Source organism: Papio anubis, chromosome 16 (genome assembly GCF_008728515.1).
Source record: "Papio anubis isolate 15944 chromosome 16, Panubis1.0, whole genome shotgun sequence".
Lineage (NCBI taxonomy): Eukaryota > Metazoa > Chordata > Mammalia > Primates > Cercopithecidae > Papio > Papio anubis.
In genome coordinates, this window is record NC_044991.1 from 16,105,367 (window position 1) to 16,177,455 (window position 72,089).

Genomic DNA, 72,089 nt, shown 5'->3' on the forward strand with positions numbered 1-72,089 from the left:
ATTTTATTTCCATAAGAGATCAATTGCATGGCTACTGCCCCTTTCTTTCATCTACCTTTACTTCTTTTTTTAAAATTTTATTTTTCTGTAAGTTATTGGGGTACAAGTGGTATTTGGTTACATGAGTAAGTTCTTTGGTGGTGATTTGTGAGATTTTGGTGCACCCATCACCTGAGGACTATACACTGCACCATATTTGTCGTCTTTTGTCCCTCGCCCCCTCTCACTCTTCCCCCCAAGTCCCCAAAGTCCATTGTATCATTCTTATGCCTTTGTGTCCTCATAGCTTAGCTCCCATATATCAATGAGAACAAACGATGTTTGGTTTTCCATTTCTACCAAATGCAATGAGAAGCATTATCCAGGTATGACCTAAACATTCCCGGCCTCTACCTGCAGGTGTTTTTTAAATGTAATTCTAATTTCTATTAAGGATATACATGAATATTATATGAAAAGCCAAATAGCTCTATAAGACTTATCATGAAAAACAGCAGTTCCTGCCGCTGTCCTTGCCCCTGCCCTGAACCTCATTCATTTCCTCCCCTAAGGGCATTTTCAACTCTTCTAGTTGTGTGTGTGTGTGTGTTTTTTTCAGCACTAACCTTTATATCTCAAACTATTATATCTCTTTTTCCAAGATGGTGAATTAGAGGCTTTTAGCATGCCTTAGCCACTTGGAAATTGCAAGATAGTGCATAAAGATAAACTCTATGAGCTTTAATTTAAGAAGAAACATGGGAAATCCACAATAATTGTGAAGGACACCTCAGATCCCAGGAAGGAGAATGCAAGCAAAAAGCCCCCATGCTGGCATCGGGCTGATACGGTGAGTGAAGCCCCAGTATGTGAAAGAGGCAGAGAGCCTCCCTCTATGACTCTTCTTTCCACTGGGGATCCAAGGCTGAGAGAGAGCCCTTTTTTGCTCCCCATCCCTGGAGCTAACTTGGGTAGAGGCTTGGAGATGCTGTGAAGGAAAGGAGAAAAAAATAATAACACATGGAAAAAATCCTACCAACACAAAAATAATTATAAAAATTAGAAGTCTTCAGATGAGAAGGAATCAGTGTAAGAATTCCAGCACCATGAAAAATCTGAATGTATTGACATCACCAAAGGATCACACTAGCTCTCCAGCAATGATCCCTAGCCAAAATGGAAATTCAGAAATAACAGATAAAGAATTTAAAACACGGATTACAAGGAAGCTCAATGAGATCCAAGACAAACTTAAAAACTTGCACAAATAAACTTTTAAAGCAATCCAGAAAATGAAGAAAGAGATAAACCTCTTAAAAAGAAATCAATCAGGCCAGGCATGGTGGCTCATGCCTGTAATCCCAGCACTTTGGGAGGCTGAGGCAAGCAGATCATAAGGTCAGGAGTTCAAGACCAGCCTGGCCAATGTGGTGAAACCCCATCTCTACTAAAAATATTAAAATTAGCCCAACATGATGGTGTGTGTGTGTAATTCCAGCTACTCGGGAGACTGAGGCAGGAGAATTACTTGAATCTGGGAGGTGGAGGTTGCAGTGAGCTGAGATCGCACCATTGCACTCCAGCCTGAGTGACAAGAGCAAGACTCTGTCTCAAAAAAAGAAAAGAAAAAAGAAATCAACCAAAGCTTCTGGAATTGAAAAACTTAAGAAATTTCAAAATTTGAAAGCTTTATCAATAGATTGGACCAAGCAGAAGGAGGAATTTCAGAGCTAGAAGACTGGTCTTTCAAACTAAACTAGTCAGTCTGGCTGGACACAGTGCTTCATGCCTGTAATCCCAGCACTTTGGGAGGCTGATGGGGGAAGATTACTTGAGCTCATAAGTTCGAGGCCAGCCTGGACAACATGGTGAAACCCTGTCTCTACAAAAAAAAAAATACAAAAAATAAATAATAGCCAGGAATGGTGGAGCGCACCTGTAGTCCCAGCTACTCAGGAGGCTGAGGTGGGAAGATGGCTTGAGCTTGGGAAATGGAGGTTGCAGTGAGCCAAGATTGTGCCACTGCACTCCAGTCTGGGTGATAGATCTTATCTCAATTTCAAAAAATCAAGAAATGTAGGATTATGTAAAGCAACCAAACCTATGAACTATTGGCATTCTTGAGAGAGAGAGAAAAAAGGAAAACAAGCTGAAAATCATATTTGAGGGAATAATTAAAAAGATGTCCCTAACTTTGCTAGAGACATAGACATCCAGATACAAGAAATCCAGAGAACACCTGTGAGATACTATACAAAATGATCATTATCAAGGAATACAGTCACCAGACTGTCCAAGGTCAACACTAAAGAAAAAGTCTTAAAGGCAGCTAGAGAAAAAGATCATGTATAAAGGAAATCCCATCAGGCTAACAGCAGATTTCTCAGCAGAAATTTTACAAATCTTACAAGCCAGGAGAGACTGGGGGCATATTTTCAGCATTATTAAAAAAAAGAAATTTCAATCAAAATTTTTATATCCTGCCAAACTAAGCTTCATGAGCAAAGGAGAAATCCAATCTTCTCCAGACAAGCAACCACTAAAGGAATTCATTACCACTAGACCAACCTTACAACAGATCCTTAATGGAGTTCTAGACATGGAAACGAACAACACCTGCTACCATGAAAACACACTTAACACATAGCCCGCAGACCCTGTAAAGCAGCCACACAATAGAAACTTCAACAAGCCAACAACTTCATGATAGGATCAAAACCTCACATATCAATATTAACCTTGAAGGTAAATGGCCTAAATACCCCACTTTAAAGGCAAAAAAATGGCAAGTTGGATTAAAAAACAAGACCCATCTGTTTGCTGTCTTCAAGAGAACCATCTCACATGAAATGGCACCCACAGCCTCAAAGTAAAAAGTTGGAGTAAGATCTGTCACTCAAATGGAACACAAAAAAAGAACAGGGATTGCTATTCTTATGTCAGATAAAACAAACTTTAAACCAACACAGTTAAAAAGGGGAAAAAAAAACCAGGTTACATAATGATAAAGGATTCAATTCAATAATAAGATTTAACTATCCTGAATATATATGTACCCAACATTGGAGCACTCAGATTCATAAAACAAGTACTTCTAGATTTACAAAAAGGCTTAAAGAGCTACACAAAAATAGTGGGGGACTTCAGCACCTCACTGACAGTGTTAGATCACTGAGGCAGAAAACTAACAGAAATTCTGGACTTAAATTTGATACCTGACCAGTTGGACCTAGCAGACATCTACAGAATACTCCACCAATCAACCACAGAATATATAAATTTCCATATGCTCAGCCATAAAGCATCTCAATACGTTTAAAAAAATAAAAATCATACCAACCATAGTCTTAGACCACAGAGGAATAAAAACAGATATCAATACCAAGAAGATCTCTCAAAATCACACAATTACATGAAAAGTAAACAACTTGCTCCTATGTGACTTCTGGGTAAACAATGACATTCAGGCAGAAATAGAAAACATATTTGAAATAAATGAAAGCAGATACATAACATACCAAAATCTCTGTGATGCACCAAAGGAAGTACTAAGAGGAAGGTTTATGGCACTAAATGCTGCCTCAGAAATTTAGAAGGATCTCAAATTAATGATCTAATATCACATCTAAAGAAATAAGAAATACAAAACTAAACTAACCCCAAAGCTAGCAGGAGAAAGAAAGAACTAAGAGCAGAACTAAATAAAACTGAGACGCAAAATTTTGTACAAAGAATCAATGAAAACAGAAGTTGGTGTTTTGAAATGATAAACAAGATCAATATTCCACTTTGTTAATATTCTAGATTAACAAAGAAAAAAAAAGAAGGTCTAGAGAAGCAAAACCAGAAATGACAAAAGTGACATTGCAACCTATCATGGAAATGCAAAAGATTATCAGGGACTATTATGAACACATCTGTGCACACAACCAGAAAATCTAGAGGAAAATGGATAAATTCCTGAAAACACAATGTCCCAAGATTGAATCAGGAAGAAACTGAAACCCTGAACAGGCCGATATAAAGTTCTGGAATTGAATCAGTAATAAAAAAAGCCCCAGACCATATGAATTCACAGCCAAGTCCTACAAGACATAGAAGAGCTAATACCAATCCTACTGAAACTATTCCAAAAAAACAAGGAGAAAGGATTCCTCTTTAATTTATTCTTTAAAGTCAGTATCACCCTGATACCATAACCTGGCAAAGACACAGTAAAAAAAGAAAACTATAGACCAATATCCCTGATGAATATAGACATAAACATATTCTTGACATTAGACCAACTGCTTAGGTTTCCACTGTTTCGCAAAATTCTCTCTTTTCCCCTTTCTTTCTTTGCCTTTCAACTTCTCCCTCCAGAAACAACCCTGGACCTTCAAATTCTTCTCCTTGGGCTACTTAGAAGAGAGTAGATTTCCCTGCCTCAAGGTATTGAGAGACAAAGGGCCTTAGAAGACAGTGATTAAACTAGAAAGCAAAAAAGAAGAAAAAGCCACCCTATTCCACTGATATCAATATTAAAGACTGCATTATCTTTTGAGACACACCTCCTTTTCCTCTTTGCACCTGCAGCAGCTTGTTCAGGGTTTTACTATTATTATTATTATTATTATTATACTTTAAGTTCTAGGGTATGTGAATTACTGGGTAATATTATACTTTAAGTTCTAGGGTATGTGAATTACTATGCCCAAAGGATTATAAATCATGCTGCTATAAAGACCTGCACACGTATGTTTATTGCAGCACTATTCACAATAGCAAAGGTTGTTCAGGTTTCTATTCAGCGCCCCCACTGCTATGCAATGAGTTGCTTCTGTAGTACTCGCCACCTCCAGTTGATGACTGACATCTCTCTTTGTGGACTCTAGCCAAACATCCATTCTCCAGGCCATGCTCAAACCAGAGCAGGGGTGCCAGGCTTGAATGCTGTGCCCATTTAAGCTAATTAGGGTAGGTGTAAGACCCGAAGTCTTTGAAAAGGACCATGCCATATTACGTGATCACAGCATCACCCGAGTCCCCTCCCTACCACAAGCTCTCACTGATCTTCTCTGTGCTTCCACTGACCCTGATGCTGTGGATGATGACTTCTGATGAAAAGTTGCTGCTTCCCTGTGGACTAATCCAGTGTGTTTTCCCTTTTTTTTTTTTTTTTTTTTTTGAGATGGAGTCTCATTCTGTCACCAGGCTGGAGTGCAGTGGCACGATCGCGGCTCACTGCAACCTCCGCCTCCTGGGCTCAAGCAATTCTCCTGCCTCAGTCTCCCAAGTAGCTGGGACTACAGGCGCCCGCCACCACGTCCAGCTAATTTTTGTCTTTTTAGTACAGATGGGGTTTTACCATGTTGGCCAGGATGGTCTTGATTTCCTGACCTCGGGTGATCCACCTGCCTTGGCCTCCCAAAGTGCTGTGATTTCAAGTGTGAGCCCCACACCCGACCCCCTCTTGGTGTTTTTAAACCACCCCCTCCATAGTGAAGGTAAAAGGTATACGGCACACTTGAACCACTAGATACTGCACAATTTATTTGCATTATCATTATTATAGTGCAATAATAACACTATAGTCATGGTTCATTCATTTCTAAGAATTTCCAGCATTTCTTTCTTCCTTCTAACCCTTACCCCTCACTTAGGAGAATTTTGTCTTTTTTCAATCAATTTCAGTTGATCTTTCTACTAGGATAACTTTTTTTCCTTTTGTCACTCAACTTTTTCTCCTTTCCCCACCCTTAGGAGAGTTCTATGTTTGCCTCAGAGGCACCCTAACATGTTGTGTGCAGAATCGAGAATCTGAGTAATGAAAAAGTGAGGACTGGAGGGCGGGGGAAAGGACGGGCCAGCTGTGGATTCAGCTCCCAGACCCTTATTTGTTGTGAGCAAATGGATGGGGCAAGAAGAAAGCTCTGCAGAGGTGAAGCAGACTACACAATAAAGAGCTTGGTGGAGAGCCGGGCACGGTGGTCACACCTGTAATTCCAGCACTTTGGGAGGCCCCAGTGGGTGGATCACTTGAGATCAGGAGTTCGAGATCAGCCTGGCCAACATGGTGAAACCCCATCTCTACTAAAAATACAAAAATTAGCCAGGCATGGTGGCACATGCCTGTAATCCCAGCTACTCAGGAGGCTGAGGCAAAAGAATCACTTGATCCCAGGAGGCGGAGGTTGCAGTGAGCCAAGATCGTGCCACCGAACTCCAGCCTGGGTGACAGAGGCAGACTCTGTTTCCCCCAACACCCCCTACCCCACCACCACCAAAAAAAAGAGCTTGCTGGAGGAAGGAAAACTGCAAAAATATGACAGCTGATGCGAGAGTGAGAATGTGGAAGCTTAGGGGTAAGAGGCTCTACAGCTGTGCATCCAACACAGCAATCACTAGATATATCCAACTATAAGATTGAAACCTAAATTAGGTAAAATTAAATAAGATGAAAACTTCGTATCCCCAGTTATACGAACCAATTTCTAGTGCTCAGCAGTCCCATGTGGGCAGTAGCTACTATATGGGGCAATGCAGATATAAAACATTTCCATCATCACAGAAAGTCCTTTTGGATAGCATTGCTCTAGAGCTACTGCAGGGTGTGAAAAAAATTAGAGAAGAGAAGGAATTTTTAAGAAGTATTGCTTTGCATTATAAATCAGATTTTCTCTAGTCTTCTACGAGAGATGCAGACAAATATCAAACTATTTTTTTCAGTGATAAAGATAATTTGACAGTTGATCTCTATTTTTTTTTTTTTGCATGGAACCAGGTATAGAGTCAGTCTCCATGAGTACACCAGATCAGATCTTGTTACAAGCGATTGCAGATGGGACTGTCAATTGCGAGTTATCATTATGTAGGAGAAAGACTATTGAAGTTGGCTTCCAAAAATCTCGGTTCAAATCCCAGCTCCTTCACTTACCATGTAAAATCAAAGTATGCTGGCTGATAAGAATGACTCCCTTTCCCACTGGTTTTATCTTGTTTTACGGGAAGAGAAATGTCAGGCAGTGAACATTTACCGAGCTCCCACTAAAAGCAAAGTCGCCAATGACTCAGTTCTGACAGCAAATACAATGTGAACAAATGGCTCTTCCAGAGGAATTCAGATCCTAAAAAACAGAACAGGCCGGGCACGGTGGCTCACGCCTGTAATCCCAGCACTTTGGGAGGCCGAGGTGGGTGGATCATGAGGTCAGGAGATTGAGACCATCGGTGAAACCCCGTCTCTACTAAAAATACAAAAAATTAGCCGGGCGTGGCAGCAGGCGTCTGTAGTCCCAGCTACTGGGGAGGCTGAGGCAGGAGAATGGCATGAACCTGGGAGGCGGAGCTTGCAGTGAGCCAAGAACATGCCACTGCACTCCAGTCTGGGCGACAGAGTGAGACTCCGTCTCAAAAATAAATAAATAAATAAGTAAACAGAACAGACCAAAAAAAGAAACCACCTCAGGAAATCTCCCCATGGATGTACACACAGGAGCACATGACAATCTCGAAGAATTTGGAATGCTGGTGGGACTTGGCATGATTCATGTGGAGACAGATTAAGCGGGTCAGTCATTCTTTTGTCCTGGCCTGTCTTCTCAGGGCTATCTATCCTCCTCTTAATTAGTCTATTATGCTTGCAGGTGATTTTATCTATAACCATGAAGTCAAAACACTCACTGGCATTCAATCTCCCAGACTCTTCAGGCACTCATTGGCATAAGTGAGATGAATTCACTTTTGCAAAGAGGCCCATCACCAGAAAAGAGTTTGCACTTGCAGGCTCCTCAGGTAGGAAAAGGTGTTTAGACTGGCTTTATCAGATCAGAAATTTAGTTGGCCATCCTGCTATCCGTGTTTTGAAAATGTTATGGGTACATTGGAAAAATAAGGGTGGTTGTTTGACAGTTTCCCTTTGAGTTAGTTCTAGGATCCGGAAGCCTGATGAAAAAAAAATCTCAAATAAAACTATTGTTTAGAAAACCTTAGATCTTTCCCTTGCTTTGACTGTATCATTGAGCCATGTTTCAGTAAGGCAGTACAAAGATGGTGCATTACCATCCTGCATGTCTAACCACCTCCCCAGCCCAGGGCTTTGCCAATGCACTGAGGTGTGATTTTTTTTTCCCTCCAATTTTATGACTTAGGTAACTGCGAAAATGAAACTGCACTCATTGAAGAGATCCTGACTAGGCAGGCCCTAACAAAATATAACTTAAACATCTTTTACAGAGTCTTTGATAGCAAAACTTAATCATTCCTTTTCAAATACCCATTGAGTTTTTCCTTGCGAACAGAGCCCTTTATATGCTAAGGAAGGCAATGTGCTCAGTGAATAATTCATACTCCCAGCCTCCCATGCAGCCAGGATTGAGATATGACATAGTTCTCAAAAACAACAGCAATTTTGATATGCTATGTAGGATTTTCCAATTTGCATTATGCAAATACTTCTACCATGGTGGATTTCAAGGCACCAACGGTTTAACGACTGGCACATAAAATCCCTAAAAGTGTAACAATCAACTCTCTCAAGCTGGTACAAACCAGCCTTGGAAGACAATTGGTTCTAGCCAATGAGACAGTAGCTGAATTCTCCTGGAATTTCTAGGAATGTTCTGGCCTTTCTGGCAAAAAATAAAAAATAATTTTAAAAAAGATAAAAGCTCTAAGTACCCCAGTTCCTCTATCCTTTCTGTTTTGACCATGATGTGGTGTCTGAAATTTTAGCAGGAATCTTAAAATCATGAGACAACAAAGCAAAATGCTAATAGACAAAGTAGAAAGATGATGGAAATCGGAACACTTTTTGGCACCCAGGAACCAACACTCCAGCCATGGACTGCCCACCCACAGTCTTCTTGTTGTGAGACTGAAATCAGACCCTATACTTGTTAGTTACAGGTGGAAATACCTCATATGTGAAGGGAGGCTCTATACTGAGTCTAGGGAGAGAAGCAGAAAAAAAGATGGGGAGAGGAAGCTATGCATCATAGTAGAAGGCAGAAGACCAGGTTATAGAAACGATTGCAGCATCATTTTCCCTCCATACTATTTTCCCTTTTCGTTTGGAGGTTATTTACATTATTCCTTTTATGTAAGAATTATCCTTGACGTTTTAATATGCATGCTTAATAAGTCTAAAGTTAATCAAAATCTTTACTCTCCTCCTGAAAAGCGTTAGGTACCTTAGAACACCTTAATTCGTCTGATGACATCCTTCCCTGTTTGTATGCCTTTGTTATCACTTTAGTTCTATAATTTTTTTTTTTTTTTTGAGACGGGTTACTCTGCCAGGCAGACTGGAGCCCAGTGGCTCAATCTTGGGCTCACTGCAACCTCCACCTTCTGGCCTCAAGCCATCCTCATGCTTCAGCCTCCCAAGTAGCTGGGACTATAAGCATGTGCCACCACGCCCAGCTAATTTTTGCAGTTTTTGTAGAGACAGAGTTTTATCATGTTGCCCAGGCTGGTCTCAAACTTCTGAGCTCAAGCAATCTTCCTGCTTTGGCCTCCCAAAGGGCTGGGATTACAGGCATGAGCCACCGTGCACAGCCCTGTCTTGTTTTTTAACCCTTAAATTATCCTCTCCCCAGTCTCTCGATTAGGTCCTCTGATATCACTCCAATTAACATAAAATTAAATGCTTCTCTGTCCTCTATGCTTCTTCCCATTTCCTCTATGATTGGTGTTGATTTATCTCTGTGCTACATTCTATTTTATTTCCTCAGGTTTATCTTATGGTTTTTAAAGTCCCTGTCTTTTTCTAACTTTTTTAGCATATCGATGTATCTGCCTATTGAAGTTTTTTACTTTTAATGCAGTCAATGTGTCGCTTAATGATGGGGATTTATTCTGAGAAATGCATTGCTGGGCAATTTTGTTATTGTGCGATCATCGTGGAGTGTACTTACACACGTCTAGCTGGTAGGCTATGTGGTGTGGCCTGTTGTTCCTAAGCTACAAAACTGTATGACATGTGACTGTACTGAATACTCTAGGCAGTTGTAACACATGTATCTCAACATAGAAAAGGTACAATACAAATATGCTATAAACCTTTTTTTTTTTTTTTTTTGAGAGGAGTCTCGCTCTGTCACCCAGGCTGGAGTGCAGTGGCACGATCTCGGCTCACTGCCAGCTCTGCCTGCCAGGTTCACACCATTCTCCTGCCTCAGCCTCCCAAGTAGCTGGGACTACAGGCATCCACCACCACGCTTGGCTATTTTTTTTGTATTTTTAGTAGAGACGAGGTTTCACCGTGTTAGCCAGGATGGTCTTGATCTCCTGACCTCGTGATCCACCCTCCTTGGCCTCCCTAAGTGCTGGGATTACAGGCATGAGCCACTGTGCCTGACATAAACCATTTTTAAAATGGTACATTTATGTAGGTCACTTACCATGAATGGAGTTTGCAGGACTGGAAATTGCTCTGGGTGAGTCAGTGAGTGGTGAGCAGATATGAAGGTCTAGCACATTACTGTACAGTATTTTAGACTTTATAAACATTGTATATTTAGGCTACACTAAATTTATTTAAAACTGCTTTTATTCAGTAATAAATTAGTCCAGTGTGGTGGCTCACGCCTGTAGTCCCAGCACTTTGGGAGACTCAGACAGGCGGATCATGAGGTCAGGAGTTCCAGACCAGCCTGGCCAACACAATGAAATGCCGTATCTACTAAAAATACAAAAATTAGCAAGGCATGGTGGCAGGCACCTGCAGTCCCAGCTGCTCGGGAGGCTGATGCAGGAGAATTGCTTGAACCCAGGAAATGGAGGTTGCAGTGAGCCAAGATCACGCCATTGCACTCCAGCCTGGGTGACAGAGAGAGATTACATCTCAAAATAAATAAATAAATAATTATTATAATAAATTAACCTTCGTTTACTGGAACTCTTTACATACTTTCAAATTTTTTACTCTTTTGACTCTTATAACACAGCTAAAAACACATATTGTGCAGGTGTACAAAAATATTTTTTCTTTAAATCCTTATTTTATAAGCTTAATTTTTCCCCTATCTTTTTAACTTTCTAAACTTTTCTTGTTTAAGAGTAAAACACAAATACACACATTAGTGTAGGCCTCCACAGGGTCAGGCTCATCAATATCACTGTCTTCCACCTCTACAGCTTGTCCCACTGGAAGGTCTTCAGAGGCGGTAACACGCATGGAGCTGTCATCTCCCGTGATAACAGTGCCTTCTTCTGGAATACTCCTTGAAGGACCTACCTGAGGCTGTTTTACAGTTAACTCATTTATTTTGTAATTAGAATGAGTGCATTGTAAAATAGTGATAAAAATAGCAAATACATAAACCAGTAAGGTAGGTATTTGTTATCATCATCAAATATTATATGCTGTACATAATTTTATGTGCTATGCTCTTATACAACTGGCAGTGCTGTAGGCTTTTTTATGCCACATCACCACAAAAATGTGAATAAAGCATTGTGCTATGACATCACTAGACAATAGGAAGTTTTTAGTGCCATTAGAACGTGATGGGCCCACCGTTGTACATGCAGTCTGTCGTTAACTGAAATGTTGTTCTGTGGCACATGAGTGTACCACATTCTTTGGGTTTCTTCAAAACCTGGTTGGTTCTCTTGCAAATATACCTAGTCACTTCTGTTTATCTCTTGTTCCTCACTTAATACTTTCTATTCCTTCCTATTTCCTTAATCATGTTAACCTGATAATATTTTATAGGAAATTCAGAGTGTGGGATGGGAACAAAAGTCAGTCTTTCAGACTTAAAAAGCAGAGTGCCCCTTGCTGACATATTAGTCATGCTTAGAATCATGGAAGTAGTATAGGAGAATATATATATATATATATCAAATATATGAGATATATAATTGGGTTTATATATGCATATATATATTATATAAAATATAGGGTTTATATATGTAATATATATTATATATATTATTATATATTATATATTATATATATTATATATGTAATATATTAATATTAATATAAATATATATAATATATAATAATATATAATATATATTACATATAATTATATATAAATAATATATATTATATAAATAATATATAATATATATTACATATATAAACCCTATATTTTATATATATATCTCCATGCAGTGTGTCATCTTCTTACTGTATAGCTTACTATATAGCTAGTAATAAGACATACTACATGCAGTATTTCCAAATCCCTGCTTCTCCAGGGATGATAAGCCCTTCATTTTTCTGAATTTGATGGATTAAAAGGAATTGGCTCCTTTATCCCACAAGATCTCTGTGAGAAGAGTGATATGATATGTGATAATATACTCATTATGCAGGTGGCACCTAAGGGGCTCTGGGAGTTTAAGTAACTTACCCAGATCACAAGCTCTGAAAGTTGGGGTGGAAGTTCAGTGCAGAACTTCTGAGGCCAAATGCACTTTTTTTTTTTTTTAAACCACATCTCCTCATTTCCTCCTGAGATCTTGCTGTTCCTTCACCCATCTCTATTCCTGAGCAAGAATTCTAAGTGTATGATCAGTTGCCAGCTGCTGATTTATTTTGGAAGCAAGGATTGGCTGTAATTGGATGGTGCCTGCTGCACATTCTAGGAATGGCACAAATTAGAAAACTAAGATGGGTCAGGGGGACAAGATCTTGATGAAGAAGACACAAAGAAGGCTTCTCGTTTGGAAGAGAAAGTGCAAGTGTGTTTGGGTGGGCAGCCAGCTGGATTTAGTCTTGGGTTTGCTGTGGCGTTTGCTGAGTTGGGGAGAGAAGTTGGGGCACACAGCTCTGGGAAATGTGACAGAGGTGATTTCTCCAAGGCTCTCTGCCTCATCAGAGCCCAAGTGAAAGGCATTGAATCGGCCCCCGGAGGCCTTGTACTTGCTGTGGCTCTAGATGCTGCTGGTTGGAACCTGGTTTTGAGGCATCACCCTTGGATCTGAACAGATTCAATGTGGATTCTGAGGCTCATCTTCAGAGAGAAGGGATCATCAAGAATATAAACAGAACTGTCATTCTAGCAGCATAGAAACAGCATGGGGCATAAAGTGTAAGCCATTTGCGTTCTAGTTCTAACTCATTACCTTAATTTATTTTTCCAACAAATATTTACTCAGGGCTTACTCTGCATCAGAGACTGTGCTGGGTGTGAGGATACAGTGTTGGGCTGGACCAGACAAAGTCTTGTGCTCTCAAATAATGCCTTGAGCGCGTCCTGTAAAAATAGAAGTGATTACTCTGTGCCGGGAACCTGTGTCAGGTATTTTCCAGGTAATTAGACCTCACAACAATTCTACGAGGAAAGAAGATGTCACTTATGACAACTGAAATGTGGAAAGGCTGCACAGTTTGCCCCAGATCCAGTAATCAGTAAATATCAGAGCCAGGATTCAGACTTAAATCTGTTGACATCAAAGCCAGTATTCTTAACCATTCCCAGGGCCTCAGTTTTATTTCCATCTTTAAAACAGGAACAATTAATTAACTCAACCTTTTTAATAAGCTCATTGTTGGTATCAAATAAAAAGGTTTTCTTTGAGACATTTGAGACAGGTGTCACTTTGTTGCCCAGAGCTGGAGTGCAGTGGCATGATCATAGCTCACTGCAGCTTCGAACTCCTGGGCTCAAGAGATCCTTTTGTCTTAGCCTCCCAAGTAGCTGGTACTACAGGTTCACACTACCATGCCCAGTTAATTTTAAAAAAATTTAGAGATGGAATCTCACTATGTTGTCCAGGCTGGTCTTGAACTCCTGGTTACAAGGGATTCTCCCATCTTGGCCTCCCAAGGTGCTGGGATTACAGGTGCAAACCACTGTACCAGGCCAACAGTTTTTAATGTTTAACTACACAGGCAGTCCCCTAGAGTTGACATTTTTCCAGTCTCCCTTGAACATAAGTGTCACCACATAACTAGGTTCTGGTCAATAGCATGTAAGGAGAGGTGTTGTATGCAACTTCTGGTCATGCCCTTAAGGGAAAGAACATATATCCCCCCTCTTCTTTTACCCATTCCCTGCTGACTGGAACACAGATAAGTAACCTTGTGAGTAAGATAAGCAGCATCCAAGGTGAGCAACCCTTGGACCATGAGGCTGAGAACACCACCTGAGGGAGGATGAACCCACAGATAAAAAGAGCCTGAGTCTGTTTTACCTTGGAGAGTTATACTAACTTTGGAATTGCTACTGGCAGACTGTCATGGAGGGAAAAATCATCTGTTATTTTGTGTTTCTGGTATATACAACTGTACCTATATCCTTACCAAAATATCATCCACGTAAAATAGAAACATAGCAGAAAGGACTCGTGGTTAGGGATCAGGAAGCCTGGCTTTCTTCTCCTCTTTGTTACTAACCTACTTTGCGACCTTAGGCAAGTCACCCTTCTTCTCCAAACCACAGGTCTTTCTCTGTGAAGTGAAAGGAGTAGAATGAGAAGTAACTAAAGTCCTTTCCAGCTTAGATGATCTGTGAAACAAACAGTGCTATTTATAACAGATAGTTATTTATTCCAGCAGTCCCCAACCTTTTCGGCACCAGAGACAGTTTTCATGGAAGACAATTTTTCCGTGGACCAGGGGGGATGGGATGGGGATGGTTTGGGGATGATTCAAGTGCATTACATTTATTGCCCAGTTTATTTCTATTATTATTACATCGTAATATATAATAAAGTAATTATACAACTCACCATAATGTAAAATCAATGGGAGCCCTAAGCTTGTTTTCATGCAACTAGATGGTCCTGTCTGGGGGTGATGGGAGACAGTGACACCCAAAGTATGTTGCTTATGTTCATTCTCCTCCATAATCTCGTTTTGGATGCTGTCACTGCAGAAAACACTGCTTCACAAAGAGAGGATGTTGGAAATGGAAGCAGACTTTTTGGTGCTTTTGTGGCAATCTCAGGATATTCGCCTTGACTTCAATCTGGACTGTATGGAGATTCGAAGTTGTCTCAAACATACCTTTAAGGCTATCGTCATTTGCGATCTCAAGCAGTTGACCCTCTTCTAGCACAAACAACGTTGATTCACTTGGCTTATTCAAAAGTGGATTATACAACTCACCATAATGTAAAATCAGTGGGAGCCCTGAGTTTGTTTTCCTGCAAGATGGTCCCATCTGGGAGTGACAGGAGACAGTGATACCCAGAGTGTGTTGCCTATGTCCAGTCTGAGAAGAAAGAATCCTCCTGTCTGAGAAGGAAGGATCTCCTTCCTTCTCAGTTCGGGGTCTTTCGTGGTTGGGAAGGAATGCTAAAACTCTTTTGAAAACTGAGATAGGTGATCATGCACCAGCTGGGAGAAAGAAGGCTCTGGCTCAGTCTCTTTCAAAATCTCTGCTAATGTTTGAAACATGTCAGAAATCCCAGTGTTCACTCGTTGCCCCCATAATTTCAGTTTGGCTTCTAAGGCAGTCACTTTATCTGCCAACTTGAACACAGTTGTCGTTCTCCCCTGAAAGTGACAGTTTGAGTTTGCTGAGCAGGTTGAATATGTCACACAAGTAAGCAAGTTTTGCAACCCATTCTGTATCACTGAAATGTGCTGCCAATGATGACTGCTCTTCTAAAACAAATCTCTGGAGTGGCTGTGGTAACTCAAAAACTCTGGCCAGTGATCTACCTTTAAAAAACCATCTCACGTCTGGGCACGGTGGCTCATGCCTGTATTCCCAGCACTTTGGGAGGCTGAGGCAGGCAGATCACCTGAGGTTGGGAGTTTGAGACCAGCCTGACCAACATGGAGAAACTCCATTTCTAGCCAGGCATGGTGGTGCATGCCTGTAGTCCCAGCTACTCGGGAGGCTGAGGCAGAATTGCTTGAACCTGGGAGGCGGAGGTTGCAGTGACCTGAGATCACTTCATTGCACTCCAGCCTGGGCAACAAGAGCGAAACTCTGTCTCAAAAATAAAATAAAATAAAATAAAAATTTTTAAAAAAGGAAAGAAAAGAAAAGAAAACCATCTCATTTCTCTGTATAAGAGATGTGTGTGCTCTGTGTTCATCTCATCACAGAGCTACACAAACAGACATGAGTTAAGGGCACATATTTTAATGTGATTGATAATTTTAACCACATCCTCCAAAATGTTAAGTTCAGATGACATTTTTTCAGCTTGCTAGCATTTCTCTGCGGATGACACAGTGCATAGACTCACATTCAGAAGCGACCTCTTTGACCTGAGTAGTGAAACCAGAAAGGCGTCCAGTCATGGCATCCACTCTGTCCATGCATATACCGACACAAAATGGCCAATTCAGTTCTCCTGATATGTAATCATTCTAAGACTTGAATAGTTCTGCAGCTGTAGTGTTCACTACCAACAAAAGTACACATAACATATTCTCATGCACATCCTCCTGAAAAATATATTGCACAAAAACAAGCATTGTTGCCTTATTGTCAACATCGGTCGACTCATCAACCTGGATTGCATACCATGATGACTCATCAAACCTCTCTAACAATTGTGCCTCAATACCCTCTGTTATTTCACCACTTCTTCTAGTTATGGTGCTAGCTGAAAGAGGAATATGTGCCACCTCTTGAACTACAGCTTCTCCAAACAAATTCATGACAAATATCCCCAGCAGCAGGCAGGATCAAGTCTTCTCCAACAGTAAAGGGCTTCTTAGCTTTAGTAATGCAGGTAGCTACTAAGAATGATGCTGTCAGTGCAGACACATTTAATGAGTGGTGGCCTTCAATAATTGCTTCTGTTCTTTGTGTTCACGTGTTTTGCTTTTGGAAAAACTCCAAAGACTTGTCTTTTAATGCAGGGTGCTTGGTCTCCATGTGGTGAAGCAGTTTTGAAGGTTTCATGGCTCTGCTGGATAGTCGGTCACCACATATTATACAAAGCAGGCTTGAAGAATATGAACCCCCTGTTGCAATGATGCTGCAATTTAAGTAGGACTCTAAGCATTTTCTTTCAAATGCAGCCTTCTATTGTTGGCAGTCTTAGAGAGAGTCTTCTGCTGTTTCATCATTGGGTCTTTCCCCCTTTTCAAAGAAACTCTCCTGTGACATTTGCTTTTTACTCATTTTGGCTAGGGTTAGCTTGTGTGCTTACCAAAACTGACTGAGACAAGTGCACTGTGGGAAAGAGGTGCCGATGGAAGTGGTAAAATAATGGGCAGGCCATATGCAGACTAAAATAAGGGTCAGATTCTGACTTAAAGCCTGCCACCAGATGCAGCTGTACAATTGAAGCACATCAACTCACTTGCCACTTTAAAGCCTGCCACCAGATGCAGCTGTACAATTGAAGTACATCAACTCACTTGCCACTTTAAAGCCTGCCACCAGATGCAACTTGTCACTTGCCACTCACAGATAAGGTTTTAATATGAGTCTGTAAGCAATTGATTTATTATAGTCTCTGTGCAGTCAAGCCTCTCTGCTAATGTTAATCTGTATTTGCAGCTACTCCCCAGGGCTAGCAACACTACCTCAGCTCCTCCTCAGATCATCAGGCATTAGATTTTCATAAGGGGCTCACAACCTAGATCCCTTGCATGTGCAGTTCACAATAGGGTTCACACTCCTATGAGAATCTGATGCTGCCGCTGATCTGACAGGAGGCAGAGCTCAGGTGGAAATGCAAGCAGTGGGGAGTGGCTGTAAATACAGATGAAGCTTTGCTTCCTTGCCTATTGCTCACCTCCTGATGCGCAGCCTGGTTCCCTGGGGCTTGGGGACCCCTGACTTACTCCACATTTATAAAGTGTCCACTATTGCAGGCACTGGGCTATGCACTCAGCCATAAAGATGGACAAAAATGGGCTTGTTTTGGTCTATGAGAAGTTTATAATCTAAAGAAAAGAGTCATGCCAAAAAGTAGTTACCATCCTGTAAGATTTAAATTTGACAGGTGCATCTGAACATGGAGTCAAGGAGCCCCTCATCTGTCTGAGAAATCTTGGAGGAATACACAAGCATGGTGACAGGCAAACTAAAACTTGAAGAATGAGCAGAAAAATCAATCCTCTATATTGGGCAGGGGAAGCAGGTTAGAAAAAGGGCATAGCAGAAGGGAAGAAAAATAGAATAAAAGGCATGAAGGCATGAAATAACATGGTGGATCTGAGGAAGAGACAATTCAAGATGGCCATGGTACAGCCATGTTGGAGAGACCAGCAGAGTGTGAAGCTGCACAGATGAGCAGGGAACAGGCAGGGAAGAAATGTTCCTTGACTAGGGGCTGAAATCATGATCCTGGAGATTATGGGGAGCCACTGAGGGATTTTAATACAGAAGAGGCATGATCCTATTTGCACTAGGGAAAGGTGACTGTGGCCTAAATGTGGTGGAAGTAATTCATGGATATAAAAACAGAGCAGGGGTTCAAGTTGGAGACTATCCCAATAATTCGCGCAAGATACTTTGTGTCTGACCAGCTCTATGATGTGAAGACAAACTCAAAAATATTCAAGAAATATGTTTGACCATTTGACACATCTTTTTCAACTTAAGAAGCAAGGGTTAAGGAGAAGGCAATGTCTAATTTAGGTTTCTGGCCAGGGAGACTAGAGAGATGAAGTCATTAACTGAGAGAGAGAATATAGGAGGGTGAGCAGCCTCCTGAGTTTAGAAGAAAGAGGTGAGCCTGAGAATGAATATACTGAGGGGAAGTGTATATGGGATGATTGGTCTAATGAGAACAATCATAACCAACAGTTACCATGAACCCGGATGGTTCTAAGTAGTTTACATGTGTGGTGAGGCCTTTAATCCTCACGAAAATTCTACCTAAGTGTTATTATTTTCCTCATTGATAGAGAAAAAAACAGACACAGAGAGTTTCAATAACCACCTCAAAGTCACATCTTTAATAAGTGGAAAAGCTAAGACTTGAACTCTGGCAGATGGGCCCCCAAACAGTGCTAGTAACCAGTGGACCACACCAATGTGAGCTATATGGTAATGGTGTTCCAGAGGGGACCTGGGCTGGAAATTTCCAAGTGGGAATCTGGGCTGGGCATCGGCATCTTCATGGCATGATGAATTATTAGACTGAATGAGGTCATTCTGGGAAGCAAACTAGAAAAGGTCTGAGTATGTAACTGAAAAACATCAACATTTAAAAGTTGGGCCAACAGATTTCCAAAAGGATAACAAAAATGGAGTGATTAATGTGGGTGAGGCCACGTAGGTGAAGCAATTAATTACATACAATGTTACTGAATGCCTACTAAGTGACAGATCTGGGACTATAAGTTGTAGTCCCTGTCCTTGCAGGTGTTTGTGGGGAGAGAACAGACAGACAAATGCTCAGCTACCTGATACAATGTGAGCAATAAAGGAGCTGTTTACAGGATACCACAGAAGCTCAGAGGAGGGAGCCCCTAAGTTACTCTGGGAAGTTCAAAGAAGATTTCACAGATGTGGGAGCACTTGAGCAGATGTTTAAAAGAACAGGAGTTTACTTGATTGACAGAATGTGTTAATTTATTCTTGCATTGCTATAAGAAATATCTAAGACTGGGTGATTCACAAGAAAAGAGGTTAATTGGCTCACAGTTCTACAGGCTGTACGGAAGCATAAACCCAGCATCTGCTTCTGGGGAGGCCTCAGGAAGCTTCTAATCATGTCAGAGGGTGAAGAGGGAGCAGGCATTTCATAAGGTAGGAGCAGGAATAAGAAAGAATGCAAGGTTCTACGCAGTTTTAAACAGTCAGATCTCATGAGAAGTCACTACAGCAAGGACAGCAACAAGGGGATGGCACTAAACCATTCATGAAGAAAATCCACCCTCATGATCCAGTCACCTCTCACCAGGCCCCACCTTCAATACAGCATGAGATTTGGGTGGGGACACAGGTCCAAACTATATTACACGGAAATAAAGGACATTACAGTTAAAAGAGAAACATTGTGTTCAGTATCAATTAGGACTCATGCTTGTCAACAACTCACCCAAGAAACAACAGATTAATACGGTCAGAAGCAGGCAGGAATAGGCAATTTCATCTTGGTGTAGTGGCTCCACCATGCCATAGGATAGTAGACTCTTTCCATTATTTCTGTCTTCCATCCTTAGCATTTGCCCCCAATGTCACCTCGTGGTCCCAAGATAGCTGCTACACTTCCAGACTCCTATGTTTACATTAGAGGCCCAAATGATTAAAAAAAAAAAGGGGGGGGGGTCTATAAAGCTGAAGGGCGAGTTGAGTCTGTATCCTTTAATATTGTTTCTCAAACACTTCATGTCACCAACGCACAACCACATGGCTACAGTTGGCTGCAGAAAAATGTGGAAAGATGAGTATTTTTAGCTGGGCACATTGGTGTTCTTTTTTAGTGAGAAGAAAGGGAAAATGGGTGTTGGATAGGTGAACAGGCATCTACCATGCTGCTGTAGAAGAATTGTGTTTCTGGAAGACAGGAAAATCTGGCCCTAGTTGTAGCTATGACTTTAGCCCAGCCCTATAAAGGCTCTGTGTCTCGATTTTGTCTTACGTGAAAATAGACACGAACTTCACCCATGTCACGTAACTATCACTAATATCTTTGTAGAGGGCATATCACAAAATGCTTGGGATCAAAGTAAAGAGCTTTGCCTATATATGAAGAAGGATTGTAATTTTCTGTTAATAATTTCGAGAAGGAGACTCAGGAAATGGACCACCGCCTATTCAGAAAATGTTCTCTGAGGTACAAAAGAAGACACACACAATGTGTGTTTATCTCACAAGCAGACATTTTTAGCATATGCATCTAATGCCTTAGACTCTATTCCAATTATTGAGCAGATAGGTGTTTTTTTTTTTGTTTTTGTTTTTGTTTTTTTTTTAGCAGACCTAGATAAAAGTCTGTATTGTTGGAATGTATTGAAACCAGATTAAAGAATAATAATGCTATAAGCAAGAGGCTGTTATGCTGGGAGCCTGTCACTATGGGTGGCTAAGTAAGTGGTAATAGAAAGGACCAAGAGGAAGCTGATAATACCCATATCTGATGTGGAGGATGTAGTTCGTGAGGCTGCCTCCTCTAACAATCCTGTCTTCTTTCTTCATTTCCTGAACAATCCCGCCAGTGGCAGGGAAGGGAGCAACTGGCATTCTTGCTGCCTGCCTGCTGAGCATAGCCAAGATGATTAATTTTCATTTGCAGAAGGCTGAATTATCTCTGCCCCGCATGCTAGCACACATAGTCCAGTAATTTATTTTTTCTTCCAACTTTATTTTAACACAGGTCCAGATGGGACTCTGGGCTAGCCAGTCAGGATTGCTAAATGGCTATGTCTTTTGGGAATTTGTATGCTAGCTTGAAGATGATGTTCAACAAATATTTACTATTAACAGTAATAACAGCTAACAATTATTGAATACTTACTTTGTATTGGACTTCAATGTGCATGATTTTACCAGTGGTGAAGTTGAGTCATGGAGAGGTTGCATGTTTTTCCCAATGCTTCATAACACTGGAGTTGGGATTTAAAGGTACTTTCTCTCTGATTCTTGTACTCTTAACCACTGTGATATATGAGTGACCGGACTAAGCACCTACTATGTGGTATTTTTGACTATGAGAAGACAGACTTGTAAACAAGAATTACAGAGACTCACTGAGATTTGTGTGGGAAGGTGACACAGAGAGAGGAACGAGCAATTGTAGCAGGGAGGAAAGGAAAGATGATGAAGGTGATGCTGGTGCTGTGTATTACTGGACACCGAGTTAGGACTCCTAAATGTCATCCCTTCCCCATTTTGAGTGCCTGTGTCACATTGGGCAAGGTGCTCTGCCTCTCCAAGCCTCAGTTTCCCCATCTGTAAAATGGAAGACTTGCCTCAACCATCTAACTAAATGGTGGTGAGGCTTGGTACCTTTCTAAATGTCCCAGTTGGGTAAAGCTGGAAGAATTTACTGCTGTGAACTTTCTCTTATTCCACAGTGTAGTGGCTTGAAATAGTGAAAATGTACCTTCTACCTTATTAGCTTTCAAGTTGTCTCCTTGCAGCTTCCAAAAGGAGGAGATACAATGTGTGTGGAGATACAAGGTGTGTAATAAAGGAGCTGTTTACAGGGTATCATGGAAGCTCAAAAGGAGGAAGCCCCTGAATTACTCTGGGGAATTCAAAGAAGATTTTATTAGTGCATTTAATTCTGATGGTGAATCTACAACCAGCAGCCTTTTCCTGTTCCTCATATAGAAGCTTGGTGGTGCCACTGTCAGAACAGAAAACCTTATAACCATCCATGCACTGATGTGAGTGACCCAGGTTGACAGGCTGGGGTTAGAGGGCTGGACACTAGAGAGCCTGGCAACCTCCTAGGACTTTTAACTCAGCTTTGTTATTTTTTAAATCTTTATAGAAAACATGTATCAATGGGGACAAATGTGGGTATTGATTGATTCATTCAATCAGCAAAAATGTACTGAACTCCCGCTGCATCGCAAGAGCTGTTCTAGGTCCTGAGGATATAATGGTCAACAAAATTGGCAGAACATCTTGCATTCGCAAGGCTTATATTCCTGCAATAGAGGCAATTATGATAAACAAAACACCAAATAAGTGGGAATTTGAGAAAACTTTGGGTATCAAGCCTTCAAGGCTCCTGTTTCTCTCATAGCTCACATCATCTTCCACCAAATCTGAACTGATGATGCCTTGACAGTGTCAGGCTCTCACTTGCCACGGGTTCTTTGTACACGCGGTTCCCTCTTTCTACCCTCTCTGCATTGCCTCCTTACCTTAAAAATTCTTTCTCATCTCTAAAATCTAAGCTTAAATGCCACTTCAAGAAATAATTCCCTATACTCTTCCACATTCACTCTGCCTTTCTCCTGTTATGGCATATATCATGGTATACTGGGTCTGCTGGAACCACCTTAAGAACAAGTCCAAGTAATAGAGATATTAAGTGATAATACAAATGTTATAAACAATGGCTTCCAATTTATAGCCTAGATGAGACTGAAATTCTTTTGGAAATGTGTAAATTAATAAAAACAACTAAAGAGAAAATAGAAAACCTCAAAGGCCTATATCTATTAAGAATATTGAATAAATAATTTAAAACCTTCCCCCAGAGAAAACTCCAGGCCTACAGGGCTTCGATGGTAAATTCTAACACACACGTAGGGTATAAATAATAACACTGCTACATCATTTCTAAAGAACCCATCTAAACAGATAGCATCTCAAATCCTACCTCGCAAAAGAAAAAAAAATTGGATTATAGACCTAAATGTAAAAGCTGAAATTATAAAATTTCTTGGAAAAAAAGAAAACACAGTAGAAAAATATTCATGACCCTGATGCAGGCAAAGATTTCTTTGAAAGTGAATCAAAACTGCACTAGCCATAAAAGAAAAGTATTAAAAAATTAAAATTCTACTTTTAAAAAGGTACTGAATTTAAAAAGGGGAGTAACTATGTCAGATAATGGGTATGTTAATTTGCTTGACTACAGTAGCCTTGTCACTATCTCTATGTATGTTGAAACATCATGTTGTATACCTTAGATATATACAGCAAAAGATAAAAAGAAAATTAAAAATGCAAGCCACTTAAAGATTTAGTATGTATATATCAGACAGAAGACTTGTATCCAAATTATATGAATAATTTCTGTATCTCAATAAGAAGAAGAGACAAAAAGAAATTTAAGTGAGTAAAAGATTTGAACAGACACGTCCCCAAAGGAGATATATGAGTGACCAATAAGCACATCTAAAGGGAAATGCATATTAAAACCATAGTGAGGGCTGGGTGCAGTGGCTCACGCCTGTAATCCCAGCACTTTGGGAGGCCGAGACCAGTGCATCACGAGGTCAGGGGATTGAGACCATCCTGGCCAACACAGTGAAACCTCATCTCTACTGAAAATCCAAAAATTAGCTGGTCGTGGTGGCACGTGCCTGTAGTCCCAGCTACTCAGGAGGCTGAGGCAGGAGAATCACTTGAACAAAGGAAGTAGAGGTTGCAGTGAGCCTAGATCACGCCACTGCACTCCAACCTGGGCATATGAAGTTCTAGAAGACGTAAAACTTGCCTGTAGTGATAGGCCTCAGATCAGTGGGTATCTGGGCTGGGAAGCAAGGAGAGTTGATAGAGAAGGGGCAAGAGAGAACTTTCTGGGGTGACGGGAATATTCTATGCCCTCACTAGTTATATGGGTGGATACATATAACAAAATGCTTCATACTGTTCACTTAAAATGGATGCACTCATTTATTGTATCTAAATTCTACCTCAATAAATTTGATTTTTAAATGCTCTCTTCTACTGTATAACCAAGTATTCTTTCCAACATTCATGTGCAGGTGGGGATGGAGCTGAGCATAACTAATGCCTCCTAGGGTGTCCTCAACCTACAGAGATTCAGACCTTCCCTATGCTCCTACAGGTAACATCCTTCAGCTGGCTCATCCCTAGTGGCACCAAGGGGTCCCATATTAAATAAGCGAGCATCTAGAGCAAGTCCAGGTTGGCCCTTTCTGTTCTCGTCTGCCCCACAGGGAAGGGTACTGGCAGTGAATAAAATCCAGCCTGGGTGAGCTGTGTCTGAGGAGTGGAGAGGGTGCTGGCATGCATCACCTTCTGGTATGCAGAGGTGGAAGCTGCCTGAAGACTCTTGAAGGTAGGGCTGGGGCACAGATGCTGAAGACGCGTCATCCATTCAGGGAACTGTCATGAGTTTGGAAAACATGTCCTTCAATCCACCTGTGCAATCACATGCTAAGAAAGAATATGGTTTTGGGCTGGCTCCAGGTCAGGACAGCATGTTGAGTCCTTCTGTGGCCCTAGAATGTTAATTCTCCTTTTCTCTTGGTCCTCTTCTCAGGCTCAGGTGGGTCTTATTTTAGGACCTCAAAACACAAAGGGTAAGACACCCTTCTGAGGACAGCTTCCACAGACTCTTTGTCCCGGATAAGAGAGACCACCTGCATAACCTCAGAATGCCCTATGTTCCCCCTGGCTTTATGTTTGAACTCTGAGCCTTTACTCTTTAACTCATAGACCTCAGCAAGTCTATGTTGTGCTCTGGTACCTTCTTTGGTGAAATGAGGGGTACAGATTTATTCTGTAATAGGACTCTGATTCATTTCTTTAAACATCTGTATTCCCAGGAGAGTGGCAGCTTTTTGAGGGTAGGGAATAGTGTCCTGTTCATCTCTTACCTGTATATTCTAGCATAAGCTATGCGATGTTTACTGAATGAGCATAATGAGCATTTACTTTCTAAGTACTGCTCCATATATTAACTATCATTAGGGGACACAATAAAGAGAAGACATACTGTTTTTTTCCTTGAGGAACGTGTTCTCCCATCATGATGATAAGACATTTCCATGGAAAACAATTAGGGAAAAACACAAGTGAGTACAGACTTGGCTCCTGACTTTCTTACAGTCAATTTCCCATTCATGCTCTGAGAAGGCAGAAAGTGGAAGTGATCTTTTCAGGCTGCAGATATTACGAGTGCTGTCATGGAGGAAGTATGGTTTGATCCAGTGCTTGGTGGATTGGTGTATTTTAGGTAGATACGAAGGAAAAGGGGAGCAATTCTGGGCAGGAGACTGGGCATAAGTGAGGCTTAGAGATGTGCATTATCACAGCCTGTAAGCAAATACCGCTGCCCATTATTTTCTCATTTGCAGCTGCAATGCCGGACTCTTGCTATCTCTAATTTTTTATTATGCAGGAAGTTTTAAAGAGGCACTAATTTGTCTTGTAGATCATTCTTTCTTTAAGAATAACTTATGGGATAGTGTATAGACCAGGGAGCACTTTCTGTTGCAAAGAGATATCAGGACTTTTGATCCTGGGTAACAAGTGCTAGATTGAGAGCCTAGAAACAAAGATTTGAATCCCAATCCTGCCAGTGACTTGCTGTGTTCCCACCAGCAGGTCCTCTCTACATGCATCAGGCTTCTGCCCCTTCCTCTTTGGATGTCTTCTACGTGTACACAGTTGGAGCATTTACTTATTTTGTTTAGGAAATCAACACGATTCCCTAAACAATCTGAGCAACTGTTTATCCAAATGAGACTCTGTCATCTCCAATAGAATTCGCATCTCAAATGCATTCCAGATTCCCTATTACTCAGGAATCTGAGTCCCCTTTTTCTCTACATTAGAAGATAGCAAAATGTTCTCTGAAATGGCAATGTGAAGAGCTGGGTTTGAATGTCTGCTCTATGAGAACCGTGACATCACTCTTCCATCTCAATTCTGCCATCTATAAACCCAGCGGGAAGGACCCAGTGATCCACCACTCACAAATCCCTGATACGCTTCTGTAACTTGCAACATGCTCAATTTTAATATTTCCCTGTCTTTACCTACACCCTGCACCCTTAGGAGCCAAGACTCCTCTCTGTTAGATGTTTTGCTTTGCCACTTCTGGAATTATTCTTAAAAATACTGTTTTGACTGTGTATCCAAATGTCTGAATGAGAAAATTGAACCTTTCCCCTTCTTCAAACATAGTCCTTAGTATTTTTTCTACCACTGCACTACACTGCATACCTTTTGGGCAACTCTGCCTTGTCTCATTCTTCGGCATTACAAGTGCACACAGCAATACCAGACAGCACACAGAAGACACTTAAAAAATGTTGGTTGGAAGAATGACTACTAGCATTCCACTGTTTGTCACAGAACTCAATGTAATTATTTTAATTCAAGATGGAGCAAAGCGCAATTAAGAGAGTCAAGTTGCTTTGCTGCCAAAAATATATTAAAATCCCAAACCGTAAAATAATTATCTTCTTGGCTTCCTTGCTGCTGTCGTCTATGATGAAAGCATGCGATGACAAGCACAGTAGCTCAGAAACAGTGGAGCTCAGTAGGGAAGGAAGGGTGTGGGTACTGAAACCAACAGTGAGGTGCAAATTCCAGCTCTTTCACTCACTTGAGAACTGATTTTGGACATGTGTTTGTCATCCATAAAATGGAGATGATACTCGTGCCTGCCTCATCCAATTTTGTGAAGAACAAATGACTGAATCCACGTAAAGTGTTTAGAAAAATGCCTGGTACCACATGCACGCGTGTGTTTATTGCGGCACTATTCACAATAGCAAAGACTTGGAACCAACCCAAAGCCCATCAGTGACAGACTGGATAAAGAAAATGTGTCACATATATACCATGGAATACTATGCAGCCATTATAAAGGATGAGTTCATGTCCTTTGCAGGGACATGGATGAAGCTGGAAACCATTATTTTCAGCAAACTAACACAAAAACAGAAAACCAAACACTGCATGTTCTCACTTATAAGTGAGAGTTGAACAATGAGAACACACATGGAGACAGGGAGAGGAATACCACACACTGGGGCCTGCTGGGGGGTGGGGGGCTGGGGGAGGGATAGCATTAGGAGAAATACCTAACGTAAATGAGGAGTTGATGGGTGCAGCAAACCAACATGGCACATGTATACATATGTAACAAACCTGCACACTGTGCACATGTACCCTAGAACTTAAAAGTATAATCATAAAGAAAGAAAGATTTCTGGTACAGGGCAGTACTTACAGTTAAATGTCAGCTTTATTCCTGAGCCCTCTGTTCCCGGAGAGTCCATGGGACAGAAGAAAAAGGTGGCAGAGTTCTGGGGTGTCTACGGCTCTGAGAAAGCAAGAAACCAGATATGTGAGCAGCACTAGGACAGAAGGGAGCCAGGAGGCGATCTCCAGTCTGAGTGTGTACGATGGGTTATTCCCAGCTTAGTTTCAGCCACACTCCCAGTTCCCCACAGAAGAACTCATGTGCCAGTGTGTGCAAATGCCATGTCCTAAGGCTACAGGGATGAACAGGCTCATCTCTGGGGATAATGTGCATTTGCACTATCAGTGGTAGGCTATGGCTACTGACCAGATTCTCACAAGGCTGGTCTTGTCTCCAAGTGCCTCACTCACCCACAAATCCTTCCTGGTATTCATACTACTCTTACTTTACACATAAATAAACTCCATGATAGCAAAAATAATGATAGCCAACATTTACTGAGTGTTTATAATTTTCTAGATGCAGAATGTCTTCTATGAACCATCTTATTTAATCCTTAAAAGAAGCCCATAGGCTGGGTGTGTTGGCTGACGTCTGTGATCCCTACACTTTGGGAGGCCGAGGCAGGCAGATCATGAGGTCAAGACCATCCCGGCCAACATGGTGAAACCCCGTTCTACTAAAAATACACAAATTAGCTGGGCATGGTGGTGCACGCCTGTAGTCCCAGCTACTTGGGAGGCGGAGGCAGGAGAATCGCTTGAACCCAGGAGGCGGAGGTTGCAGTGAGCGGAGACCCACCACTGCACTCCAGCCTGGTGACAGAACAAGACTCTATCTCAAAATAAAATAAAATAAAATAAAGTAAAATAAAAAAGGAAGCCTATGGAGCTATTTATAAATAAATATAATTCATTTTATAAATGAGACATTGAGACAGAATCTACGCTGTCCTGGTGATGGCTCACACTGAGTTGCAAGAGCCAAAACAAGCGGACAGAGTTTTAGAAATTTTGTGGGTTAGTCGTTAAGTGCAGCTGTTGTTACAAATTAAATTATATAAACTTTCAATTAAATGAATTATATTTAAAATGGAAGCAAGTATTCAAAACTCATAACTTTCTAGTTATTTTACTACATTTCACTATTATGTATACTTTTGAGGACATTCCTGTTACATATTTACTAGCACACCACTGAGCAGAGAGATTAAGTAACTTGTCCATGGCCTTCCCTCTGAGTATTAAGACAAAGATTCAAACCCAACCATTAACTCCAGCAACCATTCTATTAACCACATTCCTAGAAGACTAATACTGCTTATAAACAACCGAGTGTGTGTTTCATGAACCCACTTAACTGTTACCTGTCTTATACCCCATACCTTCTCTGATTTTTCACCTAACTCTCCTCAACTCACAGAAATGTCATCTTTTCCTGGTATTCTCTGATCTACCTCAGGTCCTTAGTAAACTCTAAACTCTGGCAGAGTAGGGCCTGTGGCTCTGTCTGATTTATCATTGTAATCCACGTTTCTAGGATAATGCTTGGCACTATATTCAATTTTTTTTTTTTTGCACAGGGAATAAAAACAATTAATTATGTGCATGTATTATTTCTCCTTCTGGAGTGTATGCTCCTTAATAATTAGTTCTATGATTCATTTCTAAGACCAGCAGCCCAACACCAGGCACAGAGCCACATATAGATTAAATACTCAGTAGCTATTTGTTTTAGGAAAAGTTACCAGAATTCAGGGATCAGCTTTTTTTCTTATAGCAAAGCCTCCTGAGAGCAGGTTTTGATGAAATTGGAAGAAGACTAGGAAAATTCAGGACCCCAAGTTTGAAAGTGTAGGATGACCTTGGTCATGGTGTAGGGGCGATAGCCCGAGGCATAGAGAATGGACAATATGTATAAGGGTATGATTGAGATTTAATGGGGTAAAGCACACTGGAAGGGTTGGCTGTGATAGCCACCTTGCCTGTCTTCTGCTTTGTTGAGGTTCAGCACTTCAGATAGCTAAGAGCAATGATGTCTGTGTATGTGTTTCACATTAAAACAAAACGTAATTTGTTGTGGTGAAAATAACCCTAGCTAGGGCCCAAGGAGACCTGCATTTGAATCCTGGATGTGTTAGATTGCCTTAATGATCCCAATTTTCTTCCATGTATTCACACCTTTGTCAATAAACTTGGCAGCATGTTCCTGTTCTGATTCTGGGCTCATCTATTTGACCTACATTAGCCAATAAAAAAGTAACCATGTTCCAGTTACAATATTTGCTTTGTCCAATCGAATGAGACAGAAGTAATCATATGCCAGCTCCAAGACCATGTGCACATTTCATTGTTCCCTTAACTGTGCTATCACTATGAGAAGGACTTTCCCTGATGATCCCAGCAAAAGGATGAGAGACACCATAGATTAAACCCAACCACAGTGGAAACCAGCCCAGATCAGCCAACCCCTGGCAAACATGCAGACTTTCTTTCTTTTTTTTTTTTTAGATGGAGTTTCGCTCTTGTTGCCCAGGCTGGGGTACACTGCAACCTCTGCCTCCCAGGTTGAAGCGATTCTCCTGCCTCAGCCTCCCGAGTAGCTGGGACTACAGGTATGTACCACCACACCCAGCTAATTTTTGTATTTTTAGTAGAGACAGGGTTTCCCATGTTGGTCAGGCTGGTCTCGAACTCCTGACCTCAGGTGACCCACCTGCATCAGCCTCCCAAAGTGCTGGGATTACAGGTGTGAGCCACCCCAAACCTGCAGAGTTTTTACAAATCATAAATGATTAATGTCTAAGTGGTTGAGTTGTGGAGTGGTTATATAGCAATAGCTAACCGATACAGTGGCCCTTCAGTCTTAGTCAGCTCTGACTGCCATATCATAGGCCAGGTGGCTTAAACAACAGAAGTGTATTTTCTCACAGTTGCAGAGGCTGGAAAGTCCAGATCAAGGTGCCAGCCAATTCAGTTCTTGGTGAGAGCTGTTTTTGTGGCTGGGGGATGGTTGGTTTCTTGCTCCATGCTCAAATGGCCTTTCCTGAGTGCATGCATTCAGAGAAAGGGCAAACAAGCAAGATTTCTGGTGTTTCTACTTGGAAATGGGATGGTAATCCAAACAGATCAGGGCCCCATCATTATGTCCTCTTTTAACCTTAATTACTTTCTTAGAAGACCTATCTTCAAATATAACCCCACTAGGGGTTAGGGCTTAGACACAGAAATTTTGGGAGGACATAAACGTTTGGTCCATACTACCTCCCTTAGGATTCTTTTACTCATCTGAAAGATAAGGATGTATGGTCATAATACACATCCAGTAAATACTTATTGAATCAAGAATATTGGACAATATATTTCTAAAAAACATTTCAAGATGGTTTTTTTGTTGTTGCCATAAAGGCATCTAGAATTCATACAAGAGGGAAAAATGTCATCCTCTATTCTAATTAAACTGTCTGCAAGTAAGGAGGGGCATAGAGATGCCTAATATTTAAATACATGCAAGTATATTTAAGATTATTGAGCAGGGAACTCAGCTATTCCATTCAATTGTTCCTTCAGGTCCTAGATCAGCACTTGGCATAAAGAAGATAATTCAATTACCTACTTTATTGAATTGAAAAAAAGTTATCGAATTGAAAAAAAAAAGACTGAGGGAATGAGTCAATCAGGTCTTGTGCCTGCCTATAGCTGTCCTCAAAAAGTTCAGGGAGATGAGGCAGGATACAATCTGAATCATGGGAAAGAACGGTCCTCTGCTTGACTAATAGGAAGTACAACGATGAAAACAGAGGAGGTGCTGAGCTGTCCTGATGGCTCAAGAGTTGCCTTGGGGCAGTCCAACTGGCACCTCCTTCCTGTTCCTCCTTCGTGATTACCACGCCATCCCACAGCATGTTAACTGCAACTGATTCCAAACCACACTGATGTTCACCCTTTGTTCTCCAAACCTAATTGTGCTTGTCCTCAGTATCTGCCTGATTGTTCAAATGAGAGATGAGTCATCTCTCGCTTCTTTACATCCCACTCAATGGAGCCCACAGCTCCATTTCCCCACTGAAATGACAAAATCCAATTTGACCTTAATTGTAGCCACTGAGCTATCATTTGCTGGGGAGTGACCATGGGCCAGGCAGTGCCCGAGATGACTAGTCTAAAAGATCTCATCTAATCCTCATCATGACCTTATGATGTGAGTATACTCTTTATATCATATTGATTAAATAGGGACTCAGAAGGGTTAAGTGACTTTCCTGGGGACACAGAGTTGGATAAAGGGATTTGTACCTAATCTGATGAATTTTAAAAACCCTGTCCTTTCCACATTGTCAAATTATCTCCAGTCCAGATGCTTTCTTCTCTTCTTTCTCCATTGTCTCTGTTCTGTGGAATCGGGCATTCACCTCTGCCCCCATGGTACCTGCACATCTGTCTGCTATAGCTCTTATCATATGAGATGATAATTATTCACCTGCTCGACTAGTCTATCACTCTGCTAGCAATGTCTTATTCTCCCCTCTGTTCTGTATTCTCAGGTCTTTGTCAGATATATAGTACCTGTTCCATAAATACTTTTAGAAATCAATTAAATTCCTTCATCTCTAATTACCAAACCTGTTATCTTTCACAGAGTAGAGGGTTACATCTGACATAAACTGTGAAGAAGACAATCTCCCCTATCAGCCCATTATTTTCTGTAAGAACAAGCCTAGTTAACCACCCCACACCCCCACAAAAGGGCCAGGGTTCTCTTCAGGTACTCCTGCTGTGAGACAAGAGTGGCAGAACGACTCCCACGCCCTGACAATTGGAAGAGGTCAAGCTCCCAAGGTGCCATCTGCTCCCATGGGTTTGGCCTGCCAGGGAAGAGCTCAGCAAATCCACCTGAAAGAGGGTGAAGGGTGATGAAGTCAGAGTGAGCGTTGGCTGATTGCCTGATTCCAGAGATTTACCCTCTTCCAGATGCTAGAAGCATCTTCACCCCATTTTCTTACTGCATTTTCCAGGCCTTGTAGTTACAATATATTCTCTTTTAAAACAAACACAGACGCGACCCCATCTTTGTCAGTGCACAAAATGGCGCCCTACAGCCTACTGGTGATCTGGCTGCAGAAAGCTCTGGGTATGCAGCAGTACCATGTGGCCTCAGTCCTGTGCCAACAGGCCAAGGTGGCGACGAGTCACTTTGAGTCCAAGTACATCCACTATGACCTGGTAGAGAAGAACATTAACATTGTTCGCAAACGATTGAACCGGCCTCTGACCCTCTCTGAGAAGATTGTGTATGGACACCTGGATGACCCCGCCAGCTAGGAAATCGAGTGGGGCAAGATGTACCTGCAGCAGTGGCCAGACAGCGTGGCCATGCGGGATGCAACCGCCCAGATGGCCACACTGCAGTTCATCAGCAGCAGGCTCCCAAGGTGACCGTGCCGTCCACCATCCACCGTGACCATCTGATTGAGGCCCAGCTCGGGAGTGAAAAAGACCTGCGCCGGGCCAAGGACATCAACCACGAAGTTTATAATTTCCTGGCAAATGCAAGTGTCAGATATGGCGGGGGCTTCTGGAAGCCTGGATCTAGAATCATTCACCAGCTTATTTTGGAAAACTATGAATACCTTGGGGTTCTTCTGATTGACACTGACTCCCATACCCCCAGTGGTGGCAGCCTGGGGGGCATCTGCATTGGAGTTGGGGGTGCTGAACTGTGGGTGTCATGACTGGGATCCCCTGGGAGCTGAAGCGCCCCAAGGTGATTGGCATGAAGCTGATGGGCTCCCTCCCTCTCCAGTTGGATTTCACCCAAAGATGTGATCCTGAAGGTGGCAGGCATCCTCACAGTGAAAGGTGGCACAGGTGCAATCGTGGAATACCACGGGCCTGGTGTAGACTCCGTCTCCTGCACTGGCATGGCGATAGTCTGCAACATGGGAGCAGAAATTGGGGCCAACACTTCCGTGTTTCCTTACAACCACAGGATGAAGTAGTACCTGAGCAAGACCTGCCGGGCAGACATTGCCGATCTAGCTGATGAATTTGAGGATCACTTGGTGCCTGACCCTGGCTGCCATTATGACCAACTAACTGAAGTTAACCTCAGTGAACTGAAGCTGCACATCAATGGGCCCTTCACCCCTGACCTGGCTCCCCCCGTGGCAGAAGTGGGCAAGGTGGCCGAGAAGGAAGGATGGCCTCTGGACATCTGACTGGGTCTGATTGGCAGCTGCACCAATTCAAGCTATGAAGATATGGGGCACTCAGCAGCTGTGGCCAAGCAGGCACTAGCCCATGGCCTCAAGTGCAAGTCCCAGTTCACGATCACTCCATGCTCTGAGCAGATCTGCACCACCACTGAGCGGGACGGCTAAGCACAGACCTTGAGGGATGTGGGCGGCATCGTCCTGGCCAATGCTTGTGGCCCCTGCAATGGCCAGTGGGACAGGAAGGACATTAAGAAGCAGGAGAAGAACATAACTGTCGCCTCCTACAACAGGAACTTCACGGGCTGCAATGACACAAACCCTGAGACCCACGCCTTCGTCACATCCCCAGAGACTGTCACAGCCCTGGCCATTGCGGGAACCCTCAAGTTCAACCCAGAGACCAACTACCTGACAGGCAAGGATGGCAAGAAGTTCAAGTTGGAGGCTCCTGATGCAGATGAGCTTCCTCAAGCAGAGCTGGACCCAGGACAGGACACCTACCAGCACCCCTGCAAGGGGTACCACTGATCACATCTCGGCTGCTGGCCCCAGCACTTGGAAGTTCCGTAGGCACTTGGAAAACATCTCCAACAACCTGCTCATTGGTGCCATCAACATTGAAAATAGCAAGGCCAACTCTGTGCATGATGCCGTCACCCAGGAGTTGGACCCCGTCCCTGCCACTGCCCGCTACTACAAGCATCATGGCATCAGGTGCGTGGTAACTCGGGGATGAGAACTATGGCGAGGGCTTAAGCCAGGAGCACGCAGCACTGGAGCCTCGCCACCTCAGGGGCTGGGTCATCATCACCAAGGGCTTTGCCAGGATGCATGAGACCAACCTGAAGAAGCAGAACCTGCTGCCCCTGACCTTCGCTGACCCAGCTGACTACAGCAAGATTCGCCTTGTGGACAAGCTGACCTTTCAGGGCCTGAAGGACTTGCCCCTGGCAAGCCCCTGAAGTACATCATCAAGCACCCCAACGGGACCCAGGAGACCATCTTCCTGAACCACACCTTCAACAAGATACAGATCGAGTGGTTCCATGCCAGCAGTGCCCTCAACAGAATGAAGGAGCTGCAGCAATGACGGCAGCACCTCCTCACAACCCCCTCCCCACCTCACCCAGCGCTGGTGTCATGTTCAAGTTCAGCTCCATGTGAGCCATCAGTGCCACCAGCCATGGCTTCTTACTCCAAGATGGCGCCACCAGACATGCTTCCTGCTCCCCGCTCAGCCCACAAGTGACTGTGGTTGGGGGGTTCTTAAAATAACTTTTTAGCCCCTGCCTTTCTATTTTTAGTTTGGTTCAGATCTTAAGGAGCTCCATGCAACTGTATTTATTTTTGATGACAAGACTCCCAGCTAAAGTTAGAAAAAAAAAAAAAAAAAATACGGTGACTCATGCTTATAATCCAAGATCACCTCAGGTCGGGAGTTCAAAACCAGCCTGGCCAACATGGTGAAAGCCCCGTCTCTACCAAAAATACAAAAATTAGCCGAGTGTGTGGTGTGCGCTTGTAATCCCAGCTACTGGGAGGCTGAGGCACAAGAATTGCTTGAACCTGGGAGGCGGAGGTTGCAGTGAGCCAAGAGTATGCCACTCCACTCCAGCCTGGCAACAAGAGTGAGACTCTGTCTCAAAAACAACAACAACAACAACAACAACAACAAAAAACTAAATACAATAAAACAAAACAAAGTAAAACAAACAACAGTGATAATAATAGTAACCTTTAGTTTCCTATAAAACTTGGTTCTTGCTACATGCATGCACTTTCCTGCCTTCAACCTCCTAGTTCAGCTTATCTTTAGTGATTCCATTCTCTCTGTCTTCCAGAATTCATGCCTGGGCACAAAAATTGCTCGCTATTCCAAAGAGGTAATTAAAGCAGGACGAGTCTGATTTCCTTAAGAGGGGAGAGTCAGACAACCTGGCTGTGAACTCAACCTAGCTTTTAAGTAATCCTTGAATTTGTTTGGCAAAAGCCAACCAGCAGTTACCCAAGATAAGAAATCAGGTGATTTTCTTTTTTTGCTTGCTTGCTTGCTGGCTTGCTTGCTTTTTTGTCTACGTGAGAGAAATTACTAAAAGATTTTTATCTTGCTTTCTAAATAATCAATCTTGCCCCAGCAGAAAACAAAACAAAACAAAACAAAACAAAACACGGCTGTGTTATGTTCTGCACTGGGATGTTTCAAAGAACAGGTCATGGCTGGGAGCCTTGGGAAACTGTTATGAGTGCAGCTGGTGTGAGGCAGTAAAGGCTGGAGTTTAGAGAAAATGAGTTTCTGTGGAGAAAGTAAAGCAAAATATCTCATGGTTTTAATCTTAGTATTTTCAGACTCATTTCTGTCCTTACTCCCCAAAGTTTTAGAATCTTAGGAACATGTGTCCAATGACTTCTAAAGCCAAATATGCAAGGTTAAGCAAGCTTTGCAGGTTACCTGCACTGCCCTGCATAAAACTGTCCTCACTTTGGACAGCAGTCACAGATTCCAGAGCTCCCAGGTCCCGCTCCGTTCTGACCAGCTGGCTGCAAGCTCAGAGGCTCCCACTACCTCCTCAGATGTAATGTCACTAGAATGACTCAAAGAACTCAGGAAAGTGCTATACTTATTATTACAATGTTACTTTAGCCAAAATATACAAATCAAAACCAGCCAAAGGGAGAAGCATAGGGTGAGGTCTGGGAGGGTTCCCCACCTGAAGCTCCTGTCATCCCCAAAGATGTAACCTTCTCGCTACAGTGTGGAAAACTGCCAACCAGGGGAGCTCACTGGAACTGAAAAAAAATTATTTTTAATGGACAATGTAATAACTGTACATATTTATGGGGTGCATAGTGATGTTGTCATACAAAAAATTCATAGCAATCAGAACAAGATTGGCATATCCATCATCTCAAACATTTATCTATGGGGAATACTATGGAGGTTCCACAAAAAAACTACAAATAGAACTACTATATGACCCAGAAATCCCACTACTAGGCATTTATTCAAAGGACAGGAAATAAGTCTATCAAAGAGACATCTGCTCCCCCATGTTTATTGCAGCTTTATTCACAATAGCCAAAGCGTCCAACCTCGGTGTCCAACAACGGAGGAAGGGATAAAGACAATGGATAAAGACAATAGAATACTATCAGCCAGGCCAGGCGCAGAGGCTCATGCCTGTAATCCCAGCACTGTGGGAGGCCGAGACGGGCAGATCACAAGGTCAGGAGTTCCAGACCAGCCTGGCCAACATGGTGAAACCCCGTCTCTACTAAGAACACAGAAAGTAGCCAGGCGTGGTGGTAGGCGCCTGGAGTCCCAGCTACTCAGGAGGCTAAGGCAGGAGAATTGCTTGAACTAGGGAGGCGGAGGTTGCAGTGAGCTGAGATCGCACCACTGCACCCCAGCCTGACGACAGAGCAAGACTCCATCTCAAAAAAAAAAAAAAAAAAAAAAAAAAAATACTATCAGCCATAAAAAAGACTGAAATCCTGTCACTTACTGCAACATGGATGGAACTGAAGGACATTATGTTAAGAGACATAATACAAGAACAGGACCTCTTAGCAAAAAGTATCAGATGTAGTCTGAAGGGCCCACCATGAATAACAGACACTGCGATCACTGGGGAAGTTCCAAAGGCTTAGAGGTTACCTCCCAGGTATGATGAGATGAAGGCCAGCCAAATTTTCATTCATATATTGAGGAAATGCGAACTGAGACTTGATGACCTGATGGATCTCACCATTCTACCTCTTCTCAGCCCTCATTTCTTTTGACCAAACTATCTTACCTGATTAAGGGGCTGTCAATCCAGCATAGGGTTCTGAGAGTCCAAACACCAGGGTCTCCTCTTAAATTCCCCATCTCGCTGTGTAATCTTAGAAAAGTCCCTTAATTTGTTGAGCTCGAGTTTCTCCAGTTGTAAGTGAAAGTATTAGACTGTAATCCATGAGCTACATCAAACTGATGGTTCTACGGCTAAGCCACGGAAACTCTCTGAGACTAAATTTCCTCATCTTTAAAATAAGGAGACTAGATTAGATGATTTCTCCCTGGGCTAAAAATCCATGATTTTAGTACTTTACAACCTTTGCAAAATGTAAGGAAAAGATGCATCAGCACTATTCCACATGGCAATTCTATTTTCTAGTTTATTGTCCTCTCCTGCCCCTGAAATAACAGAGTGGCTGCCTAATGTGTTATCGGGTGCCCCTTACACAGATGGACGCCAAAGATTTTCCCCTTTGTTTCTGGGGAAATAAAAGAAACAGAAAGTGGGAGGCAGGAATAAATTTTAAAGGCTGGGTAAGGGCCCAGCCAAGAAGGCATAACTGAAAGAATTTTTGTCCCTTAGGTAAATATTATTTTTGCACTAACTACATGTTGCAAAAACTAAAGAACATTATATACAGGAAAAATACCTCAATTCCAAAATGTGGGCATTTTCAAATTGTCAGGCAAATGTACTTTCCTGAAGGCCCATGAACATTTTGTATTTAAAATAAAAGTAAATAAAAGCTATATGTTAATACTGCTGATGTCTCACACAGCGACAACAAGAAATGACCCGTTGCTGGGTCATTTAGTTCATGTCTTTGTCATTGATCTTGACAATAAGACTATTTAGTTACTAGTGTGTCTGGCCCTCTGAATCAACAGCTCACAAATTTTTGGATCACACACTCCCAAAAAGGGTTAAAAATGCATACTCCGAGTACCCCAAAATGTATGTCATTCATTTTTAAATTATGCATGCATCCTATTTTAGTTAAATGTGTCTATTCAAATAGGCTTTATTACTTTTTGAAATCATGGTTTATGAAAATATAACAATTTGAAGATCTGGCTCAAAATTCAGTTTATTTTGATATTTGGTTTTAATGGTCATTGTATGACCCGCATATCCTGCATTAATAACCACCATTAATGGTCACCAAAATTATAAGAATAAATAATACAGGGGTCCAAACAGAAGAATCATGTCATTGGCCAAGCTTACTCAATCCTGATAATCATTTCTCAATTATGCAAAAGTTTTAGTTCAATTCTTGTTAGTATATTTTTATATTCCCCAAGGCCTATTACTTTTTCTTGCAAATAAAATAAGACGTGCAGCATTGTTAAATATATACATATATTTACATTTAATAGGCTTTAATTAGACTTTAATTTTAATAGACTTTTAGTTTTTAGAGCAGTTCTAGGTTCACAGTGAAATTGAGCAGAAACTAAAGGGAGTTCCCATGCACAGCCTCCCCCACTTATCAGCATAAATGTACCACAGTGGAAGATCTATTACATCACTGAACCTACATTGACACATGATGACCCAAAGTCCACAGTTTACGTGAGGTCCACTCTTGGTGTCATACATTCTGTAGGTTCTGACGAATGTATAATGACATGCATCCACCACTATTGTATCATACAGAATATTTCCACTACTCTAAAATTCTTTTAGGCTCAGCTTATTCACCTACCCCTCCCTACAACTTCTGGTAACCACTGATCTTTTTACTGACTCCATTGTTTTGCCTTTCCCAGAATGTCATATTGTTGTGAGGTAGGACGGGGAACTCAACTATGGAGGTGGGCTTAGACATCGGACCAAATTAAGGACTAGCTAAAACAGGTCTGGGCAGGAGCACCTCCCCCTAACACAGGCTCACCAGTGTGCCATGTCAGTTTACCATTGCCATGGCAACACCCAGAAGTTACTGCCACCTTGCCACGGCAACAACCCGTCAACCCAGAAGTTACCACCCTCATTTTATAGATTTCTGCATAAACCACCATTAATTTGCATATAATTAAAAGTGAGGTTACATATGAGTGAAAACCTGCCTCTGAGCTGCTACCCTGAACACCACTGCCTATGGGGTAGCCCTGCTCCATGAGGAGCAGTACTTCTGCCATATCAATAATAGTTGTTATTTAACACCACCTGGCCTACCCTTTAATTCTTTTCTGTGCGAAGCCAAAAACCTTCCCTGGCTAAGACTTAATATTGGTGCTTGCTTGTCCTGCATCAGTTGGACTCATACAGTATGTAACCTTTTCTGATTGATTTCTTCTACTCACATGCATTTGAGTTTCCTCCATGTCTATTCATATAGTGTTGAATAACCATAGTTATTCATTGTATGGATATACCACACTTTATTTATCCATTCACCTACTGAAGGAACATCTTGGTTTATTCTAAGTCTTCGCAATTATGCATAAAGAAGCTAGAAACATCCATGTGAAGGATTTGTGTGAACTAAGTATTCAACTCATTTGCATAAGTATCAAGGAAGTATGTTGCTGGATCACATATAAGATTTTTGTAAGAAACTGCCAAACTGTCTTCCAAAGTAGCTGTACCACTTTCATTCCTACTAGCAGTGAATGAGAGTTCCTGCTGCTATCACTTCTTGGCCTTTTGGTTAAGATCAGGTGTGGAGAGTTCCTATTGCTCCACATCCTCACCATCATTTGGTGTTCTCAGTTTCTGGATTTTTGCCATTCTAATAGGTATGTAGTGATATCTCATTTTTGTTTTAATTTGCAAGTTCCTAATGACACATGATGTTGAGCACCTTTTCATATGCTTATTTGCCACCTGTGTATGTTGTTTGCTGAGGTGTCCATTCAGGTCTTCTATTTTTAAATATGGTTGTTGGTTTTTTATTGTTACATTTTAAGATTTTTTAATGTATTTTGGGTTATAGTCCTTTATCAGACATGTCTTTTGCAAATATTGTCTCCCAATTTGCTGCCTGTCTTCTAATTTCTTTGTACAGTGTCTTTCACATAGCATAAGCTTCTAATTTTAATGAAGTTTCATTTATCAGTAATTTCTTTGGTGTTTTATCTAAGAAGTCATTGTCAAATGCAAGGTCATTTACATTTCTTCTGTATTATCTTCTAAAAGTTTTACAGTTTTCCATTTTATGTCTAGGTCCATTAGGTCCAAAATATAATCTATTTTGAGTTAATTTTTGTGACTAGCGTAAGGTCTGTGTCTAGATTTATTTATTTATTTTTGTATGTAATGTCCAGTTGCTCACCAGCATTTGTTGAAAAGACTATCTTTTCTTTATTGTGTTACTTTTGCTTTTTTGTTGAAGATCAGTTGACTATATTTGTGTAGGTCAATTTCTGAGCTCTCTGTCCTGTTCTATCGAGATAATTATCTGTTATTTTGTCCATACTATGCCTTCTTGGTTGTTGTAGCTTGATAGTAAGTCTCAAAGTCAGGTGGCATAAGTCTTCTGACTTTGTTCTTCCCCATTAGTATTTTTGGCTACTCTTGGTCTTCTGCCTCTTCCTATATACTATAGAACCCGTTTTTCAATATGCACGAATAGCTTGCTGAAATTTCATTGGGATTGTAATGAGTCACTAGATCAAGTTGGGAAAAACATCTTGACAATTTTGAGCCTTCCTTTCCATAAACATGAAATGTCTCTCCATTCATTGAGTTTTCTATGATTCTGTTGACAAGTTTTGCAATGTTTTTCATACAGATCTTGTACATATTTTATTAGATTTATACTTAAATATTTTATTTGTAAGGTGCTAATGTAAATGGCATTGTGTTTTTAATTTCAAATTTCAGTTGTTCATTGCTATTATTTTAGGAAAGTGATTGACTTGAATATTAACTGTATATCCTTTAAAGTAATACTTACTTGCTATAATCACTAATTCCTTTTAGGAGGTTTTTTTTCCTGTGTAAACAATGATATCATCTGCAAACAAACAGTTTTATTTCTTCCTGTTCTATATAATAATAAAATAATGAATGTTCTTTGTAAAAGAATATATAAAGGGAGGTATAAAGTAAAAAGTAAATGTTTTCCTCCCATTTCATGTCTCACAAGTAACAACAATGAATGTTTTAATTGTTTCTTCTTTTAGTCATTTTACATTTTTATATATATTTTACATTTATATATATATGTATATAAGCATTTGTGTATATATGTATATAAAAATACATACATATGGGTATGTATTTTTAAAATTTTACACAGACTCTGATCTTATTATATATGTAGTCTACAACTTGTATTTTCCCCTATTTATTCATATTTATTCATATTAGGCTACAGATGTCTGTATCACCAGTTTTCTAGCTTCATAGAAATCCTTTGTGTGGCTATACCACAAGATCTTTAACTAGTATCCTATTGGTAGACACTTAAGTGTTTCCAGTTTTTCAATGTTGTAAACAATACTATAGTGAATATCTCTGTTTATGTATTGTGTGCCCTTATGCAATAATATTTATAATATAAAATGCCTGGGAGAGGCTGGGCACAGTGGCTCATGCCTGTACTTTGGGAGGCCGAGGTGGGTGGATCACAAGGTCAGGAGTTCGAGACCAGCTTGGCCAATATGGTGAGGCTGAGGCCGAAGAATCACTTGAACCCAGGAGGCAGAAGTTGGAGTGAGCCGAGATTGCACCACTGCACTCCAGCCTGAGTGACAGAGTGAGACTCCGCCTAAAAAATCAAAAGCAAAAACAAAAACAAAATTCCTGCGAGAAGAACTGCTAGGCATAAAAAAGCCATAAACTTTGAAATTTCCGACTTCAGCTTTGACATGTAAAGAGCTTAGAAGTCATTAGTCTTGTTCTTCAATAAAAAGCTGGAAAAATTAAAAATTGATAACTTTTCTTGGACTTATCAGAGAACTAATATGACAGGGCCAATCACCACCCCAAAATTAGTAGTGACAGGCACAATCCAGAGAGACACAGCCCAGATAGAAGCTGGGAGCGCCATAAACAGGAACACTCAAGAGGAAGTTTTGATGAATTTCTGGAAGTCAAATATAGGATAATGTAAAAAACAAAAACTTCCTGAAGGCTGTGGTTTTGATGGCGTAGTCCCCACACTTTTGTGTACTTTAACTATGGGAAGTCTACCAGGACCTAAGTGTTTCTTTTTGAGATGGAGTTTCGCTCTTGTTACCCAGAGTGGAGTGCGATGGCCCGATCTTGGCTTCCCACAATCTCCGCCTCCCAGGTTCAAGCAATTTTCCTGCCTCAGCCTCTGCAGTAGCTGGGATTCCAGGCATGCGCCACCATGCCTGGCTAATTTTGTATTTTTAGAAGAGACGGGGTTTCTCCATGTTGGTCAGACTGGTCTTGAACTCCCAACCTCAGGTGATCCGCCCACCTTGGCCTCCCAAAGTGCTGGGATTACAGGCGTGAGCCACCACACCCGGCTCAGACCACAGTGTTTCTTGCAGCAGGAAGAAAAGATACTCGATGTGAAATACAGTCAGATATTCTTCCCTAAGAAGGGCCTAATTTCCCGGGGTAAGTCTTTGCCAGAGCGTTATCCTAGATAGGGAAGGACACTCTTCCTACTGCAGCTCTGTCTAGTCCTCCTTTCTCCCCTAAGGGGAAAACGTATATTATAAAGAGGATTCAGGCCTCCAGTAAATAGATTGGGAATACTGTAGTCGGGGAATGGAGTAGGGGGAAAGGGAAATGGATAAACAGGTGAGTACATCACAGCCTGGGAACATCAGCCCACTGAAAGACTGATCTAAATTGGAAGACCGTAGAATTCATTCCTCCCCAACACCTTAACAACACCGCCACAGGATTTCAATAAAATAACAGTACATTATAGCTGAAAGAGACAGGAGACACAGGCTCTCTCTGAGTAGGAGTGCTTAGGGGAATTTCAAAATAAAGAGGGAAGACAAAAACAAGGACAGAGGAATGTAAAGGCTCTGACACCTATAACGGAGTAATTTTTAAATGAAGTCCATTTTTAGCCAGATGTATACATATCTTTATACTAGAGAACTATTTACCTCTAATTCTTATGACCCGATAGATACAAAATGTTTTGGTTTCAATAAAAAATTATAAGGCAGCCAGGTGCAGTGGCTCACGCCTGTAATCACAACACTTTGGGAGGCCGAGGCAGGCGGATCACCTGAGGTCAGGAGTTCAAGACCAGCCTGGCTAACAAGGTGAAACCCATCTCTACTAAAAACACAAAATTAGCCAGGCATGGTGGCAGGCGCCTGTAATCCCAGCTGCACAGGAGAATCACTCAATCCTGGGAGGTGGAGGTTGCAGCGAGCCAAGATTGCGCCATAGCACTCCAGCCTGGATGACGGAGTGAGACTCCATTAAAAAAAAAATAAGATTATATATATATACACACACACACACACATATATATGTGTATATATATGTATGTGTATATACATGTCTGTGTGTGTATGTGTGTGTATGTATGTGTGTATATATAAAAAAATAGATAGATATAGATACGTGTGTGTCATGCCAGAAAACAAGAAAAGCTACCCAGTCTGAAAATACCAAGCATTAATCAGAACTTGATTGATTCATGATAGAGATGCAGGAATCATCAGACTGAACATTTAAAATAACTATGATTGACATGTTAAGGGCTCTAACGGAAGAAGGCAACAAGAAACAACAGAAGGTAATACAAGCAGAGAGAGGGAAATTCTAAGTAAAGATCAAAATAAAATGCTGGAAACCAGAAACATTGTAACAGAAATGAAAGATGTCTTTGAGTATCTCACTAGTAAAGTAGACATGGACATGGAAAATATTAGTGAGTTTGAACATGGGTCAATAAAAACTGTCCACGCTGAAATGCAAATGGGAAGATAATGAAGAAGACAAAGCAGAACATGACATTTGAGAATTCTGGGAGGGTTTCAAAAAGTATAATGAATGCATATACCAAAAGGGAATAGAGAATGGAACAGAATAAATATATGAAATAATAATGGCTGAGAATTTTCTAAAATTAATGACAGACACCAAATTACAGATCACAGATCCAGGAAGTTTAGAGAACTCCAAGCAGAATATATATATACACACACACACACACATATATAAACTACTGTGGTCTTGATGGGGTAGTCCCCACACTTTTGTGGACTTTAACTATGTGAAGTCTGGCAGGGCCACAGTGTTTCTTGCAGGGGTAAGAAAAGATAATCACTGTGAAATACAGTCAGATCTTCCTTTCTAGATTCTTCCATATATATTATATATTTATATTAAAGCATATAATATATATTATATATATTTTTATATATCTTATAAAAGAAATAATGTGCCTTGGCATATCATTCTATCTGCAGGAAACAAAGACAAAGAGAACACTTTGAAAAAAGCCAGAGTGAAAAAGAAACTTCACCCTTAGAAGAAGAAGAAGGATAAGAAGTACAGCAGGTATTTAACTGGAAACGTCCAACCAAGAAGACAGTGAAGTGAAATACTTAAGCATTGAAAGAAAAAACAACACCAACATTTATCTAGAATTCTTTTTTAATTTTTTTCTTGAGACGGAGTCTCGCCCTGTCACCCAGGCTGGAGTGCAGTGGCACGATCTTGGCTCACTGCAAGCTCTGCCTCCCGGGTTTACACCATCCTCCTGCCTCAGCCTCCAGAGTAGCTGGGACTATAGGCGCCCGCCACCACGCCCGGCTAATTTTTTGTATTTTTAGAAGAGACAGGGTTTCACCATGTTAGTCAGGATGGTCTCAATCTCCTGACTTCACGATCTGCCTGCCTTGGCCTCCCTAAGTGCTGAGATTACAGGCGTGAGACGCTGCGCCCGGTCACGTTAATCTAGAATTCTATATCCAGCAAAATTACCCTTCAAAAGTGAAGGAGAAATAGAGGCTTTTTCATACAAATGGAAGCTAAAGAAATATATTACTGCTACATCTGCCCTTCAAGTTAAAAGTAGGAAACTATAGAGGACAGAAACATGGACACATATAAAGAAGAGTAAGAAAGAATAAATGAATTAAAATTAAATATTTTATTTTCTTTATTCTTAACTGATCTAAAGATAACTGTGGTCTGGCACGGTGGCTAATGCCTGTAATCCTGGCACTTAGGGAGGCCAAGGTGGGCGGATCACCTGAGGTCAGGAGTTCAAGACCAGCCTGGCCAACATGCAGAAACCTTGTTTCTACTAAAAATACAAAAATTATCTGGGCATGGTGGTGTGCACCTGTAATCTCAGCTACTTGGGAGGCAGAGGCAGGAGAAGTGCTTGAACCCAGGAGGAGGAGGTTACAGTGAGCCAAGATTGCACCACTGCACTCCAGCCTGGGTGACAGAGTGAGACTGAGACTCCACCTAAAAAAAAAAAAAAAGATACCTGGTTGGTTTAAAGCAATGGGAGTAATAAGAAATTGGGCCAGTACAGCATATAGATAAGTGAAGTAAATAACAGTAATGTCATAAAGGATGACAGGAAGTATCAGATTGGGAATGCTGTTTTGAAGTGCCCATGGTACATGTTCAATAGTATAGCATTATTTGAAAGAAAACTTAGTTAAGTTTAAAATGAACACTGGAATCTCTAGGGCTATCGCAATTTTTTTAAAGAAGTATAATTGATATGCAATAGAAGATATAAATTATTTCTATTAACTTATATGGTAATCAAAACAGAAAATGAAATAGTATAAAATGCTCATTTAAAATCAGAGAAGGTAGAAAAGGGGGAGAAAGAAAGAAGAAAAATGCAAGAAAGAAGAGCTATAGATATAATAGATATTTGTCCAACCATATACATAAGCACTTTTTCCTTTTTCTTTTGAGATGAGTCTCTCTCTATTTGCCCAGGCTGGAGTGCAGTGGCGTGATCTCGGCTACTACAGCTCCGCCTCCTGGAGTTCATGCCATTCTCCTGCCTCAGCCTCCCAAGTAGCTGGGACTGCAGGCACCCACCATACGTGAATTTGTGTGTGTGTGTGGTAATTTAATAGAGACGGGGTTTCACTGTGGTCTTGATCTCCTGACCTCGTGACTCGCCCGCCCCGGCCTCCCAAAGTGCTCGGATTACAGGCGTGAGCCACCGCGCCTGGCCTACATAAGCACTTTTAATACTAACGGCCTAAATATACCATATAGAAGACAAAGGTTGTCAGAGAGGATAGAAATAAACAGGACCTAACCACACATTGTCTACAAGCAATCCACTTTAAATGGAATGACTCAGCTTGATGAAAAGTCGAGGGATAAAGAAGGGTATAGAATGCTAACACTAATTTTAAAAAGTTGGATCAGTTAGATTAATTTTGGACAAAGCCGACTTCAGACAAGGAAGATTATCATTGATAAACAAAGGTATTACACAATGATAAAGGAGTCAATTCCCCAAGAATATATAACCTCCCTAAATGTGTACTGACCTACCAATAGGGCATCAAAATATATGAACCAAAATCTAATAGAGTTGAAAGAAACATAGAAAAATCTACTATTATACTAGAGACTTCAACACTTCTCCATCAGGAATTAATAGACCAACAGACCCAACAGGTATAAAATCCATGAAATGTTCTGTCAGCCCACACCAATAGCTGGAGTTACCTCAAAAGCAGCAGCAGTGGAGTTCCTGCAAGAGACTGCCACAAGAACCCAAACCATCCTGAGATGGGGCCAGTTGAGATCTCAGAGAAAGAAGCACTAAACGCCAGGGTGATGATCAGTCTAAAACATATAGTAAGGGGACCTCCATGGGGTGGAGACTGCGACACGTCCTTTGGATGGACAGCAAGAATAGCCATGTTCTACTTAAGTGTCTCTGCAGTGAGAGGGTCAGATTATGGAATGTATGTGTGGGTTTAAAGAATCTGGCTAAAGGTCAGGTCTAGTTTCTATATGTTTAGCAACATTTTTTATACTTCCATGTTTCCGACAACAACTTAGATAAGTTTTATCAGTGCCTGTGAATGTTCAAAACCCCATCTTGGGTTCTTTTGTTATGTTAAGACAGGGTCCCCCTCTATCACCCAGGCTAGAGTGTAGTAGTGCAATCACCGCTCACTGCAGCCTCAACCCCCTGGGCTTAAGCGATCCACCCACCTTAGCCTCCCGAGTAGCTAGGAGTACAGGTGCACACCACCACACACAGCTAATTTTTGTATTTTTTGTAGAGACAAGGTTTCACCATGTTGCTGGACTCGAACTCCTGGGCTCAAGCGATTCGCCCGCTTTGGCATCCCAAAGTGTGAGCTACCAGCGCCTAGCCCCCAGATTGGGTTCTAACCTGCAGGGGAAAACATGCAGCTGGCCAGGTCAACAGAGCAGAGCAGTCAAGGACTGTTGTTTCTAGGTCAGGACACAGAAAAAAGGTGGAGAGAGGGAGGAAACTGGGGGATCCTACAAGGTCTAATTGTTTGAATAATATTATCAATCAATTTAATTTAATTGAAATTTATAGGATACTCCACTCCAAAACAGCTGAATGCACATTCTTTTTTATTTCACATGGATCTTTCATCAAGATAGACTACATCCTAGGCCACAGAACACACCTCAAGAAATTTAAAAGCATAGAAAGTATGCCACATATGTTCTTACACCACAATGTAATTAAACTAGAAATTAAACTAGAAAATCTCCAAGTATTTGAATTTTACACAACATACTTCTAAATAACTGTTGAGTTAAAAAAGGAAGTCTCAAAGTAAATTTTAAAAATTTTGAACTGAATGAAAATTAAAATGCAACTGATCAAAATTTGTGGGATGCCTCAAAAGCAGTTCTTGGAGGGACATTTACAGCATTACACGTATATATTAGAAAAAAAATTGCAAACTAATATAGCAATTTCCAACTTCGAAAACAAGAGAAAGCAGACCAACAGCCTAAAGCAAGCAGGAAAAAAAAAAAAAAAAAAAAAAACAGAGCAAAAATCAATGTCATTGAAAATAGGAAAATAATAGAGAAACTCAACAAAACCCAATGCTTGTTTTTTGTTTAAAAATCAGTAACACAAAGGCCAGATGCAGTGGCTCACACCTGTAATCCCAACACTTTGGGAGGCCAAGGCTGGAGGATCACTTGAAGCCAGGAGTTCGAGACCAGTCTAGGCAACATAGTGAGATCTCATCTCTTCCAATAATTGAAACAAAAAAAAAATTGGCTGAGCATGATGGCATGTGCCTATAGTCCCAGCTACTCAGGAGGCTGAGGTGGAAGATTGGTTTAGCCCAGGGGTTTGAGGCTGAAGTGGGTTATAATCACACCACTGCACTCCAACCTGGGTGACAGAGGGAGAACCTATCTCTAAAAAGAATAATAAAATTAAAAAAAATTAAATATGTAAGAAATTTCCATACTGTTTTCCACAGTGGTTGTACTAGTTCACATTCTCACCAGCAGTATAAAAGTGTTCCCTTTTCACTACATCCGTGCCAACATCTATTATTTGATTTTTAAATTATGGCCATTCTTGCAGGAGCAAGGTGGTATCACATTGTGGTTTTGGTTTGCATTTCCCTGATAATTAGAGAAGTTAAGCATTTTCTTTTCATGTGTTTCTTGGCCATTTGTATACCTTCTTTTGAGAATTGTCTACGTACTTAGCTCACTGTTTGGTGGGATTATTTTTTTCTTGCTTATTTGTTTAAGTTCCTTATAGATTCTAGATATTACTCCTTTGTTGGACGCACAGTTTGCAAATGTTTTCTCCCACTCTGTGGGTTGTGTTTCCTCTGCTGATTATTTCTCTCACTGTGTAGAAGCTTTTAGTTTAATTAAGTCCCATCTATTTATCTTTGTTCTTGTTGCATTTGCTTTTGGGTTCTTGGTCATGAACTCTTCACCTAGGCCAATGTCTTGAAGAGTTTTTTTGACTTTATCTTCTAGAATTTTTAAAGTAGAACTACTATTGATCCAGCAATCCCACTACTGGGCATCCACCCAGAGGAAAAGAAGTCATTATATGAAAAAGACACTTGCACATTCCTGTTTACTGCAGCACAATTTGCAATTGGAAAAATATGAAGCCAGCCTAAATGCCCATCAACCAATGAATGGATAAACAAAATGTGAGACATAGATATAGATACAGATGTAGATATATCATAGACTACTACTCAACCATAAAAAGGAATGAAATAATGGCATCTGCGGAAACCTGGATGGAACTGGAGACCAATATTGTAAGTGAAGTAGCTCAGAAATGGAAAACCAAACATCACATGTTCTCACTTATAAGTGGGAGCTAAGCTATGAGGATGCAAAGGTATAAGAAGGATACAATGGGATTTAGGGGAAAAGGTGGGAGGGGGTGAGAAATAAGACTACATGTTGGGTAGTCAGGTGATACTGCTCAGGAGATGGGTGCACCAAAATCTCAGAAATCACACTTAAAGAACTTATCCATGCAACCAAACACCAACAGTTCTCCCAAAACTATTGAAATAATAATAATCTTAAAATTAAAGATCAATAACACGATAAAACCCCTAGCCGAGATAACAAAGAAAAGAGACAGAGAAGGCACAAATTTCCAATATCAAAAATGAAAGGAAGATCAAGAATAATACAGGAATACTATAAGCAACTCTCTGCTCTCAAGTTTGAAATCGACCAATTTCTTAAAAGATACAGACTACCAAAACCCACATAAGGAGAAATAGATAACTGGAATATCCTTATATTAATTAAAGGAATTGAATAAATAATAAAGAATTAACTATCTTTCCACCCCAAATCCCACCAATCTCAGGTGTTTTCAATAGTGAATTCTACTGAACAGACAAAAAAGAAATAATACTAATTATTTGCAATCACTTTCAGAAAATAGAATCACAGGCAATACTTCTTAACTTACTAACTTAATGCTCTTAAGCCAGCATTATCCTAATACTAAAACCAGACAAAGACATTAAGGAAAGAAAATCAATACAGCTGTATCTCTCATGAACATACATTTTTTAAAAGAAGTCTTCAATCAAATATTAAGAGATTCATTCCAACAGTGTATATAAAAAGAATTATATACCAGGACCATTTTGGATTTATTTCAAGTATGGAAGGCTGGTTCTACATTCAAAAATCATTCAATATAATTAATCTTTTCAACAGGCTAGCAAACAAAAATCATATGATCATGTCAATTCTTGCAGAAAACACTGTCAAAATTCACTACCCATTCATGACAAAAACTCTAGCAAACTATGAATAGTTGGGAAATCCTAGAAGTTGATAAAGAATATCCTCAAGAAAACCTACAGTTTACACCAAACTTCATAGTGAGAGACTGGACCTTATCCTGAGATTGAGAGTAAAGCAAAGATACTATCTTTCACCATTCTTACTTATTGCAAATTGTATTAGAAATTGTAACTTTTATAAGAAAAAAAGAGATTAAAAAGTATACAAATTGGAAAAGACAAATTCAAACTATTTGTAGACAACATGATTGTCTACGTAGAAAATCGCAAAGTATCTATAAAAGTCTCCTGTAACTAATAAGTGAGTGTAGTAAGGTTGAAATATACAAGAAAAATAAAAATGTCAATGTTTTTCTTTTTACCAGCAATAAACACATGGAATTTGAATTAAAAAAATACTATTTAGAAAACCAACAAAAATAAAATATTTAAGTATAAATCAAACAAATTAGATATAGGATCTGCATGTGGAAAACTACAAAACACTGATGAAAGACATTTAAGATGTAAATGAATGGAAAGATATTCCATGCTCATAAATTGGAAGACTCAATATTATTAAGATATTAATTTATCCTAACTTGATTTATGGATGCAACACAATATTAATAAAATTCTAACAAGCTATTTGCAGATATTGGCAAACTAATTTTACATTTTATGTACTTTTATCCAAGTACTTAGAATAGCCAAAAGAATTCTGAAGAAAAACAAAGCTAAATGACTCACTTTACCTGATTTCAAGACTTATAAAAGTACAGTAATCGCAACAGTATGGCATTGGCAAATAATGGACACAAAGGCCAATGAAACAGAATAGAAAGCCCAGAAATAGACCCACACAAACATAGCCAACTTATTTTTGACAAAGGATCAAAGACATTTCAAGTGAGTTTAGTGATAAATTGTTAGACACAAAATCAAAAGAACAGTCTAGGAAAGAAAACACTGGTAAGTTGGACTCTATTAAAATTGAAAAGCTCTGCTCTGTGAAAGACACTGTCAGAATGCAAAGACAGCCATAGGATAGAAGAAAATATTGGCAAAACATATATCTAATAAAGGATTTGGACCCAAGACATATTCAGAACTCTTAAATCCAATAAGAAAACAAACAATCCAATTAAAAAAGGGACAAAAGATCTGGGCATCTCACCAAAGAAGGCAAACCAAAGTTGCCAGGTGTTTGGTTGGAGGAGAGAACTGATTATACAGATGACAAATAAGCAGAGGAAAAGATGTGTAACATTATTTGTCATTAGGGAAATGCAAATAAAAACGACAGTGAAACACAGCTAACTACCTATTAGAAAGGCTAAAATCCAAAAAACTGACAATACCAATTGCTGGCAAGAATGCAGAACAACAGCAAATTGTATTCCTTGCTGGTGGGAATGCAAAATGGTACAGTCACTCTGGAAGGCAGTTAGGCAGTTTCTTACAAAGCTAAATGTAGTCTTACCAAATTGTTTAACAGTTGTGCTCCTAGGAATGGGCAAAACTGATTTGAAAATTTGTGTTTACCAAATCCCTGAATGCAAATGTTTATAGCATCTTTACTCATAATAGTCAAAAACTGGAAGCAACCAGGATATTCTTCAATGGGTGTACAGATAAATAAACTCTGGCACATCTATACTTGGAAACTGATGTAGCAATAAAATGAAATGAGTTATTAAGCCTCACAAAAATGAGACTGAATGTTGGTGCATATTGCTAAGTGAAAAAAGGCCGTTTAAAAACACTACATGTTTTATAATATTTATATAATATTCTAGAAAAGTCTAAAATGTAGAAATGGTAAACAGATCACTAATTGCCAGCCTGTGGTTGTAGGAGGGGGCTGGTTAGGTGAGGAACAGAGGATTATTGAAACTATATTGGGTGATACTGTGATACTATAATTTTGGTTGCATGACACTATGCATTTGCAAAATCCATAGAACTTTACAGCACAAAGAGTAGACCTTTCTGCAGGCAAATTAAAAAAAAAATCATTTAGGAGGTTGAGAGATCCCAAGATGGAATGCAGACTGTGACAAAACAGTCTAATGTATTATGTGTATGAAGCAATCTCACTGAAGGAAGTAGGGGAAAGAAGTGCTGACCTAAGTAAGTTTGGAAATGAACAGACTCTGGAAGACTAAAGGCAAAATGAACTGCACATAAGCTTTCTACTCTAGTTGATAAAGTTGTTTCCCCAGGAGGTATGGGTTAACAATTCTAAAACCACTATACATGTAAACTGAACTACAATTGAACAATTAAGTAAATGGATGGTGGATGGTGGGAGACAGGCTGCTCACTGCTGGAGTGGGAGGTTACAAATAAGCTTGGGAAAAAAGCTAGAATAATCCATGAGGTAGTGAATTAGAATTGGAAACCTCAGTAAGAATTCATGTTTTGGTTAATATAGATAAGGCTGTTTACACATAGAAACATACAGAAGTATTTATAAATACATATACATAAAGGGTTTAGTATACACACATATATTTTCTCATCTTGTCTGCTGAAAAGACCTGAAAGCAGACACCTATTAGCAATAAGCATGGCTTGTACCCCAATCTCAGTTTCTATTATCATTTTCTAATAAAAAGAACTAGGGCTTCTTCGAGAAATGGCTGATCCTAAGGCTGGAGAAGTAAATATACAAGATAAGCCTACAGTGTCTTGTAGTGCTAGAAAATAGAAAAGTTTTTTTTTTTTTTTCAATTGGAAACAATTTGAGCAACAAAATAAAGTAGCCTTAGATTGTAATGCAGAGCATAAAATAAAAATCTACAAATCAAAACTGATATAAATTATTGAATAAATAGCGGAAAAGACAAAAATCTCCCACGCAGAAGAATTTCAAATAATTTATGTAGATAATCCACCATCAAGGAATTGGAGTAAACCTCTCCACTCTTTAAGTATGGACTATACATAGTGACTTCTTTCCAAAGAGTACCCTGTACTTTGGAAAAGAATACAATACAGAGGAGAAACCTGAGAAGCACTTCCTTTACCAGGTGATCAAGATTAACATCAATAATAAGAAGTCACACTGAGAATTTACGCTGTTTAGATATGATATGATAATGGCATTTTACCTCTTTGATCTTTCTCCTAAGAACGTATTATCCCAGTCGAGATATGAAAAAAAAAAATCAAACAATCACAATTGAGGAACATTCTATAAAATACCTAACCAGCACTCTTTGAAACTGTCAACATCATCAGAAAGAAAAGACTGAGAAGCTGTCATAGCAAAGAGGAACCTAAGAAGATATGAGGACTAAATGTAATATGGTGTTCTAGATGAATCCTGGAACAAAAGAGGGACATTGGGTAAAAACTAAGGAAACCTGAGTGAAGTGATGACTTAGTCATAATGTATCAATGTTAGTTCATTAGTTGTGACAAATATACCATAATAATATCTTAATAGGGGAAACTGGGTGTGGGGTGTATAGAAATTCTCTGTAGTATCTTCTTAATTTTTCTGTAAATCTAAAACTATTATAAAATTTAAAATTTATTAAATGTTTATTGATATTGACACATGACTCCATAAAAATGTGTCAGTGTGCCCTTCAGCCAACTATGTATGAGGGTTTCTCTGCACCATCGCCAAAGTTGAGCATTATCAATCCTCTTAGTATTTGTACATTGGCCAGAGGTGACAAATGATATCTCATTGTTTAAATTTGCAATTTGAAATTACAAGTAAGATTTAGCATCTTTTTTCTTATTGACTGGTCATTTACATTTCTTTCTCTATAGCTAGATGTGGCCATCCTCTGCTAATTTTTCAATCTGATCATTGATGTTTTTTTCTGTGTAGAACTTTTGGCATGGTTAAAAATATTTCCTTTTCTTTCATAGATTTGAAAATATTTTTAGACTATTTTCTTTTGACATTCTCTAAATTAAGTGCAGAAAATGTATTAAAATTAATGGCAAAAACTGCAATTACTTTTGCACCAACCCAATAACTGCTTTATATAATGAAATCTCTATTCTTTTTTACAATTTCAGGGTTTAATCACGCTTCTATTTCATTCCCAAATTAAGTCATCAGCGGCTTAATTACTGTGTATGGATCCCTTTCGGCTAGTGCCTAATAATTTCAGGTGTTCTTGAAAGGGTGTTGCAAATGGGTTCACAACTCCACTGTCAGCTCAAATTCTTTCTGGGCTTTGGTCTTCTTCTTCTCCTGCCATGCCACTTGTTTTCTGAAAGGTATGTGGAGGCAGGTGCTTATGTCTATCCTAGAGACACCAACACTCATAAGTAAGAAGAATGTTGTCCTTATATGATCTCAGATGCCAGTCTTCAGGATGTCAGAATAGGTTTGGTTGGTTCAGTGTAGTGGCACAAATGTCTCTCTTTTTAAAGTACCTTTTTCAAGTAGCCTTAGATTGTAATGCAGAGTATACAACTATACTCTGCAGTATAGTTTCTATATACGCCTGGCAAATCACCAGTTATTCTTAATATCCTTTGCTGGTTTCTCCTAACTTCCTGTTGATTCACTACTATATTTATCCATCAGGAATCAGGTACTAATTGCTTCTTTGTCTAACAGCATTCACTTCTTTAGTGATCTCAGTCAATTTTATGGCAATAAGCTAATGCTTCCCTGCTATGTAGTCTCAGGTATAATTGTATCCTGGACCTATCTCCTTCTTTAGATTTATATATCCAAGGGCCAGTTAAGTATTTCCACTTGTTTATCTAATAGACAGCTCATGATTAACATGTCCAAAATTGACTCCTTATCTTCACTCCCAAGTCTTCAGCCCTCAGTAACTGATAAATCCATATTTCATCGGCTCAGTCCAAAAATGTGGGAGTCATTCCCTGTAGTTCACATCACACCCCATATCCAATCTGTCTGGAAATTCATCTAGCTCTAACTTCAATATATATTCATAACCCAAACAGTTTTCAATACTCCTACTGATACGAACCTGGTCCAATACACTATCTTGCCCTGTCCTCTTTCTTCTGGAATTCTGCTTCAGCCCCTGACTGGCCTTCCTACATATGCCCTTTGGTCCTACAATCTTACCTCTATATATTCCCCAGATAGATTCTTTTAAAACATGTCAGAATATTTCACTTCTCTGCTCAAAATTCTCACATGGCTTCCCATATTACTCATTAAAACCTCACACCTTCACAATTGGCCTTTAAGCCCTACATTACTTCATCCCTCTGCTATTTTGCTGACTTCATCTCCAATACACCCTACTCACTCACTGAGCTCCAACCATGAGCATTTTGTGGTTTTTTTTTTTTTGCCATTTTTTGAACACACTAAGAAGGTATCCTTAGAGCCTTGGCAGTCACTGTTTCCTCGACTGGAATGCTCTTTTCCCAGATAAGCACATGTCTCACTCTCTTTTCATTTGGTTCTCTGCTTGTATGACATTTCCTCATAGAGGTCTCCTCCAGACACCCTATCTAAAACAGTAACTCCCCCAGCACTCTCTGCTTTATTTTTCACCACTGCCTTGTTGCCAACTGACATGCTATACTTGTTTATTGTCTAGCTGCTTCTACCGGCATACAAACTCTATGTAGAAGACAGATTTTATTATATTCATGCCTCTATCTCTAGCAAAAAGAACAATGTCTATTTCTCTCTTTTTTTTAATGGAGTTTCACTCTTGTCACCCAGGCTGGAGTGCAGTAGCACGATCTCGACTCATTGCAACCATCGCCTCCCAAGTTCAAGTGATTCTCCCGCCTCAGCCTCCCGAATAGCTGGGATTACAGGTGCCTGCCAGCACGTCCAGCTAATTTTTGTATTTTTAGTAGAGTCGGGGTTTCACCATGTTTGCCAGGCTGGTCTTGAACTCCTGACCTCAGGTGATCCACCTGCCCCGGCCTCCCAAAGTCCTGGGATTACAGGCGTGAACCACTACACCTGACCAAATAGAACAATATCTAAAACTTAGTATATACTCAATAAATATATGTTGCATAGGTGAATACATTTCATTATGTGTCTGACAACCAAACCTGCGATAGACACAAAACTATAGATCTGATCCCATCTCTTACCTGTTTTCCCTCCTAAGCCATGTCCTTATTTGCACCCCCTGGTGCCTCACTGATAAGCACAGTGTAGGCATTTATTGCTTTCTTGGTAAACAGAATTAAATTCCAAGGGCCTTGGCAAACTGGAGGGGGGCCCAAAAGACCAGAACGGAGACTCTGGGAGCAAGATGAAAATATGCCACTGGGGAGAATAACAGAAGCACAAAGGAGAGATGGCTGGAGAGTGGCACTGAGCCAGATCTAGTGTCAAGGTGTGCTATGAACTGAATGTTTGTGTATCCAAAATTTGTATATTGAAACTAGTCACCAGTGTGATGATTTTAGGAGGTGGGCACTTTGGCAGGGGAATAGGTAATGAGGGAAATGTCTCCATGAATGACGTTAGTATCCTTATAAGATACTTTACCCTGGCTGGGTGCGGTGGTGCACACCTGTAATTCCAGCACTTTGGGAGGCCAAGGCAGGCAGATCATGAGGACAAGAGATCAAGACCATCCTGGCCAACATGGTGAAACCCCATCTCTGCTAAAAATACAAAAATTAGCTGGGCATGGTGGCACGCGCCTGTAGTCCCAGCTACTCAGGAGGCTGAGGCAGGAGAATCACCTGAACCCGGGAGGCGGAGGTTGCAGTGAGCCAAGATCATACCACTGCACTCCAGCCTGGTGACAGAGCGAGACTTTATCTCAGAAAAAAAAAAATAAAAAAGATACTTTACCCCTTCCACTATGTGAGGACACAGTGAGAAGGTGCCACCTGTGAACCAAAAAGCAGGCCCTCACCAGACGCAAATCTCCATGCACCTTGATCTTGGACTTCTCAGCCTCCAGGACTATGAAAAATAAATGTATGTTGTTTACTACCCAGTTTATAGTATTTTGTTATAGCACGACTAATAAACTCAGACGAGGCTGATGCAGAGATAACCATAATTCAACCTTTTTTTTTTTTTTTCTGTGCTGTTTTACTTCCACAGGCTCTCAGTTTCATTTTATTCATTTCCAATTTCCATCTAAAAGTAGCAGGATCACATGGTGGAAAAAGTCCTGGACTTGGAAATCAGAAAGACCTGGGTTAGAATGCTGGCTCTGATACTCAGAGGTGAACGAACTTGGATAAGTCATTTAATCTTTGGGAATGTCTCCCTCTCTGGGTTTGCAAGAGTATTAAGAAATAAATGTCATTGCATTCCAGCCTGGGCAATGAGAGCGAAACTCTGTATCAGAAAAGAAATAAAGAAATAAATGTGGAAAAAAAACCCTTAATATCCCTTAATATCCCAACACAACACACAACAGTTATTCAGTAAATGTAAATTAAACCTATTCTGTCGGCAGGAACTGACAGACTCTGATATATGATGTTACATCCTTCTTGCTTTATTTATTTGTAGCATCAGCTGCTGGAATTAGTCTCATCCGTTATGCCTTTCTTTTAGACTCTTTTTCCACTCCTTCCTTCCTTGAATGTCCTCTTGTCTGATTCTATGGACCCGTGGAATCCTTGTGTCAATCTGCTTTTTCTCTTTATCTGCAAGATGCTAAACTTCCACTTTTAGAACACACAGGAGCGAAAGTGAAGATGGTTAGGTTTTTTGTTTGTTTTTTTGACAAAGTCTCAGTCTGTCACCCGGACTGGAGTGCAGTGGCACGATCTCGGCTCGCTGCAACCTCTGCCTCCCGGATTCAAGCAATTCTCATGCCTCAGTCACCCAAGTAGCTAGGATTACAGGCGCCCACCTCCACACCTGGCTAATTTTTGTATTTTAGTAGATGGGGTTTTAGTACCTTGTTGGCCAGGCTGGTCTCAAACTCCTGACCTCAGGTGATCCACCTGTCTCAGCCTCCCAAAGTGCTGGGATTACAGGCATGAGCCACTGTGCCCGGCCGGTTGGATATTTTTATCCTGAGAATTGGAGGTACCAATTTGTATATATTTATATACTCTCTCTCTTTCACATACACACACACACACACACACACACACACACACACACACACTTAGGGCCCATGGAGATAGAAAGGAGTGAAAATGGAAAGGAGGTAGTTTTAAAATTCCTGCCCCAGCATTGTTCACTACAAAAGCAGAGCTGCTTCACAGAGCCCCTGGGAAGCCCTGTAAATGTATCTCTCATTGTATGATGTCAGCAGGTTCCCCATCAGGAAGCAGTAAGGGCAGGCGAGGGTTTCAAATTGCCTGGGCTCTCGGGGCACTTGGTGCTTGGCATGGCCTTGATGAGAATGCACATGGCCACCCTCAGGAGCTCTGGCTTCTGACCCACAGGAGGGAAAAAGAGGCTCCAGAATTAGGACTGAACTTAAATTCGGAGAGAAGGGACTGTCTCCAAGACCAGTGAGCATTATCCCAGAGTGATGCACTTGACAACATTAGAGAAAGTGAAAGCTCCCTCCAGATGCCTCCGTCTGGGCGGCTACTGCAATTTTCTTCAGCTTCCCTCTGAGTTCCAATCCATTGCAGAGCAATTTTCATCTGAATTAAAACAAAGCCTTCCTTCCAGGATGGTGTCCCCAAAAGGTACACACCTTTTAGAGCCAAAAAAAAAAAAAAAAAAAATCTATGTCTGAATTTCACCTCTGCCAGTTAATGCTGGTTAGTTTTAGGAAAATTAGCTAACATCTCTGAGACTGTTTCCTATCTATAAATTGAGAATAATACCCGTTTCACAAAATCTAAAATATTAAATGAGAAAGCACATGTGTAACATGAGCCTGCATTTGTTAGTCATTTCTCATCTATATAGGATACACCCACGTCACAAAACTTCTTTATCTTTTCCAATTTTTGGAAGAATTTCTGAAGCCTAGGATTCCCTTGTTGACCAAAGGAAATGTGATTTGTGTTTCTGTCACTGACACTACACTGTACCTCCCCTATTATTTCTCCAATGTTGATCTCTCTGACTTACCTTTCCTCTTCAGAAGACAACATGGCCATCCTCGGACCACTCTACTCTGCTGGTCCTCCAAGAACTGGACCCTGAATACCCTCATATCGCTCACCCCTGCTTGCTAACCAAGGAGACCCAAATATTATATACTTGTAAATAAAGACAATAGAGTACGTGAGTAATGCATAATTCTTTGCTTTAACCCTTGCCCTCCTAACCTCCATTCTCTATATAGCCATAAAAACACTCCTTTTTTGTGGCTGCATAGGAGTTCATAGCATATGTTTACCACATTTTCTTTATCCATGACACCATGGATGGGTGCCTAGGTCGATTCCATGTCTTTGCTATTGTGAATGGTGCCGCAATATACATACAAGTGCATCTTTCTTTTTGGTAGAACGATTTATTTTCCTTATGGTATATACCCAGCAATGGAATTGCTGAGTCAAGGGGTAGTTCTGTTTTGAGTTATTTGAGAAATTTCCAAACTCCCCTCTGCAGGGGTTGAACTAATTTATATTCCCACCAATGGGGTATAAGAGTTCCCTTTTATTTGTGGAGGTCATTGCCCTAAGCAAATTAAGTCAGGAACAGAAAACCAAATACCACACGTTCTCACTTATAGGTGGGAGCTAAACATTGGGTACCCAGGGACACAAAGACAGGAGCAAAAGACACTTAGGGCTATTAGAGGGGAGAGGGAGGGCGGTGAGCAAGGGGTTAAAGAACAACCTGTTGGGTACTATACTTAGTACCTGGGTGGTGAGATCAGTTGTACCCCAAACCTCAGCATCACACAATATGCCCATGTAAGTCTGCACGTGTACTCCCTGAATCTAAAATAAAGGTTGAAAAAAAAGGCTTCTTTTAAAGTTTGTAAAGATCTCACTCCTCTACTGCAATATTCCAATGACCTCCAATCCCATGAAGAGTAAAAGTAAAGACCTTTAACCCATTTATGGAGGTTATAATCTGTGTGTGTGTGTGTGTGTGTGTGTGTGTGTGAGAAAAATCAGACCTTGGCAATGACCTTGAGCAGTAGGATATAAATAACTCCCACAAGCTTAGTGTTCCAATAATGGAACACTAGGCATAAATAAGTTAAGCTCCCCTGGCAAGGTCCTCTCTTGTTCTTCGCTCTGTTTCCCAGGCTGCCACTTTTTTCTCTGGGTTGATAAGTAGCTGCTATGAGTGGTATATAATTCCGTCATTCATTTCACTACCAGATCGACAGAATAATCTTCCTAAATAATCAGTCTCACTACTTCACTCTTTTCTTAAACACTTTTACTGATTTATTTTTATTTATTGGGGAATGCTGCAGAAAGTGATTTAGTTCATAAGCTCTTCAGTCAGACGAAATCTTGACTTCACCTCCTGGGATCTCTGTGACCTTAACACACAGATCTCTTTGGCTCACTTTACTAATTAAATCTCTCTTTGGCTCACTTTTGTAATAAAATATGAATAAGCATAATACCTTATGTAAAATCTCTAGTACAGTACCTACTGCCTAGTAAGTAATAAAAAATGACAACTATAATTGCTGAATTATATAACAGGACAGCAGACTCTTGGTAGTATCATGCAAGATCCGCTTTAATATCATTTAAACCTATCTCACTTTCAGATTCATCTGGCATATCTGTCCTAATGGATAGCGCTTGCTACCTATAGTTTTCATAATTACCTAAGGAAAGTATATTTTTCATGATTGCCTTTCCTTAGCATAGCCTGGCCTTCACCTCCATTTCCACCTGGCAAGTTTCTATTCAACCTTCAAGACCCAGTTCAAAAATCGAGTTAAGATGGTAGACTGAGTTCACCTACATTTTATACCTTCTTTACAAAAATCTCTTTGAATAATGGACAATATATTGCTTAAGAAAACCAAAACCAATAAATAGTGAACAGTGCTGGAAAACGCAGGAGAAGGTCATCAATGGACAGTAATTTTGATGTATATTTAAAATAGAGAAAGCAGTCAGAATATCTCTACTTCTGGCTATCTGGGGAACTTTTTGAAAAACTTCTGAAGGAAAAAAAAAAACATAAGTAGAAATGATAGGTAAAATGTAACAAACATTCTTTCAGATGCATAGCTGAGCTTCTGAGAAAGAAAGATATATCTTCAGGGACCTAAACAGAGGGACGTGTGAAAATTAAATTTGTAAGCTGCCACCCATGCAGCGACTATCCTGGGAGCATTTGCTATGCTTACTAGCCAAGAGGTTTGAGTTTTAATGCCTGCCAGGGAAGAAAACAAGGCCTTTTGTCTTTTAAAAATGGAAGTTGGAACCTAGACCCTGCATAAACCTGGAACCCTCAAGGGGCTACACTGCAGGTAAAACGATGTGCTAGAGTAATATCTCTCTGTCAACAAAGGAGACTAAAAGGAAAATTGTCTGTCCCAGGATGGGCTTTGGGGGAAAAAAATCTTCCCTGCATATTTATAACCACAGCTCTCTATTATGAGGAATTGGGGTCTAAGAAACCCTAAGCACATCAGGGCCCCATTTAATAGGAAGCAAAAATATTCTCTGGAGAGAAAGACCTTCCATGCATTCTTCACAGGGCTTTCAAAGCCGAAGAAGCACTGAAAAGGGTATCTAAGTTCAAAAAGAAAAGCATAAAAACAGAATAAATCAAGCCAGAGAACAAGAGTCAGCAGAAAGAACAAACACCAGAATTAGACCCTCAATAACACTGGCTAATAAAATTACTGGATTCAAAATATAAATAAGTAAAAAAAAAAAAAAAAAAAAAAAGCAGAAGTAAAGCCGTAAGAAATCAACCATATGCAATAAAAAATATAAAGTAGGACCTCAACAAAAAGAAACCAAGGAGACTGATTAAAAAAATGGGCCAAAGACCTTAACAGACATCTCACCAATGAATGAATACATATATATATATATATATAAAATAAAATGTGAAAAGATTCTCCATATTGCATGCCATCGTATAAATGCAAATTAAAACAACAATGAGATGCCACTACACGGCTATTGGAATGGCCAAAATCCAGAACACTGACAACTTCTAGGGGGAATTTACAATGGACCTGCATTAGAATGCCTAGGAAAGAAATCGAGAGAAAGGGGATTTGGCAATGAAAGACATGATGGGTAATGATTTTCTACAGTCAGTGAAGGAATCATGCTTTCAGATTTAGAAAGCACAATAAATACTAAATAAAATCTGGGTATTTAAAATGTTCGTATTTTGATATTTTCAAAATCTACATTTGAACACGTTGCTGTAATGCTGGAAAGCCCAAACATAGAGAGAATTTAGTGTAGCAGGTAAGAAGAAAAGAGAGGAAACAGCTTTCAAATGAAAACTCATAAGACTGTTTTTCAGAAAAACAAAACTAAATTTTTAAAAAGCCCCTTACTAAATTAGTATCTAAGATACATACATCAAGAAGAAGAAACTTGGGTCCAGAGGGAGGACATGGAGACAAGAAAGGACACTCAGCAAAGCAAAAAATAAATGTAGAGATTTTTATAAATATTATTTATATGAAACAACGGTAATAACAATGACTACCTTATAAGGGTGTTCATAACAAGTTAGAAATAAAAACCTACTAGGTAATAATTTGAATCATATGAGTATATGATCCTGACATTTTTCTAAGTTTCTTGTATAGTTCTGATAGAGATTAATTAAATTTTAAAGATTAATCCCCAAAACGTAGAAATTTAATGTATAACATATAAAAGTGAAAAAAGAAAACTAATCAGTTAAAAATAAGCCAGGAAAAGAGAAAAGTAAGTATATAATAGGTAAATTAGAAAGCAAAAAAGTAGACATAAATTCAAATATATGTTCATATATATGATGTTTGTACACACATATAAACACACATCTGCATGCAAATGTTTACAATATTGTATATAATTAAATACATATTTACATAAATACAGATTTTTAAAACTCAGTGTTATATATTATGCCTCCCAAAATTCATATGTTGAAGTCCTAAGCCCCAGTATCTCAGAATCTAAACGTACTTGGAAATAGGGTTATTGTAGAGGTAATAAGTTAAGATGAGGTCATATCAGTGTAGGGTAGGCCCCTAATCCAACATGACTAGTGGCCTTAGGAAAAGGATAAATGTGGGCACGGAGAGACATACACACAGGGAGAACACCATGAAAAGATGAAGGTGGAGATCAGGCTGATGCCTCCATAAACAAAAGAACTCCAAAGATTGCCAGAAACGCCCCAGGAACTAGACAACTGGCGTAGAGAAGACATTTCCTCACAGACATCTAAAGGAACCGATGCTACTGACACCTTGATCTCAGACTTCCAGCCTCTAAAAGTGTGAGACAATAAATTTCTGTGTTTATGTCATGCATGCAGTTTTTGGTACTGTGCTATGGCAGCCCTAGCAAAATAATATATTTGGTAAATAACAAAACGAAGGCAAAAAATAAACATGTTCTTTGAAACCAATGAGAAAGAAGACATAATGTACCGGAATCTCTGGGACACATTTAAAGCAGTTTGTAAAGGGAAATTTATAGCACTAAATGCCCACAAGAGAAAGCAGGAAAGATCTAAAATTGACACTCTAACATCAAAATTAAAAGAACTAGAGAAGTAACAGCAAACAAATTCAAAATGTAGCAGAAGACAAGAAATAACTAAGATCAGAGCAGAACTGAAGGAGATAGACACAAAAACCCTTCAAAAAATCAATGAACTCAGTTACATGGGTTTTACAAGACAAATATTTAAAAGATAAAGATAAAAAATGTTGAAAGTAAAATAATTGGAATAAAGATTTATAAGATAAATTCTGGAAAAAAGAAACCTGGCGCACATAGTCATATCAGAAATAAAATGTTAACCTCAAAACCAAAGCTTTGTGGTGATAAAATACAGCATTATATTATCATTAAAAAAATGAACTTTACCAGGAAAATATGGTAGTCCTGAACCTGCATGTGTATTACATGGCTATGTGCACACTACATATAGGCACATACATCTATATATAACTTATAATAGAAAAATAAACAGAATGACAACATTAAATTGAAAAATGTAAAATTATTGTGGATAGCAGTAAGATAATTTAGTTAACTACTCTCAGTATTCAATAGAAATAAACAGAATGACAACATTACATTGAAAAATTCAAAATTATTGTGGACAGCAGTAAGATTATTTAGTACACCACTCTCAGTATTCAACAGAAAAAGCAGGCAAAAAAACAAAAATCTAAGGATTTAAAACAACAGAATAGCAAAATTGACAAGTGGGTTGAGCAACATAATTAGCAAGCTTGATCAAGAGCCTTAGAACCCTGGGGCTAAATTATTTTACATTTTTCTCAAGCATATAATAAACATTAATGAAAATTAATGCCTACCAGGTAATAAAACCAGTCTCAACAAATTTTCAAAAATTATTACTACATGTATCACATTTCTTAACACAATACAATTTAAATTAGAACACTTAAAAAATATGCAATGATTTGGATGAGATTAGAGACTATTACTCTAAGTGAAGTAACTCAGAAATGGAAAACCAAACATTGTATGTTCTCACTGATATGTGGGAGCTAAGCTATGAGGATGCAAAGGCATAAGAATGATACAATAGACCTTGAGGACTTGAGGGGAAGGGAGGGAGGGAGGGCGAGGGATAAAAGACAACAAATATGGTGCAGTGTATACTGCTTGGGTGATGGGTACAGGACCTCACAGATCTCCTATAAAAACTTACTCATGTAACCAAATACCATCTGTACCCCCATAACTTATGGAAAAATAAAATTAAAATATATTTTTTAAGGAAGAAAAATAAATAGAATAATGTAAATGCTATATACATGTCTCATTTTATAGGATAAAGCTAAATGCTCAATTAGTACAAAACTGATGTTCTTAAAAATTATGCTAAAAATATGAAAATGATGAGATGAATATTCATGTAAGAATCGAGAGTAAAATAAAATAGAATAATGGAAAATATAATTGAATAAGGAACACAAATATAAAATCATACAACAATAAATATAAAAAAATTAAATAGAAAACCAAAGCAAATCGTTATTTTAAAAAACTAATAGATAAGCTAATCCTATCAATAAACTGGCATGATTTGTCAAGAAAAAAAGAGAAGTTCTAAGTAAATATGAGAATTCATTGAAAAAGAGGGACACGTATAGATGAAGGGAAGATTTAAAAGATAAATGAAAGAATGATATTCTTACAAAGTTAGGTAAGTGGATTTGAAACTTGTATTAAATGAACTTCTTAAACAAACAAAATCCACCTTTCTAAAACTAACACAGAGAATACAAAAGGCAGAATAGGCCAATATCATTAAAGAAATTAAATATAATTTAACAGCATTCTACCACAAACAGCTTTACAGATGAGTTTCACCAAAACAATCAAGAAACAGAAAATTCTAATATTATAGAAACTCTCATAGAAAATTCAAAGATATTAAAGCAATACTATCACTCTTACTTTATGAGAATACTATGACCTTTATACCAATATCAGACCATGATTCTTTAAAAAGAAAACTCTAGGGCTTATGAACACAGAGGCTAAAAATTATCAAAATAGCTCAGTAAATCAAATATTGTGCGTGCTCTCTCTCTTTCCATATACACATAATTATGATAAAATTGGTTTTGCCTCACAAATATAAGAGTTTAACTTTGGATAGTCTATTATTGCAATTTACCAAATTAAGAGATTACAGAGGAACAAATATGTGACTGTCTTATTAGGGAATTTTAAAAATTGATAAAGTTCAATACCAATTAGGAAAAAAGATTCTTAGCGATTAAATGAGAAAGAAGCATACTTAACTTCATAAAGTGTATCTACCAAAAAACCTGCAGAAAATACCCTAGCAACACATTAGAATCCCTTTCTTAATGAGTCAGAAATATGACAAGGCTATCTGCTAGAACTGCTTCTTCTGGAGGTCCTTGCAGGTGCACAGTATTGCTGCATTTTGCATCATGCACTCTATATAAATGGTATTCCCTAGAGTTGTGCAGAATACAGTCTTATGAGCAAAACTAGAGAAGAAAGCAAAGATGTAAGCATTGAAAACTTCCCTAATTTCCATCTGCTATACTCACCTATTTAGAAAATGTGGCACATATACACCATGGAATACTATGCAGCCATAATAAAGGATGAGTTTGTGTCCTTTGTAGGGACATGGATGCAGCTGGAAACCATCATTCTTAGCAAACTATCACAAGAACAGAAAACCAAACACCGCATGTTCTCACTCATAGGTGGGAACTGAACAATGAGATCACTCGGACTCGGGAAGGGGAACATCACACACCGGGGCCTATCATGGGGAGGGGGGAGGGGAGAGGGATTGCATTGGGAGTTATACCTTATGTAAATGACGAGTTGATGGGTGCTCACGAGTTGATGGGTGCAGCACACCAACATGGCACAAGTATACATATGTAACAAACCTGCACGTTATGCACATGTACCCTAGAACTTAAAGTATAATAATAATAAAAAATAAATTAAAAAAATGCAACAGAATTTATAAACAAATTATTAAAATTGATAAGAACATTTGCTAATGAGTCAGGAAATCAGATTATTATACAAATGCATTTGCATTTCTATATACCAGCAATGAATCACTACTTGAATAATGGTCATTTATAAGGCAGAAAAATAATTAGGTACATGGAGGAAAAAATCTAAAGAAAGAGATGCAAGATTTTTATGGTGAATGATCTAAAACTTTTTTATGTATGTCATACAATAAAGAATAAACGGCCTGTACACATTGATAGAATTACGATGGTGAAGCTGCCACATATCATTAGATATATCCAAATAGTAAGAATAATTCTAGTAAAAAATCCCAACACTGCTACTTCTGAACCTTAACAAGCTGATTCTAAAGTTTATTTGGAAAATTAAAGGGCCTAAAGTAGCCAATTCCTTTGTGGAAAAAAAACAACAACAACATAGTATTTGTGCCCTATTGGATAATTTCTATAAATACATTGTACATAACAAAGTGTAGTATCGAAAAAGAAACAGACAAATAAAACAATGGAATAAAATAAAGATCCAAGAAAAAAATATAAAAACTTTTAAAATGAAATAAAAGGCGTTGAAGACTAATGAAAAATTATGATAGTCTACTGAATGAAAGATGTGGGGATATTTGAATATATATAGGAGAAAAATGAATTCCTAACTCTCTCTCACACACACACAAGGGCACACACGTATACATATATGTATGCGTGTATATGTATATGTGTGCACACACCTACATATACACATAAATATATATGTATACACACATATGTGTATGTATGTATATGTACACACACATATATTTGTGTGTGTGCACATGTGTGTGTGCGCGTGTGTGTGTGTATCTCAAGGTAAAATAAAGACCTAAATATAAAAAAGCAATATTTTAATTTTGTTAAAAAAATAGAAGAAGCTATTTATGATCTTGTGGTAACAGAACTGTATTGTAATAAAAAACCAAAGCACGGAGCGGAAAGAAAAGACAGATTATATTACATTAAAACCAATAATTTTTATAAATAAAAAACTAATATAAATAAAATAAAAAGATAGGCCACAACTTGGCAAAAGATATCTGCAATTCCATGTGATCAAGAATTACTAACCAGAATATATTAGAAACTCCTTGTTCCACTCTTGTTCTTTCTTGTCTTCTGCTAGCTTTGGGGTTTGTTTTCTCTTAGTTCCTTAGTTCTTGTAGCTGTGATGTTAGGTTGTTAACTTGAGATCTTTCTAACTTTTTGATATGGGCATTTTAGTGCTAAGTTTCCCTCACAACACTGCCTTAGCTGTGTTCCAGAAAAACCGGTATGTTGTATCTTTGTTCTCATTAGTTTCAAAGAACTTATTTTTTATATAATTTCAAATGTTTAACTTACAAATTTTATTATTTTTTTCTAATTTTTTAATTCCATAGGTTTGGGGGAACAGGTGATATTTGGTTACATGAGTAAGTTCTTTAGTGGTGATTCATGAGATTTTGGGGCACCCATCCCCCAAGCAGCATACACTGAACCCAATTTGTCTTTCATCCCTCATCTCCTTCCTACCCTTTCCCTGCAAGTCCCCAAAGTCCATTGTATCATTCTTATGCCTTTGCATCATCATAGCTTAGCTCCCACTTATAAGTGAGAACATACCATGCTTGGTTTTCCATTCCTGAGTTACTTCACATAGAATAATAGTCTCCAATCTCATCCAGGTTGCTGCAAATGCCATTATTTCATTTCCTTTTTATGGCTGAGTAGTATTCTATCATATAAATATATTATATTTATATATTATATATTAAATATATAAATATTATATAGTATATATTATATATAATATTTATATATTATATAATATATAAATATTAAATGTATGTATATATGTATGTATATATATGAATAAACTGTGATACATACACATATATATCAATAAACTGTTCTCTCTCTCTCTCTCTCTCTCACAATTTCTTTATCTGCTCCTTGAATAATGGGCATTTGGGCTGGTTCTACATTTTTGCAGTTGTGAATTGTGCTGCTATAAATGTGTGTGTGCAAGTATCTTTTTCTTATAATGGCTTATTTTCCTCTGGGTAGATATCCAGTAGTGGGATTGCTGGATCAAATGGTAGTTCTACTTTTAGTTCGTTAAGGAGTCCCCACACTGTTTTCCATAGTGGTTGTACTAGTTTACATTCCTACCAGTGGTATAGAAGTGTTCCCTTTTCACCACATCCATGACAACATCTATTATTTTTTGATTATGGCCATTCTTGTGGGAGTAACATGGTATCATGTTGTGGTTTTGATTTGTACCTCCCTGATCATTAGTAATGTTGAACATTTTTCCACGCTTTTTGGCCATTTGTATATCTTCTTTTGAGAATTGCCTATTCATGTCCTTAGCCCATTTTTTGATAGGGCTGTTTGTTTTTTTCTTGCTAATTTGTTTCAGTTCATTGTTAGATTCAACATATTACTGGAAGTCCCAGCCAGAATAATCAGACAAGAGAAATAAAATGCATCCTAATTGGTAAAGAGGAAATCAATCTGTCACTGTTTGCTGATGATATGATTGTATACCTAAAAAACCCTAAAGACTCCTCCAAAACGCTCCTAGAACTGATAAATAATTTCAGCAAAGTTTCAGGTTACAAAATTAGTGTACACAAATCAGTAGCTCTGCTACATGTCAATAGTGACCAAGCTGAGAATCAAATCAAGAACTCAGCACCTTTTACAATAGCTGCAAAAAATTAAAATACTTAGGAATACACCTAACCAAGGAAGTGAAAGACCTCTACAAGGAAAACTACAAAATGCTGCTGAAAGAAATTATAGATGACACAAATGGAAACACATCCCATGCTCAAGGATGGGAAGAATCAATATTGTGAAAATGACCATACTGCTAAAAGCAATGTACACATTCAGTGAAATTCTCATCAAAATACCACCATCATTCTTCACAGAACTAGAAAAAACAATACTAAAATTCTATATGGAACCAAAAAAGAGTCCACCTAGCCAAAGCAAGATTGAGCAAAAAGAACAATTCTAGAGGCATCACATTACCCAACTTCAAACTATGCTATAAGGCCATAGTCAGCAAAACAGCATAGTACTGGTATAAAAATAGGCACATAGACCAATGGAACAGAATAGAGAACCCAGAAATAAACCAAATACTTACAGCCAACTGATCTTTGACAAAGCAAACAGAAACATAAAGTGGGGAAAGGACACTCTATTCAACAAATACTGCTGGGATAATGGGCAAGACACATGTAGGAGAATGAAACTGGATCCTCATCTTTCACTTCATACAAAAATAGACTCAAGATGTATCAAGGACTTAAATCTAAGACCTTAAACTATAAAAATTCTAAAAGATAACATGGGAAAAACCTTTCTAGACAGTGGCTCAGGCAAAGATTTCATGACCAAGAACCCAAAAGCAAATGCAATAAAAAACAAAGACAAATAGGTGGGACTTAAACTAAAGAGCTTCTGCGCAGCAAAAGGAACAGTCAGCAGAGTAAACAGATAACCCACAAGGTGGGAGAAAATCTTCACACTCTATACATCTGACAAAGGACTAATATCAAAAAACTTCTTGATTTCTGCTTCAATTTAATTATTTACCCCAAAGTCATTCAGGAGCAGGTTGCTCAATTTCCATGTAATTGTGTGGTTTTGAGTGACTTTCTTAATCTTCATTTATAATTTGATTGAGCTGTGGTCCCAGAGAGTGTTTGTTATGATTTTACTTCTGATTTTGTGATCAATTTTTGAGTAAGTGCCATATCACAGTGAGAAAAATGTATGTTCTGTTGTTTTGGGATGAAGAGTTCTGTACCCCTGAACTTAAAATATAAGTTATAGAAAACAACAACAAAGTTGAAATGAGTCAAAACTACCAAACACACACACACACACACACACACACACGCACACACACGCACACATGCACATATGGAGAGAGAAACTCTTCATTCTAAAAAAAAGAAAAGTTGTCCTGCGCAGTGGCACGGTGGCTCACACCTGTTATCACACCACCTTGGGCGTGGATCACCTGAGGTCAGGAGTTCAAGACCAGCCTGGCCAACATGGAGAAACCCCATCTCTACTAAAAATACAAAAATTAACTGGGCATGGTGGCAGGTGCCTGTAATCTCAGCTACTCGGGAGGCTGAGGCAGGAGAATTGCTTGAACCTGGGAGGCAGAAGTTGCAATGCCACTGTACTCCAGCCTGGGCTATGAGAGTGAAACTCCATCTAAAGAAAAGAAAAAGAAAAAGAAAAAGAAAAAAGAAAAGAAAAGGGGAAAAGAAAGAGAAAGAGAGAGAGAGAGAAAGAAGAAAGAAAATAAAAGAAAAAAGTTAACCAATAAAATGCTAATTCACAGAAGAGATAGAATATTCAACAAAAACAAGAAAAGATACTGTATCTTACCAAGGCTCAGGAGAATGGAAATTAAAACTGCAACGAGATACCATTTTATACTTGCCAGTCAAGCAAAATTTAGAAAGTATGATTACACTAAATATTGTGAGAATGCAGAAAAATGTTAACTGTGGTAGGACTGTTGTCATTGTTTCAATCTCTTTGTAACAATGTAGTAATATCTATTATAGCTTAAGATGAACATACTGGATGACCCAGCAATTCAGCTTATGGTTATAAATCATAGGAAAACAAAAAAAAAAAATTAGAGAAAGAAAAATAAAGCGGAATGGATTATTGTAAAGGGAAAACGAGGACACAGAAAATTCACTTTGGGGAGAAGCGACTACTGAAGTTAAAGTTAGCATTCTCACGGATCTCCAGAAAAACAACCAAGCTAAGAGTCACCAAATACAAAGAGCTGGAGAATAATATGGGGAAATCATCAGAGAAATTAATTAAAGGACCAAATTTGAAG

The 72,089-nt window shown here is 39.5% G+C and overlaps 1 pseudogene; it reads left to right on the forward strand.

Moving 5' to 3' along the window:
* Nucleotides 1–30,134: 30,134 nt before the first annotated feature.
* LOC100997954 lies at nucleotides 30,135–35,006 on the forward strand (annotated as a pseudogene).
* Nucleotides 35,007–72,089: the final 37,083 nt, after the last annotated feature.